The sequence below is a fragment of the Anabas testudineus genome, chromosome 13, assembly GCF_900324465.2.
Source record: "Anabas testudineus chromosome 13, fAnaTes1.2, whole genome shotgun sequence".
In the NCBI taxonomy this organism is placed as follows: domain Eukaryota; kingdom Metazoa; phylum Chordata; class Actinopteri; order Anabantiformes; family Anabantidae; genus Anabas; species Anabas testudineus.
The window spans coordinates 17,870,918-17,937,671 of record NC_046622.1 but is presented as its reverse complement, the minus strand read 5'-3'; the positions used below and the strand labels follow the sequence as shown (position 1 = coordinate 17,937,671).

At 42.3% G+C, this 66,754-nt stretch overlaps 4 protein-coding genes across 6 annotated transcripts; 3 read left to right on the top strand and 1 right to left on the bottom strand.

The window, feature by feature from the left end:
* Positions 1–7,779: 7,779 nt before the first annotated feature.
* slc1a5 (solute carrier family 1 member 5) lies at positions 7,780–15,800 on the top strand. The gene is made up of 8 exons (XM_026371917.1): positions 7,780–8,448; positions 11,592–11,634; positions 11,727–11,789; positions 11,895–12,061; positions 12,172–12,405; positions 12,627–12,821; positions 12,965–13,099; positions 13,204–15,800. The coding sequence occupies exons 1-8, from the start codon at positions 7,928–7,930 to the stop codon at positions 13,442–13,444; spliced, it is 1,599 nt and encodes a 532-aa protein (XP_026227702.1). The 5' UTR covers positions 7,780–7,927; the 3' UTR covers positions 13,445–15,800.
* Positions 15,801–17,806: 2,006 nt separating this feature from the next.
* On the bottom strand, positions 17,807–20,706 carry fkrp (fukutin related protein). Its single transcript, XM_026364149.1, has 2 exons — positions 20,353–20,706; positions 17,807–20,230 (listed from the first exon to the last, which is right to left on the bottom strand). The coding sequence occupies exon 2, from the start codon at positions 20,104–20,106 to the stop codon at positions 18,508–18,510; it is 1,599 nt and encodes a 532-aa protein (XP_026219934.1). The 5' UTR covers positions 20,107–20,230; positions 20,353–20,706; the 3' UTR covers positions 17,807–18,507.
* A 1,083-nt stretch (positions 20,707–21,789) lies between these two features.
* strn4 (striatin, calmodulin binding protein 4) lies at positions 21,790–37,880 on the top strand. 2 transcript variants are annotated; one of them, XM_026372942.1, is made up of 18 exons: positions 21,790–22,283; positions 29,180–29,283; positions 29,448–29,524; positions 29,659–29,737; positions 29,912–30,097; positions 31,326–31,500; positions 31,611–31,767; positions 32,349–32,444; positions 32,856–32,977; positions 33,073–33,248; positions 33,396–33,443; positions 33,531–33,652; positions 33,755–33,922; positions 34,006–34,146; positions 34,242–34,340; positions 34,455–34,541; positions 34,717–34,905; positions 35,241–37,880. In XM_026372942.1, exons 1-17 carry the CDS (start codon positions 21,966–21,968, stop codon positions 34,884–34,886), a joined length of 2,325 nt encoding a protein of 774 aa, XP_026228727.1. In that variant the 5' UTR covers positions 21,790–21,965; the 3' UTR covers positions 34,887–34,905; positions 35,241–37,880. The 2 variants fall into 2 exon arrangements, with proteins under 2 accessions (XP_026228727.1, XP_026228736.1); XM_026372951.1 differs by having other exon boundaries at positions 21,966–22,283; positions 32,859–32,977.
* Positions 37,881–39,180: 1,300 nt separating this feature from the next.
* On the top strand, positions 39,181–64,512 carry prkd2 (protein kinase D2). Of its 2 annotated transcripts, XM_026366123.1 has the most exons (19): positions 39,181–40,231; positions 55,065–55,203; positions 55,468–55,599; positions 55,760–55,959; positions 56,158–56,341; positions 56,451–56,522; positions 57,069–57,086; positions 57,718–57,877; positions 57,973–58,084; positions 58,831–58,908; positions 58,999–59,317; positions 59,504–59,556; positions 59,654–59,726; positions 59,825–59,931; positions 60,840–61,001; positions 61,262–61,360; positions 61,600–61,867; positions 62,034–62,119; positions 62,900–64,512. In XM_026366123.1, the coding sequence occupies exons 1-19, from the start codon at positions 39,905–39,907 to the stop codon at positions 63,122–63,124; spliced, it is 2,814 nt and encodes a 937-aa protein (XP_026221908.1). In that variant the 5' UTR covers positions 39,181–39,904; the 3' UTR covers positions 63,125–64,512. The 2 variants fall into 2 exon arrangements, with proteins under 2 accessions (XP_026221908.1, XP_026221916.1); XM_026366131.1 differs by lacking the exon at positions 57,069–57,086.
* Positions 64,513–66,754: the final 2,242 nt, after the last annotated feature.

Here is a 66,754-nt window from a genome sequence, read left to right as displayed (position 1 = left end):
CTAATTAAAAACCTTTATTTGATTGAAACTATAGTACAGAGACAAAATGTCAAATGTTGAAACTGAAAAATGTGATTACATTTTTGAAAAATATAAATGTTAATTTGGAATTCTGGCACGTGTGAGTTGACTGACTTACTTTTTTCAACTTTTCTTTTAATGTGTTGCTGGTATCAAATTCGAAATAAACATATTATTTAAGAACCATCCTTCTCAGCTCCAGCATTTAATATGTTGTCTTTGTTATATGGTAAATGAAATAAACATTTCCCATTTGTTTTTACGTGCCTGGCTCATTTTCAGTCTTTGCATTTGTCGAGTGCTGGGACAATAATTTTATCAATGCCACATAAAGGACATCAGCCCAGCCAGATCCTTGGGAGAGCGTAAACAAGGTGGTTCACACCTCCAACTTTGTATCTTGTGTAAACCTGCTTATAAATCTGCGTGACCTCTACTACTCAGAGGACCATCTACCGTTATCTTAACAGGACTATGAATATGCACATTACGTGATCACGCTGTCAAACCAGTACAGAGTGCACATGTTACACATAGTGCACATACAACATAAACACATATACCGTTTCATGGACAGCTGCATGTACACACACTCAACGTACGTACGTCCAGAGGCACATCTTATTTTTTTCTTGGTGTGTGATATCTTGATATTTCTTTGCACTGTCTTCATAAGCATAAATCATTTATTAGATATTTTAACACACACATTTATGGGCAAACTGAAGCAGGATCTGAGGGTACTAGATTTCACTGAGTTCTATGAAGACAAAACACTATGCATAACATGCTGGAGCATGTTCACACTGCAAGTAAAGAGAGCAGAAAAATGCAGTTTGCTTGTTTAGCATTTTACTGCTATTTGCACCTCAAACAACGAGTCAACACTGAGGCTGCCATTGCTCACGTTTGTTTACATATGACAAGTACATTTGCACAAAAGGCACAATTCATCGCGACAAATCTCGCTTCAGAACATTCTAGTTAGGACTTTTTACAAACAGATTACAGTATATCCGCTTCAAAAAAAGTGACATAACACACAGAACAATCACGTCTTTCCCTTTTTTTTCATTCTTTGGGCAGAATCCTTGTCAGCACAAAGAAATCCAGTGAATGAGAACAGAGTAGGAGGTAGAAAACGAGAACCAGAGCGAGGGTGGGCTGGTGAAAGGAGGAAAATCTGAGCTCCTCCATGCCATACAGTATCGTGTGACTTCCAAAGCAGGACTGCGGGTAAAGGAGAAGAGGGCGGGGGGGGGGGGTTAGGGTGTGGTGATCTCAGCAAATCAGAGCCCTGGCTCGCTTGGGCTGGTTTGAACTGCTTAGGCCTGAATGTTCCCTGCAGATGTCCTGTGGGAAGATTGTGTTCTCTGTGTTTTGAGTCTACAGGTTGCCTGCCTGTCCTGTAGCTGGCCTCAGCATCTAGCTGCTCTTTGACATTATCGCATCCCCCTCTGGCCAATGGTGAGAGACAATCTGGTGCCTTGGTGTGTGTGTTGCTACCACCAGACTACTACTGCCGGTCCTGCAAATGTGTATATCAGAGCTTCATGTACAAAAGAGAGTCAGACATTTTGAACAAATTATGATCTATGTCATTAAACCTTAAGGGTTAGAAAGGTTCAGGGCTATGACAACACGGGCTTGTAAGACTGGATGACCAGCTCCTCTAAATCAAGCATGCAGATCCTCTGGGTGTGACATGACTAATATTATAAACTGCCCAGACCGGATGTAAGAATGCAGTGAGTGAATTGATTCACTAAAGCCTTGACTGTATCGCTCTTCTTTTCTTTCCTCTCTGTCTGTGTTTCTCTGTTTCAGAAGAATGTTTTCCAGAGCCTTTCTCCCCCTGCGGTCTGGCACAGTACAGATGACAATAGCTGAGCTGGGATCTATGCAGTGTTTGTGTCTATGAGCCTGATATACGTGAGGAATACTAACTTCTCTTACATCTTACTCCTTATATTAGACATTTAACATGACTGTATGTAAGAGACGGCAAGATGTACAAACAAAAAGTCTTGTTATATTTCTGTTTGGCTGTGTACACGTTGTTTCTGTGCAGTAAAGCAGTGAGCCTGCACCGGGGGAAACAAGATACGGCAGATTGCACTCCTCTCTCGGTTATTGATTGACCTCAGCCTAATGCGGCCCATTTATTCAAAAACACACAGTGACACAAACATAGTCACATGCACACTCTAGCACAATGTGGTAATTACACATGTGGATGTAAAAACGTTTGGTATTTTCGATTGTCCTCTTCTGACGGTAGCACGGAGGGAGTGCTGTTGTTCATCTGTGTCCTGAGGCAGTGGCTGGGTGGACTAAGCAGACAGCTGTGACATCCAGGCGCTAACTCGTATTGCTGCTCTCACAGACAGAGAGCATGCACAATATATATATATTATTTATAGGTACAAAAGACTTTTACAGTGCACACAGTCCTTGACCTGAGCCTTTGAGCAAAAACAAGCAGAAAAATTTGCAGCGCAGGGTGCAGGTAAACCCTGCGGGACACAAAAAACAGCCTTCCAACATATGGTGCAGTTTAAACACATTTCTCTTAAAAGGCTCCCTCGCATGCACGTACAAGTGTGTGAATAATTAACTCGGAGTGCAAGTTAGTGTGTGCGCATGATAAAGAATTTGTGTAGGGAGGAAAAAAAACGAGACGCAGCTATATGAAGCTTTGCACATGCCTGGTTCTATAGAGAGTGGACAGAGGCTTTCAGATAGATTTGCAATATTGTTTAACCGTTTTTCGATTTTATTTGCATGAGATCTTTACCTGAGCCTAGGACACTTTGATCAGTAAATTAATCATTGAAGATCCAAGTGCAGCACATTTTTTTGGCTACAGATTACAAATTTAGATATTTGTGCTCTACAAGGTAAGCGGTGAGTGTAAGTGTTCTTTTGCCAGCAGACGTTTGACTTAAGTTCAAGAGTTTGACCAAATGCCTTTATAAAGGTTGTCTGAGGTCCAAAACTTTACGTTTCTCTTAAGCTGGAGGCCGCTAGTTAACAAACTGGTCTTATTTGAACAGGCAGGCAAATAGGTAATGGTTAGGCAAGTAAAAAGCTTCTCCGATGACAGTGTAAACACTGAAACATAGTTCAAATAAGGTACGGGACGTTTTACCTAATTAGTATTCCACATGCATTGTACTTGTTGGTCTATGCAACTGTTCTGTTTCTCACTTACTCTTTGGAAAACTTTCACTGGCTCATGACATATTTGCCAATCTTGCCAGTGAGTTAAGTACAGTTTCAGGGTCAAAGGCACCCAAAGATGGGTGGTAATGATGAAACAGAAGAGCCTGTTGTGGTATCGCAGCCAGGACGTAAAATAGAAGAGGAAGTCTGAATTATATTTTAACCAACGTCGGTGAAAAGAATTAGACAACCTGGCAAAAAGTTAAACAAGGAGCATGACTGAAAAGTAATGACCTTGTTGTTAATTTGTTGTAAGGTTAATAAACTCAATACAATTTTAAGTTAACTCTAATGTTTAAGAGGCTAAAAGGCTTCTTCGTTCAATCTTTAAATGATTCAAAACAATCTACCATAGTGTCAAGACATATGTCCTCCAGTCCACCTGTCAGTCAAACGACTGGATGCTGTTGTTCTAAACGTCACTGGAGGCTGCAGTGAATTGATAAAACGTTGTTTCTTTCATCCATTAAAAGGTGGTCTCTGCAACATTGCCAAGTTCTGGATGCAGGTTGGGGTGACGAGGCCTGAATGCTGTGATGGTGCTCGTAAGCCGTGACATAAGTAGTAAGGGACCACATTAAACATTTACCTGTGGAGTCAGCCATTATTTCTGGACTCCAGCAGACTTTAATGTGAAAAAGGTGAATGAGGTTTTCCCCTGTGATAAGCAGATCTCATAAGCTGTGTGTAACAGTTCATGCAGGTGTAACTTCAACCTGGCATTCGGACACCCATCGAAAGACATGTTCAGCACCTATGTTCAATTTACCCGAAGCTGAAGGACTCACACGTGATAAAATGCAGAGAATTGGGCTTGTACCTGTTACACAGATGAAGAAGATATACGTTTTATGATCTTTTTCTTTCACACTTACATTTGACGAAATACAGAATCAGGTCTGGACTTACTATTAGTGAACACTCTACCAGTATGTTTAGTGTGTTTGCACAGAATCAGAGAAGAGGACATATATCTAACTTTAGTAGACATATGTTTTTACATTGTTGGATGGGCATCTGAGGCTTTTCTCAGGTTCCTGCTATGGACAACACAAGAACGATAATGTATTATCAGTGCTTTTTATTCTGAAGAGGCATTAATTCAAAGATATGAGAGTAAACTACACCTTTCCTGTCCGGGCCAGAATTTATCCTTGTCCTTAGGACAAAATGAGTAACGTGAAATATTGAGTTGTGCCAAATATTAAATGGAGTACTGTGAAATACTATATGTGTATATGGTTGTGTTAACAACAAATAGTGGCAACACATATAGACATGGTCTATGAATTACCAACACAGTTAGTCTTTCTAGCAGCTTTTTGCTAGAGGTTGGTTATGTTTTGCTTAAGCACTACCTTGCTCAGTGAAGTGTACCCTATAGTAGTTTAGTTAGGAATACTGTGGGGTAAGAAGCATACAAAAGTGAAAAGGAAGAGGACATTTAATCATTTCCATTCAGACTAGAAGTTCAGCCATATTTGATTTTGTAATCAAAGGCAATCCGAAACAGACACAGGAGGGTGGATGTAGGCGGGGAATGTGAATCTGATTACACACTGTAAATGCGTAAATAATTTTGAGAGGCCCCTCCTAGTCACACAAGGCTCTAGGAGATCAGACAGGGTTTAGGGGCCTCCTCGTCACTGCAGAGTTACAGGGATAACAGTGGGGATGGATCTACAAGCTTCGGGAAATACAACAAAATAAAAAATTACAAACGTGGACGATTTACTTGCATTCATTGTACTTTTGAAGTAAAATATATAAATGGGTTGATAGATACCAGTAAAACAAGCCTACAGTCGTGCTCGAGTTGTTGCTGCTGTGACTTAACATAACGTGTGATGATGTTCAGCAGGAATAATGTTCACAATGATAGATATCTTAGTTCAGATGTAATAAAATAGCCTGTTAGGTTATTATATGCACCAAGGATCGCTCTGCATGAAGAGAAAGTAACTTTTGCAGGTGTTCAGTTGTAAACTAAACTGTTATAACATATTAATCGTATTATATCAAACTGTGCTGTGTGCTGGTTGGAAAGTGCTGAGTCATCCTGCTTGGACTGTGTTGAATGTGTTGAAATATTTAATTATGGAATTTGCCTCCAGGAATCTCAGCAACAACAGATAAGGATAGCTTCACAGTCTCCCTTTCCTCGTTTCCTTTGTTCCTTTTACATAAACAGTTATGCTTTCTTATCATGACTCAGCGCTTTTTTTTCCACCCTGCAGTTTTTGGTCTCTCTAATTTTTAGCTCCTGCTGAATTCAAACTGAATTTAGCCACGCAGTTAAAAAAAAAAACAGCTCACAGTCAGTGAAAGGATGTTTGTGCTGGCATTAAGTTTCCTTTCCGTTTCCAGCTTCATAATTTCTTTATTGTCCGTCTCCCTGTTTCTCATCTGTTCTCACGACACCTGAGACAGACGGTTTTTTTCTTTTCTGCTGTGTGTGTGTGTCCCACTTTCAGGTACACCTAATGAACTCGACTTAACCTGTTTCGACTTGTGATGAAACCTCACAAATGAAAACATCTCACTGCAGTTAAGAAACATGCACCATCGCTTTTGGGAGTCTTTAATAAGAGGAAGGAACTGTGGCAAGTGGGACATCTCCAGAGTTAACCTTGAATACCTGAAGCAGCGGCGATGTACAAGTAGAGAGTATTTGAACCAGGAATCAATGTTGTTACTATAGCCCTGTGTGCTCATGGCCACAGCATGCCCCACGCTGTCACTATCATTGATTGAAGACTCTGCTCTTTATTGTTTTGTTTTGCTTTGAAGCGATCTGCATTTAGAAGAGCAGTCAAATTCTCATATGTTAATATGAGACAGTAAAAACTCACCTTCTGCACGCTGTGCTTTTTCTTTTTCGTTTTTAGATGGGGCCTACTCTAGAAAAAAACTACTCTCGACTTTCACGTTCCTGTGGCATCAGCTATTGAACTGGTGCTTTCTCACTGAGTAACGCACTGTTTCACAGAATCACAGCGATTCCCCCGACCACTCACACGGTCAGAGGGAACAAAGAACCAGCCTGAGATAACAAACGCAGCACAGAGGGGACAGCTCCCTACCAGCCCGGGTCCCGGTCCTGTGGGCATTCATTGGTGTTAAAGGTGCGTTTCCCACAAACTTCTACCAGTGGGATCCCTGTTTGAAAAAGGGCTTGGATTATTGTTTGAGTGTAAGCTAACCCCAGGCTGTGGCAGATCCCTACACCCAAATTTGAAGGTATCAGACTGTAGGCCTCAGTAACACAGATAATGGGAGCCGGTCTCTTGTTCCAGTTTGACTTGCGTCTTGCCAAAAACTGGAGAGAGGTAGCCAGGAAGTCAACATTTCTGGAACACTGGGAATCTCTGTTCGACTGTGTCCATCTCAAACTTCACTTCACTCGTCACAGTCGTTCTTCACATTTACCAAGAATGTGGCGAAATCAGCCAAGTAGAGTCCTCTCTGTAATGATTGAGAAACAGTGCTTTTTAAATGATGGCACAGAAGCTGTGCTCCTCTATTATATATATATATATATATATATATATATATATATATATATATATATATATATATATATATATATATATATATATATATATATATACACATATATATATATTGTTTTCATTCTCACAAGCCAGATGTTGCTCCACTTGCTTTACCCTTTGATGTTAAAACTATAACAATAATGATATTCTTTGTTGAAGTGGTACTTGAGAGGAGGGCACATAAACACAGAGGAGGGAGGTCACATCAAAGTCCAGTGGCAGTCTCCACAGCTGTACAGGCTGTTTCTGCTCCTCAGCTGATGCAACCCAGTGTAGATGCCACTATATTAAAGAGGGAGTAGTCTGGTAAAGGATTAGTGTTGGCAAATATTTCAGTAGGGTTGCATTATTATGTATACGTCATACAAAATTAGCTGCATAAAGCACAAATTGAACTGAGAATTATGGAAACTTGAAACTGAATTTCCCATTTCTAAACTTTTGCTTTTTACAGTTAAACTGCTCATGCTCAAAAGTAGGATATGTCTAATTTCACACAATGGAACCTGAAGCTAAATATCCTGCTTGTTGTGTGCACTCATGTACAGGGGACATGTGGATCCATGTATATGTACCCTGTACATTTTATCTATATCATCTATCTACCTCTTCATTTATAAATAAAAATTCTTAAATCTCCAGACCAAATAATTCAACAACCAAAAACCACAGTGTTTGACCCAGAACATCTGCTAATCCAGATGTTCAGCTCAAGCTTTGGGACATGACAATCAGCTGAAGAGACGGATGAGACAGGAGCAGAACCCATGGATCTAAATGATAAAGTGCAGCCAAGAAATATTCGACTTTCTCATCAGGTTCCAAGGCAATTACCTTTTACACCAACACACAATATTTATTTAAAAGCTCGTAGCGGATGCGATGAGTTCACATGAACATGCATTTCCCATTTAAACACGCCCTCAGCCGTGCGTCACGGCGGGTGGGGGTTGACTGTCCCCGGACACATAAGTAGCATACGAGCAGCAGCGGCGCGTATTAGCTGGAGTTAAGCCGGTAGTGCGTGCTAGTAACACTGAAAGGTGCTTCCGTCATAGTAACACTAGTTTTTGAGGAAAGGGTTTGTTCTCTCGCGGTAAGTCAAAGGAGAAGCTTTAAGGCGCGTAATGGCTGAAAAGATAGACATGGATCAGGAGAAGGCATCCAACGGCGAGGCGCTCGCCAACGGGCTGACGAGCCCCAGGAAGAGTCCGGAGCCGCTGCTGGAGCGGGTGAAGAGGATAGTGAGGGCCAACCTGCTGGTGATTCTCACCGTGGCCGGGGTCATCATCGGCGTGTTTATCGGACTCGGCGTGCGCAACGTGGCGCTGACCAGGACCCAGATCATTTACATCGGCTTCCCCGGCGAGCTGCTCATCCGGCTGCTGAAGATGATCATCATCCCCCTGGTGGTGTGCAGTCTGGTGTCCGGGGCGGCCAGCATCGACCCTAAAGCCCTGGGCAAACTTGGCGGCTGGGCCATGCTCTTCTTCCTGGTCACCACCTTGATCGCCTCGTCCATCGGGGTCGTGATGGCTTTCATCATATCGCCCGGGTCGGTGGAGATCGAAACGAGCGCGCAAAACGTGGGTAACGATAATGTGCCTGCGTCGAAAGAAGTGATCGACTCCTTTTTAGATTTGATCAGGTGAGTTCATGGAGCTCTAGCTCACCTGCCGAGCGCGCGCACACACACACACACACACACACACACACACACACACTTCAGCACACACGCTCGTATGTTCACTTAACCCCTGAGTGCCAAGAAACAGGTTTTCAGTGTGTTTGTTAGTCTGGGAACAGAAAGGCGCACAAACAATGAGCTGGTATCTGTGTGAACACGTGTGTGTGTGTGTGTGTGTGTGTGTGTGTGTGTGTGTGTGTAATGACTAGAAGCAGTTGCATCAGCTGAGCCGCGTCCTCACGTCGGGCTCTTCTCACGATCACCAAACGTGCCGGTAGAGTTTCATCATCTTTAGCCATAACACGTGTATGTATGTGGGGTGGTGGTGGGGGGGGTAACTCTTCCTGTTGCTGGGACAGCCCCCATCTCGTAGAAAAAATAAAACCCGGCACAGTCGACGCCTCTTCTAATTTTACCCAGAGATCGCGCTTTATTTCCGTTTCCAGTTAGACTCAGTACAATGCGCCTTTTTTTTAAAAATAAAAAACAACGTGTCACACTCATGTGGCGTTCATGAGACGCGCCAGGCTCATCCACAGAGGAATAAAGTGAAGTGTAAAAAAAAATCTGCTGACGCACCATCAGTCATTGTAGGAAATCCATTCTGTGTTTGTTTATGATTGGTGCACAGATGTGTTTCCTACTGACAGCGCTTTAAGACTTTGTCCTGAGGCCACAGACCAGCACCGGTTTGACCTTAAAGTTGCCATCATGTTTCACATTAAGTGTCTCCGGCGTTATTGCACAATTATGCCTGGTTAGTTAGAAAATCCTCTGGAGCATGAAGTGCTGATTTCCATGAATTGTAACAGTCATGTCTCTCTGTCCTCCCTCATCTGGCAGTCCTGAGTTGCCAGATGAGAGGCATACAAGGAACAGGGCAAAACTTATCCATTCACAGACCAACATTGTTTTGTTTTGTTTTTTTTAAATCAGAGACTCTTACATAACCATATCTACAAGTTGCAAAACAATGGTCTGCTTTACAAAGCTCCGGAGCATTGAGTCTGACTCTGGCTCATATTTAATGCCTGTGATGGGGGAAAAATAAAAAGGGACCTCACAGCAGAGCCTTGTCCGATTGACTCTAGAATCAGTCCAACAGTCCAGCTCATTGTCAAATGATGGCCCTGAATGCAGCATCTCGTTTCTGTTGTCCAGATGTATCTAGCTTGCTGCTGTCCTGTGCAGGACACTACCAGCGCAGACACACACACACACACACACACTTTTGACACAATATCCTAATAGAACAGCCGGCAAAACACGAGCCTCTCATCAGAGCGAGCCCTCTCAGTTTGTGTCCTGGTTAGTTTCGACAACAAACCCAGTAGGTGGGGGGAGGGGGGGGGATGCTCATCAAAGCGTAAAATGGCCTGGTCATTGTTCAGAAACACATGATCTCTTTATTGCCTATTTGTCATTGTCCTAACACACACACACACACACACACACACTTAGAGAAAATGCCCCTTATCAGCCTAAGAACACATATGAAGCTGTGTGTTTATCTGCAGCCACTCCTGCACATCCTTGTTGACATTTCTTATCTCCTGCCTTTTGTTTTGTTTTCCCACTTCAAACCCTTCATGTCTGTGGATTTATTGACCACGTACAGTGTTTCTAAGTTTTTCCCAGCACTTGTGGCACTGGACAGCACATTACGATGTATTTTGTAGTTTTAATCGACTTTATTTTTAAAGTAGATTAAAAGCACCTTGTTTTTATTGTCAAGGTCTTTATATTTACTAGTATACGAGCGAACATTGGCATTTTCCTTTTACTTGACCTAGATTGTCGACTTCTCATATCGTTTCATTTTAAATCGTTGTTTGTTTTGCTGCCAACGTTTTCTTTATCTGCCCTATCAAGCTTGTAGAACCACTGTTGTGTAGGAAAACTAATTTCCTCTTCTACATAGACTTGAAAGAGGTGCTCCCTGATGTCGCATTGGGGAGGCGTAACAAGACGCAGGACAGACGTCACAGTGTTTAGGAACAATCAGCTGCCCGTCATATAAGTTACACACCTACCTGAGAGCGTGCGACAGTACTCTACCGTGTGTGGCCCTATTCAAAGCAATCTTTTCATTTTCTTCGCTTGTGCTGTCAAGTATGTACTATACACAACCAGGAAGCATGTGTTCGTGTCAGAGGGTTTTCCAGTCCGTACAGCGCATGTCACTATCTACTAGTCTCTTTTTAATTGGGTCACAGACTAACTATTCTTGTGAAACCTGAAACAGACAGAAGCGAAACATATAGCACAACGTGTAGCCACAAACAAACAAAAAAAAAACAAGGAAGTGCCACCTGCCCATCTATAAACTGTGGAATACATGGTACAAGGCGGGTTTGCTCTGTCAAACAAAATACAGTTCAGAACATGACACAGTTTGGAGGCTTGTGTCATGTCAAATAATAGCAACCAGTTCCCAGTCTTGCAGTTTGGCCAGAACGACTCTGCTTCTGTTTTTAAATCATTAGGCCTGATGAATCTGGACCCCAGAACTAAACTGAACTGACTGAATAAGCAAAAACCTGCATAGTGTGAATTTATTTTAATATGCAAATAAATATTTCAATCGCTGACTTGATAACCCAGCAGGCTTTCTGTCTTTCTTTCTGTCTTTCTGTCTTTCTTTCTTTCTTTCTTTCTTTCTTTCGGCGGTAGCTGAGCCATAATTAAGTCAGCGATCTGGTGGTTGCATGCTGCACGGTCACACTGTCACATGATGTTTAATCCTGATGCACCAGAGCTCCAATGAATGGCTGCAAAGAGCTTGTGAAGTTAATGCCTTATTATTCTAAATCCACTGCAGGAATAAGAGAATGAGGGCCACATGCGTTTCATGAGTTTTATACAGCACTTGTTCATAGAGAATGACTCATAAATGAGGGCATAGTGTAAGGAAAGGGGATTAATAGTGAAATTCTCTCAGCTATGTCAACATGATTAAAAACCTTGTGATTCCGTCTCAACTGTCACTGACGTCCAGAGGTCATAGAGATCTGGAAAATAAATACCTGAAATAAAAGGAACCGACTCCATCTTATCTACAAACACTGATCACGGTATGTTTTTTTTTTTTTTCCTCTCCACAGAAACATCTTTCCCTCCAACCTGGTGTCTGCTGCCTTTCGATCAGTGAGTGTTTGACCTTGATTCTGTATCGTTTGAAATTGTATTCATGTAATGGATGCTTGTACTAAGCTAGTGAACCGTTCTTTCCCAAACAGTATGCAACCAGTTACAAGATGATCAACGGCACCGACGGAAACCTGAACTTCACAGCGGAGAAGGTGAGCACAGTGGACGGCCTAGTCATCCATGTAAAACACAAATACACCAAGTTGATTTGCGTGTCCCGTTTGGATTCTTAATATGCACCCCCTGTGCGTCTCCAGGTACCTATCGGAAAAGACCAGGACGGCATGAATATTCTAGGTCTGGTAGTGTTTGCCATTGTGTTTGGCGTGGCTTTGAGGAAGCTGGGGGAGGAGGGAGAGATCCTCATCAAGTTCTTCAACTCCTTCAACGAGGCCACCATGGTTCTGGTCTCCTGGATCATGTGGTAAGTGAAATTAGCATGTTTCTGTTTCTACGTCTGATCGTTTTTGTGTTGTATTCTAAACCCCCGATCTGCACTGTGCTGTCTTTCCTCCCCTCCCTGTCTCTTTTTAGGTATGCTCCAATTGGTATCATGTTCCTTGTTGCTGGCAAGATCGTAGAGATGGATGATGTTGCCAAACTGTTTGCCAGCTTGGGCAAATACATCGCTTGCTGTATCATTGGACATGCGATCCATGGCCTTCTTGTGCTTCCTGCTATCTACTTTATCATCACAAGGAAGAACCCATACACCTTCCTCTGGGGGATATTCACAGCTCTGGCAACAGCCTTTGGGACCAGCTCCAGGTAATAAACTCACTGCTCCCTGCTTCTGACTGTGTGTCTCTCTCTCTCTCTCTCTCTCTCTCTCTCTCTCTCTCTCTCACTAGCACTTATTTACTTTCTCTGGCTGTTAAATATTAAATACTGAGCTTCTCTTGTTTGACACACACACACACTCTCCTCCACAAATGCACATATTCACATACCTTTCGCCGTCAAACACTCAAACATTTCCTGTTCCGTAGCTCTGCCACCCTGCCCCTGATGATGAAGTGTGTGGAGGAAAATAACGGCGTGTCCAAGCACATCAGCCGTTTTATCCTGCCCATCGGGGCGACGGTCAACATGGACGGAGCAGCTCTCTTCCAGTGTGTGGCTGCCGTTTTCATCGCTCAGCTGAACGCAGTTTCCCTTAACTTCGTCCAAGTCATTACCATCCTGTAAGTCCTCAGTTCGACAGCGAGAATAAAATAACGTCTGCTTATCAGGTCGCTCATCAGGATATTGAATTTAAACTGAGTTGGTATATTTTCTAATGTTAATTCTATGTCTAACTGTGTCACCTTCCCTCATAATGTGTTAGTGTGACGGCTACAGCCTCCAGTGTTGGAGCAGCAGGTATACCTGCTGGTGGTGTTCTCACCCTAGCTATCATCCTGGAAGCAGTAGGACTGCCGACCACAGACATCTCTCTCATCTTGGCCGTTGACTGGCTTGTGTAAGTACACAACCGCTGCATTTCATGTACTGTAGGCCACAGTTTCTGTTCACACGTGGCGACTGAATTGTTGTTAAAATCATTCTCCGTGCATCCTTCTCCAGCGATCGTACCTGCACGATACTGAATGTGGAGGGCGACGCTTTCGGAGCCGGGCTCTTGCAGTACTTCGTAGACCGCACATCCAAAAAAGAGGAAGGAGCAGAGCTGAGCGAGGTCAGGCTGGAGGGCGACTCGCCAGCCGCTGTGCCCGAGCACTCGCCGCTCCTTGAGAAGCGAGGCGGGAGGGACGGTGCGGGAGGCGCCAAGACGGAGCCGTCAGGTGAAAAAGAGACCATCATGTAATCCAGCTGACATCATCTAGAGCCCCCTTACTTATTTAACACTCCAGCAAGATGACAACTAGGATTCGAACTCTGAAGGGAGAAGTGCAAGGAGAGAGGATGGACATGTGCACAGCAATGCAAAGAAAGTGTCTCTGTCCTCCACACTTTTCTGTGGGAAATCTAAAAAGTCATTGGGGAAATTCAGTCTCCATCTTATGCAGTTTCCTCTTTCTTTTTTTGTTTTTGAAGTTTTCTTTTGTTTTAGGGACAGTATTCTACATTAGTCTGGCTGCTGTCTTATCTCAAGGCTGATGTTGCACAATCAGTCCTCGTCAAAAGTCAAAAGTTTATTACGTGACCAATATTTATGCCCACTGAAATGGAAGCTGCTGCAGAGATCCTGCTGCAAGATGCAGTCGATAAATCCAATCTGGGAAATACTAAGAAATGTTCCTTTCAGTTAGAATGGAAAAATGGAAGTTATATGGATGCGTTTACCTGTTGGTCTGCTGGTGCCATTTCCATGTCCTACTTATATTATTATATATACTCATGTGTCGCAGAACCAGCAGAGTAAACCATGACGATGTCCAACTTTAAAACGCTGAGGAGGACCAGATGGGTTTCATTAATCCCGTACCTTTTTTCTTTTCCTTTTGTCTTCAACTCAGATTTTGATCGGAAAAAAACCCATAAGATGACATTATACTTTTTAATTATATGTTTTGAATATGAACAGTTTGTGTACTTTAATATACGTGATTGTGGCCAATTTCATGTAACAATGTGTTTTAAGTGTATGTCTTTTTACGACTTGTCATATTAAGCATATGGAACAGTAGTTGAACTATATACCATATACCTTACATGAAATTGGTTGTGATACTATTTTTTGTGCTTGAAGGCTTTTAGAGTCGCTATATTCTATTTGTGGTAATTCCACGCCAGTGGCTCCGTTTAGTTTGGAAACTCCGGAGCATAACTATACTCCAAAGAGCATTAGATGAAATCATCACCTCAATGTCCCAAAGCTGAATGACCTCCGAGCATTTCTGCCTTTTTCTGAAGAACAGTTAGTGCTGTGGCAGGAGACACAACCTCAGGTTCACCTTTTGCTTGAAGACTGTCCTCCAAGCGCTCCTTAACACTCTTGAGACCAAAAAAATCATGCTGACTCAGCAAGCAGGAAGGAGACGTGAAACTCCATATGACACTGAATGACATTGCCAGGGACATATGCTTCTTTTTTATTATCAAAGCCCACATATTAATAATGTGGTTTCTCTACGTAGGTCCCAGCATTTTAAGGCACAGGTGGGTTTAAAAGCACAGTGTGGGACAAGGTATATCTGTTTGTCATGGAAAAGCAGCGGTCAGTTGTTGAGGCCTGAACACCTAAAGCACTTCAGTGACAGGGTAATTGTGTCTGAGATTAAACCTATTTAAGTTTTGGCTCTAGTGGCCATAAAGATGAAGTACTGATAATGTGGGTCTCCTTTAGACCTCCTTGTAAGTTTGGTAATTATTTGTTACAATTTATATTTATTTCTCTAATCAAAATCCATAAAGAAAGAAAGTTTTACCTGAGATTTTGACATTTGAGTCTATTTTTGCTAGTTTCTATTTGTAATAACTGCTTGATTGTAGTTTTTAAAGCTTTTATTACTATTTTCAACTTGTGGCTACTAGTCTAGACTAGCGTGAGCACAGTGCTTCCATCTGCACAGTTCTCTTTTGCATTGTGGGAGTTTGAATTTAGTAAATGAACTACAGTAAGACTTGACAATCTGGTGTGGCAGTGATGTGATGAGCTGTTTTGGTTGTACCATTGAGTGATCAGTCAGTAATGTTGCACTATACTTAACTCTTCCATCCATATCAACTTTGACTGTCTAGAACTCTACCCAATGACGGGGGCAAATGCTATCAAAGGTATACACAAAATCTGTTTCTGGTATGTCTCTAATCTATATCAGCATTTTTTCATTATTATGTTTTTACTAGTTTAGCTGTATTTCATTGATGGTCACCTATGGAATCGTTGCAGCTCTGAGGTCTTGCTTTTAAAGTGTCGAGAGAAGAAACCATTGCCTCAGACAACTACCATGCTTCTGTTTTTACCTTTTTACGCTTTGTGGTTCAAGGATGTAAAGGTGTCATCATTCCTTCACAAGGTCTTTCACCATATGGACGCCTCTCTGGTTTGATTGTAGTGTTGTTTGTGTGTGTGACTGTGTGTCAGTGAGTGTACACGTGTATGTGCATACTAGTTGGAATGATTTTATTATTGTGGGGCTATGTTTCATTATTATTCCAGGTTACAGTCTGAATTTACTGTGGGTAGGCTTCAAACAATAAAGGCCTTTTTTTTATTACTTCTCTGTGCTTTTTTTTTTAAATTTTTTTTTTTTTTTAAATTCCCGTGTTAAAGCCGTAATGACTGTCAAACACTACACTCAACAATTTAGAAAAACATGTGGCTGTATCATATTGCATACTTTCAGATGCCACACTATAGTTGTATGGAAGAGGGGAGACGTATTTGAAATCCAGATATGCTTCAATGTTTCTGCATCCAAAAATAACCTCTCAGTGGTACGGCTGCTCATCTAATTACCGCATATGAGCAATGCTGTCCATTTTAACATAGGACTGTAAACACCTTAAGGAATGCAATATTGGCAGCAGTAACAGGTCACAGGTTGCTATTGTTGAATACAAATTCTTCTCTGCGTAAGTAAAATTCAGCAAACCAACTGCACAACTGCAAAGTGTCATTATCATAGCAGGGTCAGCTGAGACACACAGGACGCATAAAAACTACATGTTTATGTAGTCACACATAAATTTATTTCAATCAAGTGGACTACACTCAGCTTTTTTTTCTTGAGTTTCTCTGGGTCGCCATCAAGATGAACCCAGCACCCCGTAAACACGAAAGTGAGGCCAGAACAGGTGTTGTGCCAAAAAGTGACTGTCTGCCAGAAACTGATTACCGTGCGTGGGAACGCGCACAGCCTCTTAAAGACGTATCTCCTGATCTATCGGAGACTACAGCTGCTTATTTGGGTATCAAACCGCCATAAAGTGCACAAACTGTACACTAAATATATCCTGGTAACAGCGATGGCATGTCTTTATAAAAATTTGAAGGTTTGAGGGAATTTGAACCAAATAATGGTAACAACAGTCAGAGGAACCCGCAGTCATGTAAAATGCTTTAAATCAGTCCTCTGTTGTAACTGTGATGTATTTAAACCTGTATGTCATGAATCCAGGACCCGTGCTGTTTAACGACAACACATTATTGTATCTTCATGTTTGTAAAGGTTCCCTACGTCTAAATGTGTTTTAAATGCCTTAAATTGTGCTAGGGTCTGCTTGAAACTACTCTACTGATGTGGACTACATATAAAACAAGAAAATCTCATGAGTCAGTGACTTTTCCTGCTCTGTGCTCTGCAGGATAAACCACTCAGTCCATTTAACCCCTTTCCATACCTCTCTAAGACCAAAAAGTGATTAAAGCCAATATCTTTTTACTAAAAGGTCTTTTTTGTCTCAGTTTAATTCTATTTCAGTCTTTTATTTTAAGAATTATTAAACATCTGATCCATTTTACACTTTCTATACCTCTCTATGACCAGTTAAACTGGTAAAATGCTCTTTTCACATTGAGAAAAATTAACTCCCCATATTTGGCTGCACTGTTGGGCTTGATATGTACATATGTATATACTGTATGTGGCTGCAACGCTACTGATCATTTGCACAGTAAGGAAAGGCAATTTCCCCAAAATGTTCATGCAGTAATAAATAATTGCAGAGTACTAATACTACTAAAAAACACACTAGATCATCTTATTACTACGGGGATAAAGACATAGGTCTTTGTTTTAATTTATTGTTAATCAGTCGCAGTGCAGTCCAATAAGCTTAATATATTTTACTTGTTTTAATGCAGTAAATACGGGCCTCAAATACTAGGAACACAAGATTCCTTATCACGGCCCTGATCATCAGTCCAGTAATGCTACCTTATTGTATCTATATCCACACTGCTGGGCTCTCAACACTCTCAACACACTCAACACTACAGTCACATATAATTACGTATGCAGCGCCTCCTAGTGTTCAAGAAGAATTGCAACAGCTATTGTACATTTTCTGTCTCCAAAGAGGAACTGGCAACAGAAAACACAGTAATAAACTAAGGGCATGAAACATTTTAAAATTGATTTTCGCCGCACGTGAAATACAGTGACACCTTGATACACAAATAACAACACTACTGGAATGATGTGCTGCCCTCAGGAGCTGTTGTGTTGTTTTAGGTGTGAAGCCTTTTTAAAAATGTTTTCTATGAAATAATCTAGTGAACTGAAATTTCTTTTCATTTAATGAGCACTCAGTAGTAACACACCACTGAGCAAACGGTTAATACACGTTTACACATTCAGTCGTTTTGATTTTCAGTGAAGATTAAAGACTCTTAATGAGGAACAACAGTGTTTCTCCTAGCCACATAGTTATTGCGTACCGAGTGGTATGAATTTACATAACATTCATCCATAAAATGTGCAAAACTGAAAACTTAAGTAATCAATGCAAAACAATTCGACATAGATACAATATGTACAAAAACCTACTAACAGTACTCTGGTATTTCATACAATACATTAGACCTTAAAACTCTTTAAAAAAAAAAAAAAAACATCTATCTAAAACTGTAGCTTTTAACATGAAACCAACATCAATATCATAAAAACAATTATCTTTACAGCAGTCACACAAACAAATTCAGTTTGCTATATGGTAAAACCAGTCTATGTTTAAGTTAAGCCTGACTTTACATCCAAATACTCATTATTGGAAGAAAGTAAAGTTGACTGGGCTTGTGATTATACTGCTAACTGCTGGTATACTGTATTTAAAGTAACAGCGATTTCCGCCATTTTGGCACCATATTAGTTTCCAGGCATTATCTCTTAAGCTGTTTTTCATGCAGGGTCAAAATTTTCTATGTTGGTATGCAAACAAATACAGTATGACATAAACTGGCTTCTGAGTCTCCATTAACTCTTACAATTTGCTTCTGTCGAGCCTCTTTTTTGCAGGGTTGGGGTACTGGGGGTTCTCAATCACCCCCTCTCCAAACTTGAGCTCCAGGAAGGCTCTGTGGTTGTTGGGGCCGTAGGCAGTGACGCCAGCAAACGACATGGGCACCAGTGGCTGAAGGAAGTGTTCTGGGAACTCCACATCTTGTTTGTGCTCCGTCCAGGTGTCTTTGGTCATGACGCCGTTACGTGGATAGAACGGCCACAGGTCAACGTGCAGGTGGTTTGCTTCGCTGTACTGAACTCTGTAGAAGTCTCCTTCCACTGCACGCTCCCATACGTAGCCATTAGCATCCACAAGAGAGCCTGAGTCCAGGTTCTTCAACTGATCACAGTTGGGTACATCTTCCAAGTAGATACCCAGGTCCACATCGTAGTCCCACGGGATGATGTCTTGATGTCGAACGGCGCCCAGCAGACTCCCTCCCTCTAGCCAGTAGCGCACACCTGAACTTTCCAGGATATTGATAACATACTTGGTGGTTTCCCTGAGTGCTCGCAGACAGCAGGGAGGTGTCCATCGATCCAGATAAAGGTAATCTGGAGTGTCATCTTGCACAGTTCCAAAGCAGCGGGGTGTCTCTTTACTGCAGCCGTTCCACTGTTCCTTTCCATCTGGCAACAGGACCCGCTTAAGACCAAAGCTCTTCATGAGCCTTCCAGTGGCCTCCTTCACTCGAGTGTCGGCCTTCCACTGGTTGTGAGCAGAACTGAAGAGGGGACGATGGTTTGCAGAAAAACAGGGGCTCTCCAGCAGCTTGACCTTCCAGCCTCTCAAGGCTGTCTGGACAAAGAGGGAGGAGAAGAGGGGCCGCCCCAAAGGGACTGAAAGATTAAAAAGATCCTCAGTATGAATGAGGACAACTGCATCTCCTTGTAAAGCTGTACACACACTCCCACTGCTCCCAGATGCAGCTGGTGAATATGTGGCTGTCCACTCTCTGAGGTTCACCCGCAGGTGAAGGCACTGTACAGCAGATCGAGCGAGCACCGGTGCAGCGACCAGCCTCACGGGCCCCCCACCCTCACCTTCCAACTCCCTAATCAGCCTCTCGATTGCCCGAGGTTGTTCCAACTCCACCCCATCGGGTACCAGTAGCACAAACTCTGTCTGCACATGGAACTCGGGCCTGTGAGCTTGTGGGGGCTGGTCTGGGCTGGGGGAGAGCACTAGAAGCCGAGCCCCCTCTGGAAGCGCCAGGGGAGGGTACGGAGAAGTGTCAGCCACAGCCAAGAAAGGAAGCTCAGGTCTCTGGTGGAGGAAGGAACTAGCCACATCCCCAACATAATTCTCAAAGTTTTCGAACTCCCGAAGGAGAACAGTCACACGCGGGCCACGACTGTGTCCCTCTGCTCCAACCATTCCAGGATCACCTCCAGCTCCTACAAGTGCTCCAAGACCTCCCTCGAAACCAGAGGCTGGTGGCGCAGCCCTTCTCGTGCCCCTGCCGACTTCCTTCCTCTTCTCCATCATTTGCTGCTGGGCCCGAGACACATAGTAGAGAATCAGGAGATTGATGATGATAGCGCCAGTTAACAGGCCCTGGCAGAAACTGATACGCATGGCAACTAATGTTTACTTTCCAGTTTCTATCAGGAGAAGAAATTAGGTTTTAATGAAGAAATCCAGCGGTGAGTCCTAGGGTACCCATTAAAGTAACAGTTGGGGAATGAGTGTAGAGGACAGCCTGTAAAAGACAGAAACAAACAACATAGTGATTGTGCTTTCCTTTCAAAAAAAGCTACCTTAAATGCAAAACTAGGAAAGCCATATGTCTGTGAAAGGTTTATAGTATTAATGGCAGCTCACCTTAGTTTGTCTGCATCCATTTTATTCCTTATAAAAGCATCCCAGGACATCATGCATGTGCCGTGTCTCCAGGCTTTAGCTACGTTAAGCTCATTAACCTTGTTGCACTACATTTGGTTTTGATGGTGGTCCATCTCAGCCAGCTCTTGGAGCAGGGGAGCAAAGCTGGCTTAATCGGTAGCTGCAAACACAGGGATTAATCTTCATTGTTAGCTAATGGTTGTTGCTGAAATTGAGTCCCCATTTTGTTTTTGCAACTCAGAGCAATCAAATCCCATCAGAATATGTAATTAATGTGTAGTTTAACGCAAATTTAACAATGAAATCCAACCACACGCATTGCTGTACTGCCTGCTGTCTATTACCAGCAGAAACAACACGAGCACTTCCGGTTCATACCCTCCACAATAAAAGGTCGATTTTTCTCTTTTTCTCTCTCTCTTTTTTATCTAACAAAAATTTGATTTCAGACAAAATTCATCCATTGCACAATAAAAACATTATTTATGGACTAAAATTCATCCCCACACTGCCATTTGGAATGGCTCAGCCACACACAGTACAGAATAGTGCAGCCTAGACTATAGTTTTTTGTTGTTTTGTTGTTTTTTTTTATTTAGTGCACTGTGTTTTTTTTTTATTTATTTATTCTTCTATTTCAACTAGGTAACTAGTGCATTATAATGCTCTTTTAGAATTGCTCTGTTTGCCTTGTATTGTATTTGCTTCCATGTTGTATATCTCAAATTGAATGTCTACATAAAAAGTTTGTAATTACACGCGCTTGTGTGTGTTTGCATGTTTTCTGGAAAAACTTTATTTTAGATTTTGCACATAGTGGTATGCATAATGATGGTGAAAATACAGATATTAGGTGGTGCGTGGCACCAGAGATGCGAATGGCTGGTTATTTCTTATTACAATAAAGTTCCTTTCCCCATTTTGGTACACTACTTGTGTGAAGTGCTAACTGAAAGTTGTTTTTGCTCACAAAAATATAGAAATATAAATACCTATGTTGTGGAAATTCAAACCGGAAAAACGTTGTGGAACTAGTTTCTTCCTTTACTCACCTCGTAGAGCCCGGCTCATAAAATGGCAGGAAATGCACTCCCCTTGCGACATGTTCATTTTGTACGGCGGCTGACACGGCTCTTTATTTGTCACCCTCACTGGGCTTTTCCAACAGCAAACACAAGGAGCAGGAAACGGATCAGACAAATACAAAATAAAGGTGTCAGACAAAATGTTGACGATTTCTTTTGGCGTATTTATTTACTAGACATATTTTGAGGTTATTTTAGCAAACGTTTGCAAGTAAAATCTTCAGTTAGATGTGTCTTATATGTAATAGGTAATTAAACAGCACACGATTATCTAAATGTGTGGCTTAGCTGTGTTTATGTTGAAGGGTTTGAAGCCGGAAGTGTAGTATTTTACCAACTGAATAGTAATTTTGCTCTGTGCGTGTGAGAAAAGGAAGAAAGGAGGGTATCTTATGGTGAAGTGCTGCTGGGTCGGAAGAAGGGTACGGGCTACTTTTGTATTATTATTGTTTGTGCTCTCGGCCCGTTTCCACCATTCTTATCCTGGCGAAAGGTTGAACGGTTAAAATGGAGGCGGACAGATCCGGTGGAGGACCAAACCCGAACTCCGGAGGCGGCAGCGGAGCGGGGCGCAACCCAAACGGGCCCAAAGCAGCACCGGGACAGGCGACATCAGCTGCAGCGACCGGGGCGATGGCAGCGGCAGCGGCGGCGGCGACAGCAGCAGCAGCAGCAGCAGCCATGCCGGGATCGTCGCAGCCTCGGGAGCCGCAGGACGGGGACTCGGGTATGACGCTTCCTGGGATCCTGCACTTCATCCAGTTCGAGTGGGGACGTTTCCAGGCCGAGAAATACCGCTGGGAGGCAGAGAGAGACGAACTCAGGGTAAATCTGTTTATCATCTAGCCTCCGTCTGCAGCGTTAACGCCACTAAAAGGCCAGTACGGACATAGCAGGAGCTCTTTTAGTGCTGCTTTGTGACAGCACACATGCCCTACAGCCACCCAGTCAGTTTCAGCATGACAAAATGCTAACGAGCTAACTACACTCCTCTTGCCGTGGTAGATGTGTTATTACTGGACAGTAAATGAAAATGTAGGACGTCTCAAACCTCCAGCTGCTGACCATCAACAGGCCAACAGCCACAAGTAGGATTAAACAGAAATTAAAAAGTATTTTTTAGTAGCTTTTGCCTGCAAATGGCCATACAAACTGTTCAGAATGATGTTTACCATGAGATTGGATACTAGAGGAGTATTTCAGTCTCCAAAAGCTAGTTATACAGTAAATAAAAGAGATAGGTACACTGAGTTTAGGTGTGGCTACCTTGGCGCATCTCCTTGATATTAATGCAGGTAAACATCAAACATATACCTGGACTCCATTCTGCATTTTTTTGCTATTTATAAAAGAAGCTGTTTGTAAGCAGACAACAGCTGGATGTTCATCCCAGACATGGACAAATCAAGTGATCCATGGCTGTTGTGATGTGGTTAAAGTGTGATGGCAGTGTCACACAGCAGCGAGGTCCCTTAGAAATCGCTGCATTTGAGCATATCTAAATGAGCAGCAATTGTGCAGACCTGATTGTCTTTAAATTAAGAAAACACCACAGTAAAATCAGGAATAGCACGATGGTAAGTGAGAGGGAGTGATCAGGGTGACCTTAGGACATGGAGTAGGCTCATTTTTCTCAACATGCACATCAGACAGCTTGTAGTGTCTACGCTAAATCTCAGCAGATACTGTTCTGTAGTAGAGTTCGCATCTGGCATGGAAAGGAAATCAACATTTTAAATTGAGCCCTGTCAAACGGATGAGTCAGAGGTGTGGTTTCTGAACATGGCTGATATACAAGTATGTGTTTAGTCTCAATCATTCATACTTTTTTGACTCTGATTATAGTCAGTGAATTATCATCATATCTTGAACTGATCTACCAAGTATCACTGTAGTAAATCCTGATTAAATATGAAAAAGGGCAATGCAGGATGAACTGCCACAAAAACATACAGCAAACACACGTGTTGTCTGACTTAATGTTGTTTCCCTGAAGGTCGTCAATTTGTCAATTTTGTCAATCTGTGAAATGACTAGAAAAATCAGTGTATTTGTGTGAGTCAATTCCATATAGATGCCCTTGGGCAAGGTGTGAGTCCCCTGATGGCCCCAGTGATTTAGAGGGCAACAGCAGCAGACAGAGGTTGTACTGTGAAACTCTCCTACATGCATGTTTGTAACTATGTGAGCAGAGCATTGCTGGGCAAAATTCAGCTTACTCATCAAATTGTGTCAGGATTCAGAAAGGTTAGGAAAACATACACACACATAAAGACGTTTTGCTCTGCAGTTGGAATGAAGAACAGTTCGCCTTTTCATTCCTGAACCCATAGTCGGTCTTTCTCCTGTAACCACAGTTTGCTTGTAATTAGGATAGAACTATCTCCTGGAGGTCATGAGCTTTACAAAACCACAGATAGGAAAAAAAAAACATGTCTGTCCCTCTCTTTTATCACTTTGCCCCTGAGTGTAACTTACGTATTTATAAATAGGAACATGATAAAATATGGATGAACAATAACAAACCGGCTGTGCTCGCTGCTTTTAGAGGCATGTGTGGTTAAACAAGGGAATGTAAGGCAGAAACAGGCCACCGCCGCGTCCAACGTGCTATTAGTGATTGTTATGGAACTTTGTTTGAATGTATGTATTTTCTGCACACGGTGTGGTTTCATGGGTACAATTAGCACCATGTCCTGTGCTGAGAGAAAGAGAGGACCACTGCAGTGCCAGACTGGAAAATTGACCTATCTTACATTTTGACACCCACAGGCCACAGGCCTCTGGCTTTTGTTGCCCACATGCTCACAGGGCTCTTAACATGCCAGCTAGGATGCCCTCTCACCATGTGCTAGATAGTTAGCAGCATACTGTACATGTGTCCATAAGTCTACTCACATACCACCTACACATGACATTTTGTGCTTTTAGGGAATTCATAGGAACAGTAAAGAAGCTGAAAATCTTTGCACCACCAGTATTTGACTGGGATTAACACTATCATGTTGTGAGTCTCTTTGTGTGACAGTGTGAATGTCTGTGTCTGTGGAATAGCGCACGCCTGTGAGACTGCAGCACATGTGCTGTCTCTGGAGTGTGTTTTCGGTGTGAATGGCCACCTGTGGTTCTGCATCTCCAGTGACAGGCTGGGAATGAAGGCCCGCCACTTCCCGCTCTGGGCCAGGTGGGTCCCAGCACGACCGTGGGACAGGTGGCAGTGGTCTTCAGACACACAAGAAGCTTCTTCCAATGTTTTATGTATCAAATGATACTACTACTGCACTGCGCCTGAACAAGCCTGTAGTAATTTGCTTGTTTTTGGCAGATCCTCATTATAATTTAATGGCCAAACAGACTGTGTAGCAGACAGCAGACAGCGAACAGAGTGACTACATTTATTCTACAGGTAGAAGAACAGACTTTTACCTGTGCCTGTTGCAATATTGTCCTTTTCAGATATTTAATTTTACTCAGAGTGTCAGTAGTTGTGAAGAATAGATGCAGAGGACATAACTTCCAGTTGAGTGTGGCCAAAGAGGCCCCTGGGTGCATATCTCTAATTAATAGCTCTGAGCTCTCAGCCATGACACACACATGACATCCATATGTAGTGCACTTTTACAGTCATGCCTCCTGCCCATGCAGACTTGTAGTGATAATTTTATGTACTAGTGTATTTTTATTTTTTATTTTGTCTTTTATCTTTACCTATCGTTCTATATGTAATTCACCTTAGTTTTTTCTCTGTGTATTTCACAGCCCTTTTCCTGGAATATATTCCATTTTTATTCAAACATTCATGACATGCATGACCTTCTTCTTTTTATTTTGCTTTCCAATGACTCTTAAGTATCTCCTAATCAAACTTGGGCAGCAAGCCCAACTATTTTGGATATCATTCCCCAGCTAAGTACCACACACACACACACATACACACACAGACTCACACAGCCACACAGCAAACTCAAATACACGCTATGAAAACACACTGTCCCAGAAAAGTTGCTCTACTTGTTGGCTCATGGGGATGAAGGGATGAGAAGATGGAGGGTGGCCAGTTGAAGGAAGAAATCTGCCCTTGACCCTGTTCTGCAGCTAGAAGAGAGGGACTGATAGAATAGGCTAAATGTGTCAGCCCTCCATGCTACAACAAACCGTGGAAAGGTCAGCGCAGTGGGCCATATGGAAGGAAAACCAACCCACAGGAAAAAGAGCTCAGATGGCACGGCAGGTCTGCCTGCAACAATATCCCTTTGTACTTCAGGCTTTGATAATTTGTTAGCTTAATACAGAGGAGACAACCACATTGTCAACATTTGCAGGATTAAATTCAGTTACACCCAAAAGACTAACTGACTTTGTTACTGCTTTAAATCCATTTTGCTTTCTTTAGAAATATTGTGTTGTCTTTCAACCTGCTGCCTGACAACTGTGGTGACTGTCTCATCTACTTCGGCTCTTATTTTAAGGGTCTGTCTCTTGATGAGAACACCTTTGGTGGCTAGTGAATGGACTGCCTTGTCTCATGTCTTTGGCCCGTGTCCCACAAGCGAGTGAAAACAAGCATGTCCCTGTCTGAACCAGGCAAAGGGCAGATTAACAAAGACTAGTATAAGCTGGAAACGGTACGAATGTAATCATCTTACTCTGATGAAACAATCTTATTAAAAATGGTAGATGCTGCTTAGTTTGGAAACTTAATTGTATCCATTGGTCTTCCACTGTCAAAGGGAAATGCTGTAGAAAAGTAATGCAAATAATCAATTCAGACAGTGGTTAGATTTTGTGAACCCTTTGCAATGACCCGGTTTTCTGCATTAATAGCTAATGAAATGTGATCTGACCTTCAACCTTCAAACCTAAATGAGAAACAGTGAAAGTTACCTACATGTTTAGAATCATTTTACTGTTGTATCACCAGAAATTGTTCTGATCTGTGGCTAGCACACGGCCACTCTGACATTACCTTGCAAGAAAACTTAATAAACAACCCTCTTTCCTCTCGATGATGAAGCTGTCCAGGCCCAGACGCAGCAAAGCCCCAAATCATGATGCTCCTGCCACTGTATTTCACTGCTGGGATGATGTTTTTATGTTGGTATGTGCTGCCTGTGTTATGCCATACATGGTGCTGTGTGTGTGTTCCAAAACAATTTTACCTTCGTTTCACCATTGCTCATAAAGTTTTAGTGTTGCGGAGTGTCAACTCACTCCTTGGCAAACCTTAAGCACAAAGTGATGTGTCTTCATTAGAAAGCAGAATATTGCTCTGTGGTGTCCTTGGCAGGACACTGTGCTCCATGAACCCATGCACCCTGATTTGCACACAGCAGAATCATGAACGATATTTTTCACTGGTCTTCTTAGCTTCTTAAATGAATTAAAAGTCTTTAGTATTATTGATATATACATTTCATTAGTTATTTTACTTACTTTAAAGACCTACAATTTTTTTGGAGTTAGGTGTTAAGCAAGTACGTAAGGTTTTAGGGTTGACAAGCAAACTTTAGTTATCTCCAGTTATTCCTTTAAGACTTTAGCTGTTACCATTCATTAATATTTTTCTGTGGATGATGATAGACGTCTACAATCTCTGAGATTTATTTGTAATGGGGAATCAGTCATTCTTGATTGAAAAACTTGTGCTTCACATACTTTGTCCAACCTACATTGTGAATGTTTAATGCATCAGGAAAGGCCATTCCTACAGTGTGTTATGTGTACACATGCAGCCCTGTGAATTGGCCAACAAAGCACCGTCAGGGATTTTTGGGTACCAGTGAAAACTTGTTCCTCTAGGAACATGGCACGGTGTTGGTGCACAGAGGTGCGATAGTTATCTGCCTGTGAGCAGGTTGTAGCTCGTCCTTGTGTGAGTAGGAGTAGAAATGCATTCCCTCCCTGTAAAGGATGAATCAGACACGTTTAAGTGACAAGTGATAACTTCACCTTTCAGTAGAAATCGGTGAAGAGCTCACCATCTGTGTATCTGCAGCCAGTTGTGACGCCGTCAGCTCGGCTTTTGGCCTGTGCCTGAAAATTACGCTTTCACTAATAAAACACTGATTAGTTAGTACACAGAGGATTCTGTGTTAACATTTGAGTACAGGGCGCCTCATATTGCATGTGAATTGGGCTGGTTTGGATTTCTGGTTGACTCACATCAGGCCCCATTTTTAGAACAGTTGAATCTTTCAGCCATTTACAGCATAGGAGGAACGATTCTTTCTCCTTGTGTGCAATGAAGAAATACGCAATGACTTCTTTGTGCAGCTGGAAATGCTCGGCTAACTAGCTGCCATTGCAGCTAACCCTGCTTTCATCAACCACATAACCACAGCAAATGATATATTATTATACAGCTGTTTATACAAAGGCTTATTTATATAGCTTCAGCTTGTGAAATAAATGAATAATGAATAAAAAGTGCTCTGTGCACATAAATATATTAATTTCATTAGTTAATTTAAGGATCCCACTGATTCTCTGAGGTGAGGTGTTAAGGAGCTGCGTAAAGGTTTTTGCCAGCCTGGTAGGTTATACCTGTAGTGTTGACACATAAGCTTTGACAGTTATCTCCACAATTCTCCAGTAAGCATGTAAAATCACATTGCAGTAATCAGGATTACTCAGCAGCAGTGGCAGCAGTAGTAGCAAGGTTTGCTTGGCAGATTATCCTGTGTTCCACTGGCCCTGCTAGCTGGTTACATGACTGTGTGCTTTCCTGGGTGATTGACTACCCTCTCAAGTAGACCGAGTGCCTGCCCCATGAGATAGTGTTTTTAGGCTGTTCTACTTTTGCAGAGCTGCGTAAGCGTGTGGGAGCAGACTCGTGGACACAGACAGGGGCGTGCAGAGGAGAAATGGACTGTAAAACAAGCGGTATTAACGCTTCAGCACTACTTGGCACAGGGAGAGGGAGGACAGAGAGAGAGTGAAACTGTTATATACACAATCACCTGCATGCAATTCCTGAGAGCAAAAACAGGGCTAGACCTTTCTTTAGCGTCCCCTGTGTCTGGAGTCACTTGTTCTTTTTCTTGATCAATTTTCTCCTCCAACCAATAGAGGAAGAAAAGTTTGCTGCCTGGTTTAAGCTAGACTAACTCTTTCTCACGAACTCCAGCAGCCCTTTCACTGTTTTGTCTTGCCATATGATGTATTTGCCGAGGGAAGACCTTGCCTCCTGTTAGTCCTCATAAAAACCTGAGTCGTCACTCCCTCATTATCACATTTTATCTCCTGACAAATTCCTTAAATTTTTTGACAAATGACAAGAATGAGCAGTGAGCATCTCTTTCCTCAAGGCAAGAATTTTATCAGCTTGGTGAGGAAGGAAACGAGAGAAGGAGCACACAAAGGAAGGATGTGTCTTATATTGGTATATGAATTAGGCCGGTCTGCCGTTTTCCCTGTCTTTAGTTGGACAGTGAGGCCTTAGTTGTGATGAAGTGAAAAATAAGAGCCCTGTTCCACAACCCTCTGCTTACTCCTCTGGGTTCCTTGAAGTCATGTTTGCTATGCATGTCACGTAAAACTTTTTTCCTCCACCGTCTCACGGACTCTGATATCAAGTGCTCTGCTCTCTAATCTTAATTGAATTAATTTCAGACAGCAGAGGCAGGATGTCACATCGGACTTGATTTTTCCTTTTATGTATTTTCATGTGTGTGTGTGGCCTTTGTGCGCTCCTTAACTTCGTGTGTGTGTGTGTGATTCAGGCTCAGGTGGCGTTCCTACAGGGCGAAAGGAAAGGGCAGGAGAATATGAAACAGGACCTGGTGAGGCGGATCAAAATGCTGGAGTATGCTCTAAAACAGGAGAGGTAAGACAAATGCCAGGAAACTCCTTCCTACTGTCCTTGTCTCCTTGTGTCCGTCATCCGTTCGTTCGGCCTTCCTAATGGCTCTCATGCTTTGGGCATAGTAATTTGACGGCAAAACATTTTCTCACATGCCGCCCTCATGTGGCTTTTTTGTGTTGTTGCAGGGCTAAGCACCAGAAACTGAAGACAGGAAATGAGCAGAGTCCTGGAGACAAGAAACCAGAGACTGAGGCAGACCTTCGTACGTGTACTCAGTTTGAAAATATACTGTTATCCACTGCTGTTGCTGCTGCTGCTCAACTCAGAGTTTCTTTCCTCTTTTTCCTTCTCATGCCTTGCTATTGCATCACTATTGACACATCTATTTTTTTGTAGTTCCCAATGGGCCAGCTGAGTCAGACTCTGAGCCAGCCAATCAGATGTCCTGGAAGGAGGGACGTCAGCTACTACGCAAGTAAGGCCCCTCCATCATCTCTTTTTTTTTTCTTTTCAAATCTCATTACCATACTCGTGGTCTATCTGTACGTTATCTGTGGTTTTGAACTTGTGATCTACACCAGAAGGATTAAATGTTTATGAGTGTAGTTGTATATTACCATGGTCTTTTTTTTTTTTTTTTAATATCTAGATATCTAGAGGAAGTGGGCTACTCAGACACCATCCTAGATATGCGGTCTAAGCGTGTACGTTCCCTGCTGGGACGAAGCAGCCCCGAGTCTAATGGACCCCCACCCAGTGAAACCTGTCTAGAGCCTGAGCCACAGGCAGGCGGAGAGTCCATGTTGGTCAGACAGATTGAGGAACAGATCAAAAGGTGAGACTGAGGAAGTAGAGGCTCTCTCTCCTTTTGCTGTTCCTCCACAGACACAGTGGTGAACATACCGCAGCCAACACCCACAGTTTGCAACATAAGGCATAAGTGTTGTGAAGCTAAAGATTCACTCTTTCCTTTTGTTCTTGAGTAAATTACTTTAACATTTAACACATTGAACTTTTCATACCTAGCTAGTGACTGTGGTGGTAAAAGTACACATGCACAATAATCAGCATACACTCACTGGCCACTTTATTTGTTACACTTGCACAGCAAGCAGCTCTGCCATGAATTCTCTAAGTCCTAAGTATTTGCTCTAAAAGTGAAGTATGAAAGGACCACTAAGAAATCACTGTATTTTAAACGGTGTGGAATTTGATGTTGTTACATGAATTAATCTGGTCTAGATTTGTTCGACAAGCCTTCAAAGGCAAAAGTACTGGCAAAGAATATTCATAGTAATCAATAAAGTTCAAAGATCTGTTACTATAGAGACTTGATGTGGAACAAAAAGAGCAGCTGGTAAAGATAGATCGGATTTAAATGTAATAGGAACTGAAGCTGTCAAATAAATGTAGTGGGGAAAAAGTAAAAGTCTAAAATTGAAGGTAAAATTGAAATAAAAGTTCATAGTGCAAAGTTGTACTTATGTACAGTACATGAGTAAATGTACTTGTTACTTACCAACTCTGGTACATAACTGCATGATTTTTTTCCACCAAATAAAATAATAAAAATCATTCATTGCTGTTGAATATTAATTACTGTTCACTTTGGCCTCACATTGAAATGTTATGCTTCATTAATCTAGGTCGATTGAGTTCAAAAAGTAGTTCATGTACAACTCTGCGGTACAGAGTGGGCTTTCCATAAATACACCTTCTGACATGTATCTCTTCTACAACACTGGTTAGGGAATTTTAATGAGCAATATACTGCTATGAATGGTGGTGTGTTAGAAATGACATGGGGATTTATTTGTCCAGCATGATCTCCTTAAGATAAAGTCGAGAGGAAATGTATAAATCAAGGAAAGTTTTATTACAGTAGCTTGCTCTTGGTTAGAAAAGAAAAAGATAATGCTCCATAAAACTCACAGTTGATAGCCTCATAATGTGGTGTTATACAGTGGAATTGAGGTCGTCCTGCCTCCTACTGTAATGGATTGTCCTAAATAATTCAGTTTAGCATGCGGTGGAAAGATTGTAACGTATACATCTGTTTGCAGGAACGCCAGCAAGGAAAGCACTAAGGAGCGACTGGGGGGCTCGGTGCTGGACAAGATCCCCTTTCTGCATGGCTGTGAGGATGATGAAGATGACAGCGATGAGGAAGATGACTTCCAAGGCATGGCCACTGACTGCATCGATGGCCCGCGCAAGAACAAAAAGTCACGTGCAAAGGTGGGATCGAAGATGAGAATGACTACAGTAATGACAAATATCAATCTACAAACTCAGTTCTTGACTTCCCAGATGTTTAACTGTGCTCTCTGCTCTGTTCTTGCGTCCAGATGGGTTCAGAGCCCATGACCACAGACCTAGACCCCGAGGATGAGGAAGACGAAGATGACTCGGAAGACGCCCTCAGTGAATTTGACTTCCTGGGATCAGGGGAGGATGGGGAGGGGGCGGGAGAGGCTCGGATCTCGGGGGACGGACGGGAGTTAGGTATGCTGTTGCCATAGCAACATCATCAGCACCAGCACTGCCAGAATCACTGCCACCAGTGTATCTGTCTCTTTTTCCCACCACTTCCTCTTCTTGTTCACCTTTTTTTAATCTTTTACTTCTCATTGTGTCTAGAATCTCTGCTTGTCAATAAAACCAAACCTCTTTTCCCAACCACCCGTCTCTCTGTCCTGTTTCACAAGCTGTCTGTGACTCTTTATGGCTGTGTAGCTGTCATCTTTGTCTCTAGATGTGTTTTCTGTGGTCCGGGGTCATCTCAAAGTTTATCACGCATGCTGCCTTCTTTTTTTTTTTTTTTTTTTTTTTTAAAGTAGGCCCACATTTCATTCTTGCAGCCACATTTCCACTGTAGCCCTATGCTTTTATTGCTTCGTCCACTCACAAACAGAGTTTTAAAAAGTATATTGGTCTGCATTATGTAATTTAAATATGAAGTCTACATTTTTTCCTCTGTCAACATTCACCTGTCTCTCATCTGTCCGTGTGTTGGCCCCATCTTTCGTCCTCTACCTCTCTGCATGACTGGATGTTACGCATCTTTCTCCTGTTGCTTGGTTCAGAGAACCGCAGGAACAAGTTACAAGGCATGATGTCGGACTTCCCCCCTAAACCTAGCACATCCCCCACTGTATCGGGACAGGCTCGCTCAGGTGAAGGTAAGGCTCCCTCTCCACATATACCCTACAGAAAACGACATCTCCCAAATACTATAACTCATCCTCTCCTGTATCTGATCTGCATCTAAACTACAATCCTATGTGATCCTATAGTTTAGACGCTGAAAGAGACGTGGAAATCTTAAATTTAAATGTTGCCTTGTCGCAGTTTCGTCTAATTTTGAAACTTGCGTAGGGGTAAAGTTACTTGTTCATCTATATATCTATTTATCTATATATAATATGTCCTCTGGTACACAGTGTGGGAGTAAGGAAACCGGATAAATGGATTTTTGCCATGGATATGTAGGACTTAAAGCTATATTGTAGTTATGTCAACCTGTATTTAAAGTGCCGCAATGTTTTGTCAGAGTGCAGTAGTAACTCTTGTGTTATTCCACCTCCACCCAGCAGGTGGCGCCCTTGGTTTCTCCTCTGATGTTTTTATAATGGATGCTGTTGGAGGAGGAGATATGAACCTCGGGGAACTGGCTGATCTCACTGTTGCCAACGACAATGATCTCTCCATGGATGTAATTACACATTTGTTTTCGTTATTGCTTCTCATATAATACAAACCTACAAAAAACCCACTCAAAACCTGTGTTTGAAACCTGTGTCCTGTCAGATGCAGGATAACAGAGAAGAGTTTAAGAAGACATGGAACCCTCGCTTCACACTACGCAGCCACTTTGATGCCATCCGCGCTTTGACCTTTCACCCCAGCCAAGCGGTGTTGCTCACAGCCTCTGAGGATGGAACACTAAAACTGTGGAACCTCAACAAGGCCATGCACTCTAAAAAGTAAGAGCCAGACAGGACCAGGCATTTATTTATAGCACACTTACTATATGTACAAAGGCTTTCTGTGGAAGCAGCAGTAGAACGCGTAACATGCAAATGTAAAATCGACCAAAACAACTTTAAAAAAAATTAGTATTCCCTCCACAGGAATGCAGCTTTGGATGTCGAGCCCATCTACACATTTAGAGCGCACAGGTGAGTCCAAATACAAATTCACAGCATGTGTACAAACCTGTCATTGACAGACACAGGTCATCGATGCCTCTCTTTTCGTTTGTCCAGCGGCGCTGTTCTGTCATTGACCATGGGCGAGGATGGAGAGTCCTGCTACAGTGGAGGTCTGGATGGAACCATCAGGTGTTGGAAAATGCCAGACCTCAATGTGGATCCTTATGATAACTATGGTCAGTTATTCTCAACTGAAGATGTAGCTATCACCAATAGTGATAACATACTACTCCAGTTCAGAGGTGAATTAGCGGCTTCTAACGTTTTTATCCATGCAGATCCCGGCATCGAAAGCAGTGTACTAGCAGGCCACGAGGACAGCGTTTGGGGTCTGACCTACTCTGCAGCTCACCACCGTCTTGCCTCATGCTCAGCCGATGGCACCATTCGTATCTGGGACCCTCAGAACTCAGCTCCCTGTATGTCTGTCTTCAATAAGGAGAGAGGTAGGCATCCGTGCTGAATGTGCAGATTTGCTTTTGCATTATGTCCATATCCTCAAACATCATCGTGTCCCGTCTTCCCCCAGAGCACGGAACACCCACCTCTGTGGCCTTCGTGGCCACTGACCCCAGCCAGGTGGTGGTGTCGTTTGACGGTGGTGAGACGCTGTTCTATGACCTCAACACAGAGCAGAGCGTCACCGCCCTAGAGACACAGACTAAGGATGGTATGTCCTGGACTTGATGAGAAATATCTCATATTGACAAAACGTTAAAATAAATAAGATAAATTAAAATCCAATGTTGTGGTTTGTCTTTGCAGGCAGCGAGCTGATCAACCGCGTGGTCAGTCACCCATCTGAGCCCGTCTCCATCACTGCACACGAGAACCGCACCATCCGCTTTCTAGACAACAAGACAGGTATCTGCAGGAGCTGTTTTATTTGTACTGGTCACTTGTTCATTTTCTTTGTGGACTTAACCTGGAACGTGAATTGTTCAAAACAAACTTGCCTGTTGTTGTTTGTTTGTACAGGTAAAGTTGTCCACTCGATGGTGGCTCACCTGGATGCAGTCACCTGTCTTACTACAGACCCTAAAGGCACTTACCTCATCTCTGGCAGTGAGTATCACATAGTTTTACTGTGTCCCTGTTTAACTGGACATATTATTGGACTTCTTATTCTACTTATTCCAGTAGTGTAATGCACTGCAGAAGGAGCTCTACAAGGAAGTGCACCTTCTTTAGCAGTTTAAAAAGATTCAATAGTGTTCTTCTCTGTCTCTGCCCCACACAGGCCACGACTGCTCGGTGCGCCTGTGGATGCTGGACAACAGGACGTGCGTGCAGGAGATCACAGCCCACAGGAAGAAGCACGACGAGGCCATTCATGACGTCGCCTTCCACTCCTCCCAGCCCTTTATCGCTAGCGCTGGCGCAGATGCACTTGCCAAGATCTTTGTCTGACGTCACTGTTGTCATTCTGGTGAGATGGGTGGGGTTTGTGTGTGCGTGTGTTCACCATTTATTACTCACACAGTGGGGACCAAAATTTGTTTGCACATTCACTTTCTGTGGATATTGCCTTCCTTGAGAGGACCAGACGGATGTATATATATGTATATATGTATATATATGTGTATATATACATATATATACATATATATGTGTGTGTGTGTGTGTGTGTATATATATATATATGTGTATATATGTATATATATGCTGTTATATATTTGTAACAGCAGCATATAAAAAGAATAATATGACAAAGGCAATGATGTGATGGTCTAACTTTGTTAACTTCCGTTTTTTTGTCCTTAGAGTCCTTCAACTACAACTGGGCCAAAAGAGACTGAAGACTAAAGCAGACAAAACTCACCGTCTCTGTCTGTCACACACCCACACACACATAGAACCACAGAAACACTTGTCCTGCACCCCACTGGCTGGGTCATCGCCACAGGACGTCACCTCTCCTCAGTTCCTCACTGTTTTCTGATGCCTCAGTGACTTCTTGTAATACTAATCACACTGCTTTTTTATAACTTTAAAATACTGGCTGTCTGTTTGGATTAACACTTTTATACACTACAATTCTCTGTTGTGCTTCTTTTTTTTTTTTTTTCCAGTCTGCCTACGGTTATTACAAAGCACTGTGTGTGTGCGTATTTGTGCGCTTGAACTGCTGACACACTACCCACATTTCATGGAGATCCACCAAGGAAGCACTCACACAGCAACAGTACATATGACTCACAAATGCTTTTTATTTTTTTTATTTTTGTTTTACTTTTATTTATAGTTGGCAAAATGCTTGTGGCTAACATACATATGTAGGCATGAATTTAAACAGTATCTGTTCCCATTGTTGGCAGAAAACATCTGACCAACCTCTGCATCGGGAATCAATGTATTACATTCCAAAGACTCCAGGGGTAGAAATTGTGTGCATGTGTGTGTGTGTGGTGTCATATTAGGGGCTGAAGAATGTTCGTTTTACTTAGTTGTGTATGTGAGATGTGAGAAACCAGTGTTTGACAAATAGCTTTAATTTCAACTTTATCGCCAAGACACCAACTGAATATAAACATCATGAGAGCACCATTCAAGTCTGGAGACTACAGGGGTGTGAGGCCAGTCAGCAAGTGACACACATTGTGTCATTTGGTGCTTTATACTGTACAGCAGAGAGAGTGCGAGCGTGTGCTCGTATATGCACTAGTTAAGTCACGGTGCTATGAAAGACCTTGTCAGTCTCGAGTCAGAATCAGGGACCTGTTCTTGTGTGTTTGTGTGTGTCTGTGTGTACATATGAGACAGAGAGACTGTGTTCCTCACTCATCGGGCTTCAGATGTGCATTAAGTGAATCAAATTTTTTTAATGACATTTGTTAACCGTGGTCACATTTCAGAACGCTCACTGTTCATGTTTCTCAATAGAGGGATCTGATTAGCTTCGGCTCAGGCCTGAGGAGTGTGCAGAACTCATGATAAATATATTACTGTGAGGACTACCTGGACTGAAACAGTGTCCTGAGATGAGACTTCAACTTGTCTGTGTTTATTTTAGGTCCAAACTGCTTGACAAGTGAGGTCCCCTCTTGTTGCGCATCGGTTGCACAGTAGCACATTACAAAAAGAGCTAATGATGTAAAGCTGACCCTCTCTTTCTGAGGAGCCATGCTGGGAGAACTAGCTCCAGGGGGAAAAATACAATAAGGTCCATTTTAAATTCAGCTACGTTGGTCATGTCGGAGAGGAAAATGAGTGGAACCGTTGTTCCTTTGATACACCTCACGTCTATCTTCATTTGTGTTCTTCATTTACTGGACTTCGACATTACTGCAGGACACTTGTTTTTGTTGTTTGCTATGGTAAAAGTTGCCCTTTAACAGCTGATCTGACTTCAAATTACTTGACTGGTGGTTTGATGTTATTTCCTCAATAAAATCAGTTAGTTAAGGGGCACTGTACAGCTATTCAAGACGACAGGGTCACACTAGAGGCCAACGGCCCCTCCTAACGGTTCCACTGGGAACACTAGCATTCATAGTTTTCTAAAACAGGGTGGTGGACTATTGTCTGACAATAGATTAGAAGATATTTCGCTGTACAGCTTTTCAACCAGGTGCAACTACGTTACTGTACTGCTGCTGGGCACAGCGTCATGTGATCACATTAATTCACTGTTTGGCTCCACCTTGCACTACATCTAATAGTGGATGCTTATGTCTAGGAGTGGTCATGAACAGACAGGGTGCTGAGATAACATTTGCAGGTATTTTCTATACAATCTGGAGTAAATATGAAGTTCTTTTCACTCTGTCCCATCTCTGAGAATGATGACAAATCAGTATGACACATCGAAAAAGAAAAGGAAACTGAAAAGACAGAGGTTGTAAATGATGACTAGAGATGCCATAGTGTGCTGTAAATGTCCATCATTTGCTTGTTTTTTTTTTTTTCTTACATTTCTTTTCTTTGATTATGAATATGATTATAATTAAGATGTAAAAATACTGTAGTATCATAAGTGAATCATTCTTCCTTGCTAGGCATAGAACTTGCTTGTGATTGATAATGGAAATGTATAACTATAAAAAAAAAAAAAAAAAAAAAAAGCAAAAAACAAAATGATTAAAAACATGAAAAATGAAAATATGTACAAAAAAAAAAAATCTGTTATCAGTCAGAGGCCAAGGTAAAGGACTCTCATTTCTTTGTGTTTTTATTTTTTTATTAGCAATTTATCACTGTGTGATATTTTGTACATCATATTAAGCTGTATTCAAACTATTTCCTCTAACTACAAGGGATAAGAGACCTGCTTTTTATTAATTTTGTTTTATTATATATTTTTGAACTGCTTTCTAGCTTGTATCAAATGACTTTCTCTTTTTGTTTACGGGTCCCCTGTTGTATGTCATTAAGGAAGAAAAAATGAAGATTTTGTACAGTGAATTTGTTGTTGTCATTCTTGCCTCCTAGTGATAATGGGCTTTCTTAAAACAACTGCAGCAGTGGAATACTTCAGATTCAGTATATTCAGCCAACCAAAATGAATCCCTTCTGGCCACTCAAGCTATGACCTTTTCAGTAACTCCATTAATATATTTGGTGTTTTCAGAGCATGTATCGTACTAGTATATAGTCTTGTTCCCTAAATGGGATTTGTAATAATTTAGTATCTTGCTAGAAACTGATGATATGCTGACTTAGTTCAAAAATGCTGGATCCTACACTTCCCATAATGCAACTAAGTAGTAACAGTAAGTCCTCAGAAATGATTAATAAACTAATATTGAGGTCTAAAACTGATTTTTAAACTTGTTTGATGCAAATGTTGGAATTTAGTTTCCTTCTTAGGCTTAATACCCTTGTGTTTGTTATAGCTGCTGTTTTTTGTCCAACGTTAATATGAGATTAAATCTCATAAAAAACGATGTCAACAAAGCAGAACTCATTGAGAGTTCATTGTTCCCTGTCAAACTGCTGTAGACCACAGGAAACCTTGCCCTCTCGTGGTGGAAAGTAGAATCCTTGAGAACATACCATGCAGCTGCTGAGTTAATCATGTTTCTTATCACTATTTCAGCAGAGCCTTAATTTCTTTTAAGGCATTGCAAAGTGCTTCATAGAGGGAAGCACGACGTAATGGCCCCAGGAAGAAGGTAAGCTGAAGCTGATCAACTTGTATGTGGTTAGTGAGTTTCAGCATCACCATCTAGGGAGTTTTTCATGACCAAATGTGGAACATCACAATTTTCATTTGCATTGTTAGTGGTGCAGAGTCACTGCCATCATGATTAGAGTGGTAACTAAGCGTGCACTATTTCACTATTTCCTTGTGTGCAAAGGAAAAAGTAGGCAGGAAGTACATTTTCACAGAGGAACAGAACAAGGCGATTGGTGTGAGCTGGAAGATGAGGAAGAGATGGGAGGGTTAATCAGCATGGAGCTGCCCCTCAGGCAAATGTAAGGGGATCTTTACTGGCCCCGACTCAGGGACTGAGCAAACAAGATGAACAACAAGGAAGGGAGTGAGAAGGAGGAAAGGGAGGAGGGAGGAACCTGGGAGTAAGGAGGCAGAGGGCGGGACTTTCTGCCACTCTATTGGCTTCAGGCTGTGTCAGTCATTTCACTTCCTCCTCGCCTGTGGCAAGCTCACAGACGAGAGGGCAGGAGGGAGGGGGAGAGGGAGGGAGGGGGAGAGGGAGGTCCCCTCAGACAGCTCTGTCTCTGTGCCTTCTCACAAAAAAAAAAAACACACTCAACTGGGGCTGAAACTGAAACAGGGCAAGACTCGCAGAAGGAGTGCAGCCTCTAGCTCTCCCTCATTCTCACAGTTTCCTGTTTAAGGAGGCCATTTTGTAACTTAGGCAGAGGAAGAGCACATCCAAGTTAGGCATTGTTTTTGTTTGTCTCTCCACCCGGCTGAGGAGGTTTCTCAATCAACTTTGGACTTTCTCCCCCTGCAGAGCCACTTCTTCGAGGCGAGGGAGGTGGAGGAGGGAAGAGGGTGGAGGAGGGAAAAGCAGCACGAGGGTGCTTGTCTCCCCTCTCTCTCTCTCTGTTTTGTGAGCCTCTCACACAAACATTGCTCGTGCTCGTCATGCCCGGGCGATGAACGGAGTGTGACGACGAGAGAGAGAGAGAGAGAGAGAGAGGGCAACAAAAGTGGCAGAAAGGAAGAAAAGCAGCCGCTTCCTGGATAAGGATTCCTTCCTTGATCCACTGGGAGGGGGTGGACACAGGACACAGAGGAAACCAAGGACTCTCTCTACAGAGTGTGTGAGTGTGTGTGTGTGCACACACACACACACACACACACACACGCGCGTGGTCTCAGTGTGTGTACCTCTCTCTTCACCACTGAGACAGTTTGAATGAGTGTGGGTTTTTCTGAGAACTCTAGGCTGCACCTGGGCGTGTGTTTGTGTGCGTGTATGTTGAGAGCTTCAGGCAACCAGCAGACCGGACTCTGAATGGCTAATGCTAGTCCGTGTATGCCCTCAGGGGCCATGGCCCAGGTCTTCTTTCCTCCTGTGGGCTCCTCGCCTCCGGGCTCAGCTGTAATGCAGCAGGGGGGCCACATATCTGTGCCTTCGATGTCTGCTCATGGGGGTTTTGCTGTGATGGACTTCACACCGGGGCAGGGTCCTGGTGGGGCTGTGATGCCCTCGGTGCCTCCAACTCCAGCGGGGGTGTCCTTCATCATCCAGATTGGTCTGACCAGAGAATCCGTCCTGATGCCCCAAAGTGCAGACCTGGCCTATGTGAAACAAATTGCCTGCTCCATTGTTGACACCAAGGTACGTAGTGTGCGTGCGTGTGTGTGTGTGTGTGTGTGTGTGTGCGTGTGCGTGTGTGTAGATGGGGATTAAGGAAGGTGGCATGTCAGGTAAAACTGGGCGTGTGCGCTCGCCTGGTGGAAAGTCGTTTCTAAACTGTTTGTCAGATGACTGCTTTGACTTTCTTCTTTTGTTTCCCCTCCCTCACTCTCCGTTTTCGTCTCCCAGTCCCCCCGCAAAAACCATTGTTTACACTCCACTGTTCTCTCTGGTAAATCGAAGGGTTTAAACATGCAAGCAGACACAGTGACACAGAACAGAGAGCTGTGACAGACTCTGAGGAAATGGACAAAATGTCACAGCTTTGCTCCACTCTAATTACGGCAATTAGCATTTTTCCCTCACACAGCTGGAACAACATAGTGTGTTCAGTCGGGCTTTGTTATGCCACATCAGGCACAGCAGAATAGCAGAGGGATGTTTGATGGGCTTAGCGTTGGACACGGGAACAAAGTCAGATTCATTAGGCTGTTCGCCCATGGGGCTACACGTGTGCTGTACACGAACCATTAGTTTAAACACAGGAAATAGGCATCAGTAGTTTCAGCCTTTACATGATTTTAAACCTTCGTTTGACGTTATTAGTGCGAGAAACAAGGTTCATGTTTGTGCAGGGCCTTCATGTTAATCACTCATCAACTAAACTAGGTCACAAGGAAGCCTCGTATTACAGTTCAGGTGGGATCAGCATTTAATATATGGTGTATAAACTCAGCGCTTCTATCTGTTAAAAGCACAGGTCCTCCATGCCTGTGACTTTTCTCACTGTGTGTTTAGTCCCTTTCACTTCTCCTCAATGCAACATCAGGTTTTGCATTTCACACCAAAGGAACAGCTCGGGCCAATTTTAGTTTCTTCGCTGAGTACTTCAATGATTTTCTTTTCTGGTAAGCTTCACTGATCATTGTGTGCAACTGATCAAGTTGCCCACAAGCCCCAGGACCATTTTCATCTTGCTGACGGACATAAAATGCCAGAAATAAACCTACAGCTGGTTTTATTTGTTGATTTAGCCGCCCCGAACAATTTAAATAACACTGCCACACTACGCATTTAGATTTCTAACTGAATTGAAAATGATCCCGATCGATTTGGAAACATTTGTAGCCTCTTGAGACTTTCTCAAAAGGTAGTATGTGGACAAATTAACTTCAACAGATCTATCTTCTTCATTAAACTGAAAGAGAAAACTTCAAAACACACGTGCAGGGTTGGGTAGGGAGGAGAAGTAGAGACATCCTCTTTGCAACAGGAAGCAATGAGTGTGATGGGAAATATGGTCTTTATTTGTGAACTGCCACCACTATTTTATTCACCTATACAGGGCCGGCAAAGTTTCACCATGACAATTTTAGACCTGAGTCACTGCTAAAAGACCGAAATATAGGCAAACAACTCCAAACTATCATTAATGCTTAAATACACCTCTGTGTTCAAGGCTGTACCCGATCTCGGTTTAGTTTGGGAGTCTTATTTTGGATTTTCTTTAGGATTTCATGTAGAGTGAATGTGGATAAATTAAACAAACTGACTGACGCAGTTGACTGCGCTGTTGTAAGGACCATGAGGCTGAATATGTCAAAAACAAAAAAGAGAGCTAATTCCTTTTCTCTCGCTGACGAGCTTTTCTAAAGCAGGCGCGGTGGAGCAGGAACCACAAACTGGTACCAAATGTATATTTACAAATCTGCAGTCGAATCAACATTCCTTTCTCCGGCTAAAAATACAGAAAATGTCAAATCTACATGGGTGTTGCCATGTCACGAGCTCTGTGGCTGTGTGACACTCAGTTGTAATACAGCCTGGGTTCTTTATTAGAAAGGCTGTGTTTTTGGTCAAGTTGTGTCATCATTTCAAAGTGAGAGATGGCGTTTGGTTACGCCAACAAGTGTCAGTCTTCACTCTGTTCGACTTACAGTAGTTCCACACCATCACAGGTAAAAGTCGACTAATGTCACATCAACTTCCCACATCCTGCCTTCTAATAACACTCATCATAACAGCTGATGTTCTTATTAGTCATGAGTAAGTGTTTAATTCCATTGTTTGAGATTGCTTTTCAGAGGTGTAATAACTTTCTTTCTGTGCAAAAGGCTTAGGCCAACGTTAGATTAACTAATGAATTGGCAATGCTTTGATGGGTGCATGTCTCAAAACATCCACATATTCCTCTACAGAGGTCACATTTAATGTGTATCACTTTAGCCTGTACTAATATTTTTGTGTCTTTCTAATACTCTGTAAGTATTTCCTATATCATCCAGCTGTAAACCAATAGAGACTAATAAACTACGAAATATATATGTGTATATATATATATATATATATATATATATATATATATATATATATATATATATATATATATATATATAGACCTGTATTTTTCAATACAAACAAACAAAGAAACAGTCTCTGTAGGAAGGGATAGATTTGTTTAAAGCTTCGATTAAAAGAAGTAAACATACCAAATGAAGGTAGAAACAGACTTTTTTCTTGCATTACATAATTAGGGAGTTAGTTTTGGTTTGCAAGAGAAAACAGAAAAAAGAAGAAGATGAAGGTTAAACAGAGGCAGGCAGAGACATGTAGTTGCTGTTTAGATTTTAATAATGGTTAGCAACACCGCTTACTTGAACTATAACTGTTTCAGTGATATGGAAAGTCAGCTGGTAGCGTACCGCAGCGCAGCTACTGATCCCAGCCTGAGTCAAATGTGCTCTGCAGATCTAGCATCTGATCTAGTCCTGCTGCATTATCTCATCAAATTAAAGTACTTGATAGGAAAACACTCACATGAAGTGGGAGAACAAAGACTGCTGTGCACAAAAACAGATTAGTGGAGTGGGCGGCCTGGCTATAGGCAGCTACCAGTATTTCCTGAAAGATTTGTGATTGTGGAGAGTTTTAAAAAACTGCTCTATGGAAATGTGAAAGTCTAACCTGCCAGAGAATGGCACATAAAAACACACGGCGTGCTCAAACTAGCGTACTATAATGTAGTTTCTCTTGCGTGTGTAGATGAGAGGTATTTTTGTTGAGTGGCGTCCACAAGCATCTTTTATTCCGACTCCATCCTTGACGTTTACTGTTTAAAAATCTGAACATCAAGCACGAAAAAAGTACCTTCATTCCCACAAAAAAAAAAAGAAAGACCCTGGGAGTCTGACAAAAACACATGCACGCATGCACGCACACGCTCGGCAATCCCCAAAATCCCCTAAGCACAAAACTGCTGCACTGCTAGGAGCTACAGCTTTAGGTGGGAGATTTGGACAATAGACAGCTTGTCCTGGTTAGACTGTTTGTGTATGCATGAATGCCTGCACTGGTGTATTTAGAGGGGTAGTGAAGGCAGTTTGGTACCCCACACCCCCACCCACGGTCATCTCTCCCATCCCAGAAAGGGTGAGTCACCGGCTCTGTTTATTCACAGGCTCCCTCCTTGTGTTCCATTGACATGTTTTTCCATCCACTTCTCTGTGGAGGAGCACACTCCCCCTCTGGCTTCAACTTCCAACACCAACCTCGTATTAATGGCCATCCGACAGCCCTTGTTTGGAGTCTCCTGATCTCAACATTAACAACAGCCTCTCAGGCCAGAAATCCAAATCAACTTTCAGGACAGCATCTGGTCTCTACACCTTTCTAAAGCCAGTTTGGCTCTGTACCTGGCAGCAGTGCTCATTAAAATCCCATTTATCGCACCTAGCTGCCTGACCTCCTCTTCCTGATGGCACAAGAACTAATAATGTGGCCTGGAAACCATGGGACTGTCTCCATTCACCCATGATGTATTCGCTCTTTAAGCAGGCCTGACTGAGTCCCTTCTTTTACCCTCTTTCCCCATTTTAACCTTCTTGTTCACCGTATTCTACCTTCTTAATTAATTAACCCTTCTTCTCTTACTCCTCACATCCTTATCTCTTTTCATTTACTCTCCTATCACTGCACCCCCCTGCTGTCCCTGCCTTTCTTCTTGGTGTCACCTCTTCTTTGCACTGTCAGACCTTGTTAAACACTCACACAAGAGCAGAAACATGAGGAATACACACTTTTACGTGGTTGTATGAGGTCATACTGCATATTAGAGTAGTGGCAGGTTAAGTCAGGATTTCCTACTTCACAGAAGGGCACCTTTGACAACCCTGCCCCCCTCCTCCAACCTATTCTCCAAAAGGTGTGTCAGCCTAATTTGTCGTATTTTGTCATGAGATGTGCAGTGACTTGTGTTGACGTCAGCGGGTGTGTTACAATATGTGTGTGTGAGTATGTCACCGTTTGATCACAAGTGAGAACCTGTTGACTGGTCACATTACTGGATTGCTGAACATATCTGCAGACTAATCTGTTGTGAGTTACAATACATTTAACAACCACGGAGCTTTATGGAATCTGTGCAATAGAAGCTCAGTGAAGTGCTCAATGATTTAGCATGAATCTGATTTAGCTGGTTACTAATGGAAAATAAACAGAATTTCATGTGTATTTAATAAGTGAGCAGAGGTTTTGCTTGGTTATATAGTTTAAGATCCAGATTTTTCAGCAGTTACGCACACACACACATACACACACACACAGCTGTGACTGAGAGCCCCTGCCCTGGCCATTGTTTCCATCTCCGTTTTGGAAGGAGCTGTTTCTTTATCTCTGTCCCTGGAGAAGCAGTTTGGCCCTGGGAATGGGATAATACACACCAACACACCACCTCCTGTTTACCTCACTCCCTTGCACATGTCGTCTGCACACACACACACACACACACACACACACACACACACACACACACACACACTGGGAGTAACGTAACGTAACAGTTGGACCTGATTCTCCAGATAACGGCACAGTACGACAGACAGGGTCGTGCTGTTTGTATGAAAACAGCCTAATTAATCAGTGTTCCACACAGATGTAGGTGAAAACGCCGACTGTGGCCTTCAACCTACAGCCATCCAATATTGAGGCATTTTGACTTGTTGCTTGGATTATTTCTAAAAAAATATCACCTGTGTCAGACCTACTGGGAAAATATGTTCTGCTTAACGGCCCAAACCATTGTTGGTCAATGAATAAATGCCAGTCAGTCAGCAAGACACTGGCAGGTGCACATGCAAGTGAAAAGAACACACCACGCCTTAGTGGCTGAATGAAAATAATACAAGCGCTGACCTACACGCAGCAGCTTTAGCCGAACGCTGCAAACTTCACAGCGGCTATAATTACTTTGTCTCATAGAATCTTAGGGCTGCAAATAAAACATTATTTTCAAAGAGGTGCAGCATATATCGCTTCTGCTTACTGCACTCTCTCTCTCTCTCTCTGTCTGTCTTCATTTGCATGGTAGTGGAACAGCTTTGCATCACTGACCGTGCCCGGTGTCCCCTGGCATGTGGTGGTGTGCAAGCTTCGTCTCAGCAAGGGCATTTGATTATTCAAAGCATACACTGCTGCCCGGCGCCCAGTGCCAAGGATGTTTAGCACAGAGAGGGGAAAGAGAGGTGGGATGATAGATGGAGATGTGGAAGTGTTTGCATCTTGAGCAGCAGCTGAGATTGTGATTCAGAAACAACATTTATGAGACATAATACAAAAAAAAAGGAAATTGTGTAGCAGTGCGTTGTGTATTAGTTCAAGCCCGACTGTGGATCCTTGTTGCATGTCGTACACCTTCTCTCCTAACCTCATGTTACTTGTCTGCACCTCCACTATCTAATCTGGAAAATGAAGGAGAAAGAAAGAAGAGCTCTAAATGTTACCTGAAACAACAACAAACTTCTTTTTTTGACCCATCAAACTTGCCGTAGATATGATGACACACACATGACACACCCACCGTGTTCCTGTGCAATGTGGGATGACTGTGGATGTTTTTGGTCCACTGCTAACAACAATTTAGACAATATGTCTGATTGCCTGAAAGCTTATATTTCTTCCCCCATCTGATTTCACAAACAGGTAGAAATGAGACTAAAGTTCTAAAAAATGTATATTTTCCCTATAAGTCCTGTCTTGGATCACGTGTTTCCCATTCAGCCCATTCACAATCTAAGACCCCTGCATTCCTTCGCTTGTTCTGAGCAAAGGAAACCTTATGATACTAATCCAGCGATTAACATGGGTAATAACGATTTTGTGCTGTAATCCAATTGAAAGCCACAGGGCTCAGTGGCATTTGTTAACATGTAACCATGTAGAGAGTTTGTACCCACATGTTGGAGAACATTTTCTTCTCGTCTCACTGAGGCAGCTCAACACGGGGTTCTTTGGGACAAGGGAGGTTCCGATAGTTAAACACACACATACACACACGCTGCTGGTTCTTGTTTACTGAAGCTAAATGGATCCTAATTTAGAAAGAGCTGTGTCACTACAGGGCATGAATCTGGTTGCTATTCTAATATCAAGTGTGTGAAAATGTGTATGTGTGTGAGAGAGAGTGCTGTTGGGAAGACTGCAGACAATGGGGTCAGTGTGAGGGTGCAGTGTGTGTTGGTGTGGCCCAGACACGTGCACGCACATACTGGCACGCTCAGTTATGAGGGGAAATAGGCAAAATCACAGTCTTACCTCAGTAGACAAACACATGACATCTGTACTAAAGACCGGTCAGTGGTAGAACCACCTGGAAAATCCTCTGTTAGGCCTTACGTTCTCAACATGGGGTCTGAGGAATCTCTACGTTATCTGCAAAAATATGTTACTGAATTATCACAACTCCATGATTACAGTATGAGAGTAATTACATATTCATTAAAGTAGAAGTACTTGAAACCAGCATTTGGAGAGGAGAGGGAACAGACATGAAGGAAGAGGGGATGACTCACGGTCCAGTAATGGGCCTATTGTGGTTCTCAGCATGCAGCTTTATGCGCTTGTGTGTCCATGGCACATAAAGAATGTGCAAACACTCACAGCTTAGCGTGTGTGAGGGGTCATTCTGAAGATCATTTTTTAAAAGTGTGTTTCTACCAAAGAAACAGTAGATGATTTGTATCTTTGTTAGTTAAAAAAGTAAGAATAGAGCCTCTGAGCAAAAACAACCTCACACGTCTCCAAAACACCTGGGTTCGCATAATTTATCATCTGTCATTATTACTTGATTATTGCTTTACACATTCCTTTAGATCTGGGGTTTCTTCTTGGCAGCTGCGTTTGTCAAGCTTGGTCATGACAGTGTTACTCATGAGCAGTCATGCAAGAGGTTAGAACGTCCTGTTTCCCTTACATGTCAGCATGAATGTCGCTAATGAATAGTTAGTGACTTTACTATAGACAATATATTAATGATGCTACATGTAACAAGTCAAGTGGGTCCGTGTTATTGGACTTAACCAGTTTATGGTCTTGCCACCTTCTAAATTATGTCCTCTTAATAGAGGACATCTGATGGAGAGGGAATGGAAACTATTTTTTGAATAATTATGACAATGAGGGCTCTGCTTTTGCTACTTCTTCTTCTTCTTTTGTATCCTCTATTGTAGGTGCACAATATGCTGCAAAATTACACACTACGGGCCGTCCATATAAGACTAATCATGTAACCAACATACAGTTTATGCCAGTACACTGAAGGTAGTGAAAGAAGGTAGAGAATTTACTGAGTCAACACGCGTGTTAGTCACTGTTTGATTTTGATTATATCTTGTTGTGTCTATGTTGCACTCTTGTGAAACACTGCTTATGGAAACACACAGATTTTCACTTACTTTTCACATTATTATGGACCAAATACCGGAAAGAGTGTCAAAGCGCATTTGTAAAAGGGTCATTTATGAAAGCAAAGTACTAAAATGTATATAATAGATTGTTTTGGAACAATGCTATATAGACAACTGTGTAGCTGAAATACAATAAAGTTAGTAAGAAGTTCTTTAGTTTCCATCCCTCTTCATTTCCTCTTTACTCGTCACTCAGACATGACTTTTTTTTGCATACTGGATAAAGGCCTGTTTTCAGACTCTCCCTCCTGCCGTGAACCGTTGCGTTCATTGCACACAGAGTGGATTGATTCCAAGGTTCATATCGGTTTACCTGCCCAGAACCGAGCCAAGGAAGGACAGAGAGGAGGAGGAGGATGGCGGGCGTTAATGGAGACAGGAGCTGCTACCAACAAAGGCCGGTTCAGAACAGCAGTGCGTGTCTCCTTTATCCCCAGATCCTGCTTTCATGCCTGGTCACGGCTATCATGTTACCTCCCCATCCTTCTCGATGCTTGGAGCAGAATGGGAGGCTTTGTCCCTGCGCTCCTGCATGACGCTAAGCTTCGTTCATTTACTGAACACACACACACACACACACACACACGCATGCACACACACAAACCACTGGACTTGGGCTCTTTGCATCTGTCTGTTTTCTTAACATCTTTTCATGCTCTTTGAACTTTGATGTGTTCGTGTTTACATTTGTCTTCTTTTTGACCTCCACGCTCTCTTTGACCTCTCCATTTTATGAAGGCTGCTCACAAAGGTTCTTTGCTGTATACAGGAAGCATGTCAGATATACTATGTGGTTGTTTTAATATTAGATGTGTATTGAACCCGGACTATTTGTATTTCTTCTGGTCATGTGTTCATCTGGTCATTATTTTTTCCATTGTGTAATTATTCAGTGTGCATACTTGTTTGTGTTATGTGAGTACATTTGTCTGTGAATATCTATATTGTTTGCATTGCATTTTGTATGTGGGTGTGTGTGTGTGTGTTTGAGAGAGAGAGAGAGAGAGAGAGAGAGAGAGAGAGAGAGCAAAATTTACACTCCCCCCTCCAGTCTCTCAGGTTTACACAGTTATCTCTGGTATGTAGAAACTAGCAGGTCAGGAATGTGCACCTGATTTTGCCTGACACACACACACACACACACACACACACACACACACACACATTGACAACTGAATTATTTTTGTGCAACATTGTCATTTTGCTTATTCATTAAATATATAATTAATCCTGCAAATTAGCATATTACCAATTAGTACATTAAAGCATTATAAAGGGACATTTGTAACATCTGACCTTTTATCCTAACAACAAAGTCGACCTGAAGAATTCAGGCAGAAAGAAAGTTTTGCATTTGACCTTTAATGCCTCTTTAAAAAGATCACCATCATACTATTCTAATCTCTTTCATTGATAAACTACGTCCCACTCCCCCGGCTCTCATCTCACTTTGAACCTCTTACCACACGTGCACAGTGTGTAGTCACACGCAGGTTCTTTCTCACCTACGTGGTTATTTAGGTGTCTGACTGTTTTTCAGCGATGATCAGACATATCCTCCTCTCACCAACATCCCCCATTCATCAAAAGTGTGTTTGTGCTGCAGCATGAAGTTGCTGCGTCTGGAAAGGCTCACTCCCAAAGTATGAGAATCAAAACAATCAGGTGACTGAACGAGTTATGGTGTGTGACATCATTAGGGGATGGTAGACTGCTTTACGTCATGTTGCTTTTAAGCCGTGCTTCTTTGTGTACACACTTTCTTTGTTGATTTATCTCTATTTTGTTTTGCTTTTTTGTGTCTGCCCAGCCCAGCAGCTAGCTGACGTCATGGATATCATCATGTCCCTAAGGCACAGAGCTGTCACTGACTCTTAAGAATTAATGTGCGATGTGAACTCTCAACCACAACAGGTTGTTTCTACTTTATGTTTTCTTAAAGTCAGCATGCGCTGCAGTATAGACTTTACAGATGACTGAGGACTGAGGGCCTTTTTTGCTGCCTTGCTCAGAATGAAACCCCACGGGGGTAAAAAATAGAACACCGGGGCCGTCACATGTTATTTCATTTCTAACACTGTCAGCACAAAAGGAAAAATTCCTCAATTGTGCCAAGTTCTTGTCAGGAGCTAACAAGGGCAGATCATTGACGTCTTTACATGCCCGTTGCTACAGCAACCCCTCATTAAACACCTCATCATTTACAGAAAGGTGGGGTGGGTCCTTCTGAGTCCCGTGCCTGACATGTTAACGAGGATAGAAAGAGTTACGGTCCAACAATTAGGGGGTTGCGTCTTAAAGAGGAATATGGTTATAAAAGCAGTGACCCAGTAAAGTGGATGAGCAACTCAGCCCATCTTCATGATCCTCAAGAATGCGTGCACATGAGGGGCGGCATTGGGATCAGCGAAGTGGGGGTAACAGCTGGCCCCAGTTGGTCTGTATGTATGCATAGGTAAAATAGAAGCAGTGTAAAAGCGCCATATAAGTACAGACCATGTACCACTTCCATGAAACTGTGAGCGTGTACACGCACACATGCGGGAGGGTGTATGATTTGTTACACAGTAAGACGTGGATGTTTAAACAATGTCTGTTGTTTGAAGGGATGCAGCGTGTTTCCTCTTGACTATAAAATGGCTGCATCAGGTTCCTGTTGTGATAACCAGCTTCTGTTGCAGAAGCACATCAATGTGGAGGACCATGTAAGGCTAAAAAAGGTCACACTAAAGAGCTCGGCGTGCAGTGTCATACACAACACGTCTTGTGCTTTATCCACTGGAGTTCTTGGTTGTTGATCTCTTGGTGTCATCGCTGGAGTTTCTGCTTGTGCAGAACTGCAGCGCGCCTGTAATGTACGTGTAAACACAAATCCAGCTCCTGTTTATCTATAATGTCTCAGTTCTCCTGTATTTCTTCACTGCACTATATAAAAACAAACAGGATTGAACAGTTCAGAAGAGTTTGAGTATCATTTTAAAAAGAAAGAGCCAGCAAGCGACATCCAAAGTTCTGCTTTTGTGCGAAGTATTCAAGTATGTTAAAGTGGCTTGCGTTACATGTTTGCATCGTTAGACTGAGGTAAAAGCAGACACTCACTGAAGCTAATTACCTCAGTGAGGCTGCTCATGCTGCTTAACATACAGGCCTGATCTTGTCTGCTTCTCGTTGATGAGTTGCGACCTAAATTTACTCCATGTCAGTAAATTGCAAAGATGGGTTTATATGGCAGTGAAGCTGTGGCAGTAGTATGATTATGAGTGAGACCATGTGCCCAAGTCTGTGTGCGCTTGTGTGTTCGTGCGGCTTGGTAGTCGAAGGTGGCTCATGCTGAGCTGCTGCAGGGGAAGTGATGGGGAGGATGAAAAAAACAGAAGCAAGCGGCTTTCTCTGCAGGACATGAAAGAGTTGGTGTTCTTCACACATGCAGCGCCTTTATATAAAGGAGATCTATATTTAGAATCACTGCTGTACAGCCATTTGACAAGAGTTTAAATGACATCAACTGGACATCAGCACTTTGATGGTGAAGTGAAACCTACCTCCTGCCTAAATGTTACAGTTAAATATCTCACATTTTGTCTTTATACAGGGAGCCATCGATAATCCATTGTTCTCTCACAACATTACAAGCTACATGTTGTGAAGTGTCTATAAGCTGCATGAAGAAGCACAAACATAAAGGTGGAAGAGGAAGGAGGAATTAGGGCATTGTTTCATTTTCTGCTGGTTCCAGTTTGTCTGCACTTGATGCACTTCTCACAGATCTCAATCACCGCGTCATATGACCAGCGGCAGAGGTGGTCGGCAAGGAAATCACCAAACCAACAGAATAGAATTACAGAGGGGAGGAAATGGCAGCCAACACTTTGGCGTGTGTGTGTGTGTGTGTGTGTGTGTGTGTGTGTGTGTGTGTTTCAATACAGTGTTTTTGAGCTCAAATTTCACTCGTGTTCCATGACATCACGCGGGCACAATGAGAAGTTGTTGTTCTGTGTGTGTGATGTGTACATGCGGAATAATATCACTTGCTTTGTTTGCTTTCAAGTGTTTGGATCGTTGTGTCGCTGTGTGTGTTTTTAATAGGGACTGATCGATTAAATCTGGATGAAGCTGTTGGCCCACACTGACACTATTGACAGTAGCAACAGCACACGCAGCCCCACAGCAGCATGAAGCGACAGTTTGGTCGTTGTTTGGGGTGACGATGATGAGGGCTGTGGTAAATTTAGATTTAGTTCCTGACTTTTTCGCTTCAGTTTGGACAACTTCTACTTCAATCGGCCCAACATGTGTGCAACAATATTAGGTTATTGTTATATGTTATTTATTGTTGTATGATGCTGTTATAAAAGCTGAGTGCACATGAATGGCCACACCTTCACAGCCCCATTAGCACGCATTTTGCAGCATTATTATTGATTAATGCTCAAATGAGTCTTAAAATGTGAAATATGTCTGAAATGATTAATGGAAAATATCAGTTTTGTTCCAGTAAACTTGTGGTTGCAGCTCTAAATGTATTAGTACTTAACATACAGTATGTTGGAGTGAAATATTAATGCAGTTGCCAGTTAACCTCTATGGAAAATCATGCCCTAATGTTCAGAACAATACAAAGTGAAACATTTGTATAAAGTAGGCTAGTCAAGACATTATTGAAGACAGGCACTGCCTGGAAACTTTAACATTACATCAGCTTGCAGGAGAGGGAGTGACAGAGCACTTTTCTTTATTTTCTGTTTGCTGATAGCTGATAAACAGCACTGAAGGGGAAAATAAGAGTTATGCTAAACAAAGGGAGGGGTCGGGGTAAAGAGAGCCTGGAAGAAAGACAAGTCCATAATTCATTGCACTCTTAAAGGCTTTACTGGCCCGAAGAGCTGCAGGAATAGCGCGGATAACACAGGGGCAACCTGATCCCTGGAAACCCAAAGAAAGCAGTTACAGACACAACCCTGTCTCTAGGCAAGCTACAGTACATGGTAATGCAGCCACCGCTTTGTCTGCACACTGAGTGTAAACACGCACGATCTCTACGACTCCGAACACTCTCAACCCAAGTGTATACACAAACATATAGAAATGATTACGCAATCACAAGACCAGAAAAATGTCATTTTTCACAGTGTTGACATATACAGACACTTGTGGCTTGTGTGCTCTTTGTGTCCTGTACTTTCACTGAAAACTGGAACAGTGGGAGAAAAAAAAGATGAAAATGGTAATTTTCTCTGAGGGACCTGCGGTTTCGGGGAGTTGGGATATTGTGCTTTTCAGTAGAGCTGTAAAGACTTGTGGTCTGCACAGACGTGGCAACTGCAGTTGTGGTCAGCGCATTGTGTATGTTTTGGATACTGGGCGCAGGATAGTATGACTCGTCCTGTTTCTGGAGTTGCATGGGAGAGAAGTGAACACGAACAGAAACATTGTAGGGTTAATAGCAGAGATGCTGTCATCAAACAGCACCACAGAGCTTACAGACGGCTCGGGCTGAGGCTGTGGATTTGGGCAGAGCTGAGCGTCTCCTGTGATCTGGGATCTGTGGGTGTTTGTAATTACAGCGGTTAAGTCCCAGGTACTGATGCATGCAGTTTTTACATGATCCACGCCTGTCAGAGAAATCATGGGTTTTAAGTCTGGAATTTTTGGGGCTTCTTCTTTTTTAGTCTCCGTGTCTTGTAAATGACCCAAAGCCAGAAACGTTTATGCACATGCATTTCGACTCTGAACAGTACCTTCACCAAATTTTACATTCACATTCATATTCTCATCTATTACATGACAACAGACTAGGGCAGGTTCAGATGTCCTCAGGTGCTCACAAATCTCCAAAACTGAAATGGTTGCTCTACATCGATTCATTCATACATCTTTCACACCTCTTCACTGTGGCCAGAGTTTGTATTTCTTTATAATATGTGGATGTCATGGCTGTCAAATAAGTGAAGAATCTTGTTCAGAGTTTTAAAAAAAGGGCCCTTTTGTGACTTCTTGTTGACTGTGTGGTCACGAACAGTAGCCCACTGCTGGGGCGTGGTGGACTAACTGTGTAGCTTGGCAGCAGTGCAAGCCAGGCCTGGATGTGGTGAGCCTGATGGGGAAAAAGCAAGGGAGACTGTGTGTATGTGTGTTGAGGACCCAAGATAAAACGGGGGGGGGGGGGGGGGGGGTGGGGGGGGGGGGTTGCTGCTTGTGACGAGGTAATGTCTGCTGGTAAGTGAAGAGGAGGAGTATGTTGTGTGTTGTGTGGAAGGTGGAGACCAGGGCTCCCCTTCCTGTAAATTGTTAGTGCGTCTCCAGATGGTGGATATCAACTGTACTGACTCAAACAACAGTAAGAGAGACAAGAAAGACTTTGTGTGTATCCAACTTAAACTTAATCTTAATCAGTGAATGTCTCCCTCCCTCCTCTTATGTACCCGTGGTATCCTTTGTGCTGTGGCCACTGAAACAAACCAGACAGTATTAATTATTCAGGGGATCAGGGTTTCCCTATGACAGCCTCCTGCTTGCTTCGCTGACTTCTGACTGACACTCTCATCTCTCATATCTCTGGAAGAGCTTTGTGGAAACACCTGTGTGTGTGTGTGTGTGTGTGTGTGTGTGTGTGTGTGTGTGTGTACTTGTGTATGACTGAAAGGAAGAAAGGGTAAAGTTTCTCCTTTGTCTTGCTTTCCACATTGAGCTGCCTGATTTGTGGAACTCAGCCAGGTTTTTTGTATGTTAGTCGATACACTTTGTGTGTTTGTACACCGGCTGCTACATCGGCTGCACATATTCAAATCAGTTAATATATATATATATATATATATATATATATATATATATTGACAGCCTTAAACGCCATGTGTGCGTTCTGTATTTGGTTTGTTTTCTAACATTAGAGCTGGTGTGTTCAATTTTGGTTTGACTTAAACACCTGACAGTCAACACACATGCACTCGTCTTTCACCATTTAAGCTCTTCTTGTTGATAGCTTCCTTTAATAATTTCAATGAAATCCAGCTACCGACCTTTTGTAAAGTTGATCCTCCTAACGTGCCTGTCTGTTATGGTTTCTCTGTTTGCTGTAGTTCCCAGAGTGTGGCTTCTACGGGATTTATGACAAGATTTTGCTGTTCAAACATGACACATGCACCAACAACATCCTGCAACTGGTTAAATCTGCCTGTGACATTCAGGAAGGAGACCTGGTGGAAGTGGTGCTCTCTGGTAATAACCATCTCTCTGTGTCCTATTTTCATCTGTAATGTCAAAATGGCATCTTGTTTTTTTCCAGTTTTTTATAGCCATTATTACATCACTATTATTAAAATTAGTTTTTATCTGCTTATTTTACAATCTTCCATTGGCTTAATCTGATCTATCATTTATTTTTCCATCCTGGTTCCATTGTATCTACTTTGCAGGTAAGTACAGTGTGACTGTGTCATGAAATAACTTGTGACAAGACTCTATTGCTGTTCTGTTTTTTAGCGGCAGCTACATCTGAAGATTTCCAGATTCGACCCCACGCGCTCAATGTGCATTCATACCGGGCTCCAGCCTTCTGTGATCACTGTGGGGAGATGTTGTTTGGACTGGTCAGACAAGGGCTCAAGTGTGACGGTGAGAAGAAAAGTTGATGAGATGATGTGTGAATAAGAGGAGACACTTTGATGTCATCCTCAAATGTCTCTGAGAAATGAATTAATAATGCTAACCAAGTATGCTCCATCTCATCCAATTCCATGCACCCTGGTTCTCTGATCCATGCTGCCCCCTACAGGATGTGGACTAAACTACCACAAACGCTGTGCGTTCAGCATCCCAAACAACTGCAGTGGAGCTCGGAAACGGCGTCTGTCCACCACCTCTCTGAGCAGCAGCCAGTCCCTGCGCTTGTCCACCACTGAGTCGGTGTACAGTGTGGGCACAGCCTCCACCTGTGCAGAAGATGTTGCCCTCATCCGCTCACACACACAAATGGTAGTGGTAGATTCATGCACACCATATGGTTCAGTTTTAGCCTCTGTAAATAAAACCAGCATTACCTCAAGACGGCATTAGAAGTCGTACTGTACTTGCAATGAAATGGACAAAAAATCTGATCAGTCATTGCAGTGTTCTAATATTTGTGTTTGTATTTGTGTCATTAATATCTTTATTTCCTCTGTACTCTGCTAGCCACGCACCCCTAGTGACGCCAAGCCCTTCTACACAGGCCGACCAGTTCATCTGGACAAGATACTGATGAGCAAGGTGAAGGTACCCCACACGTTTGCCGTCCACTCGTACACACGACCGACAGTGTGCCAGTATTGCAAAAGGCTTCTACGAGGGCTGTTCAGGCAGGGCCTACAGTGCAAAGGTGAATACTGACAAAGACTCATTTTTCATGTCTATTGTACGGCAGAATTGACAGTTTGATCAATCAAATGCAAACACGATCAGAATATATTGTGTTTTATTCCTCTCAGACTGCAAGTTTAACTGCCATAAACGCTGTTTGTACAAGGTTCCTAACGACTGCCTTGGGGAGACCATTGGAGGTAAGGGAAAATATAACCTTATTCTTTCTCAGCTGCATGTTTTTGTTTTCATATTCTTGTTTTATTTTTTATAATCAAAGACACAGTTGGGTGACAAATTAACAGAAAAGCTGAATACATTTGTGGAGAGGATACAAAGCGCCCCTAAAAAGTTGTATTGATTTATTTTATTTTTAAAGAAGAAAATGAGCAAGTTTGGCCAACCAGTCTGCACACTATCATCAACAATATCCAAGGGAAACAAAAAGGTTTAATTGGGAAATTAATTAAAAATGAAAAACTGAAACCTCTTACTGCAGCTCTCATCATTTGTGGATGTCGCTCTTGTCTGATTACTCATTTTGGCCAGACGGGCAATTGTGTGCACAATACTAGTTAGAAATATTTTTCCACTTGAGTGTGAATTAATTAAGTTGTTTTGAATTGTATTGAAGTTGTCGTAGTGGCACCTTACTCCGACACTTTCTTTAAATTTGTCACCTGTCTATATATCGCATTAGCTAACAAGACAGACACTAACTGCCACTAATGTTTTTATCTTCTCAGACAACAGAAGTAACTCTGGTAAGTGTTGTCAGTGTTCGGCACCGATGCATGTCAAGCTGTATTGAGTATAGTTCAGATCTCTCTCGTCAACTTTAAAATAATTCTGCTTGCCCATAATTCAATAAATGATCTGGTCCTAGATATATAGCAGGTCTCCTGACCTGGCAGGACCCCTTCAGATCTCAGGTCGTCGGGTCCTGGATCACTTTTCGTTCCGAGAGTTAAAACTAAACATGGTGAAGCTGCCCTTTGCTTCTCTGCTGCCTGAACATGGAATAAATTGACTTGAGACAGTGTTGACTACTTTCACGTCTAAGCTAGAGACATTTTTAGAGTGGCATTTTTATTACAGTCCCTTGTTTCTGCAAGATGTTTTTTTTTTTTAACCATTTCTATGCCTTGTACTTGCGTATGCTTGTTGTTAATGTTTCTTTTATTCAGCGTTGGTATTGCGCTTATGCATGTGTACTCTGTGAAATACTTTGGGTTGCCTATTGCCATGAAATGTGCTGTATAAATGTGCTTTTCCTTGCCTATAACTTCTTGATACTGCCATGGTAATGATGGCGTAACTGTGACACAGCATTTTAAGCAGTAACTTTAAATTGAGTTGTGTTTAACCCCTTCTCTCTTTCTCTTTTTGCCTCAGACATGTTGAGTCCAAGCACAGACCCTGAAGTACCCATGGACTATAGCTCTGAGTACGACAACTCAGACAAGTCTTCAATAGATGACTCAGACGAGGCCTGCAGCATTCCTGGATCCTTCTCTCCTGACAATAACCAGGATGGAACCAGCGGAGACCAGAGGTATGAGGAAAATACACATGTAGACAAAAAAAAAGAAACAAATAGACTATAGAGTTATTGGAAAACCAGAAACTCAAACTCAAACTTTTTTCTAGTGTTTACATACCATTAATGAGGGTAGTACAGTCAGTGAGGCAGACCACCCGTCGATCCAGTACCGCTATTAAAGAAGGATGGATGGTTCACTACAGCAATAAGGACACACTGGTAAAACCATTTATTCCCAATATTATTCCTATTCTGCTGTCTCTCAGGTCATCTAACCCTGTAAGGAGTTTTTATGTCACTTTTGTGGGAGCTGAACTTACAGATTTAAGTCGGTTTTCTCTTGAAGCATAAAGCCACTTTCCTTTCCATGATTTAATACAGAAAGTTTGATTTGTTTGCTTTCCACTCACTCAGAGACATCTGTTTTGTCTGTCCTCCGGCTCATCTCACAACAGTTTTGACCTTGATCAATTGGTCTTTCCCTTCATGCACTCTATTGCTTCCTTTCTCTTTTCTATTTGCACGTGTGTGTATGTAGAAGAAAGGGTAGCTGAAGATTGATCGTGAGGCTGAGTCTCATAAAGCACAAAACAAAAGCACTCAGCAGATGTGTGGTGAAATCAGGCTAAAAGGCCATTTTCTGCCTTCTCTTACTCTCGTCTCTATATTTAACCTTGACTAAACTTTTCTGCCCCTTTAGTCTTTTGCATGCTGTCCTCTGTGGTTGCACTAACACTCTCCTTCTCTTCCTTTCACTGTTGTCTCTTTTTCTCGTCACTTTTTGATCTTGCAGTTTATCCTCCTGCTCGACCTTCTTCTCACCTGGCTTCTCTTCTTCTTCGGCGTCACCCCTGAACTTAAAATGCATCCGCGTTGACCCTTCCCCAACCCTCACCCTCTGTTCTCTCTCTTCAATGTCCGACCTTACCTTTGTTGCTCCACCCCACTCAACCTAACCCCAACAGAGAAAGAGGCACTACTGGCGTCTGGACTGTAAGTGCATCATCCTTTTCCAGAACAACACCTCCAACAAATACTACAAGGTAAATCCAGCTTACTCCACAACAGGCAAAAATTTCAAGTCATATATTTCAATTGTTCAACTGCTACATCAGTGGTCTATCTACTTGCAGGAGATCCCTTTGTCTGAGATTCTGGAGGTGCGTCCTGCTGGGAACTTTACCCTTGTCCCACCAGGCACAAATCCCCACTGCTTCGAGCTCATAACAGCGAATATGTGCTACTTTGTGGGGGAGGACCCCAACACCATCCCTTCTCTGCCCTCCAGTAATACACAGACTCAACCACAAACCCCTCCATCACCCAGTCAAGTGGCACCCAATAGTGGCATTGGGCGTGAGGTGGCCAAGGCGTGGGAGAGTGCCATTCGCCAGGCCCTTATGCCAGTCATCTTTCAGGATGCACCACCAGCTCAGGGAAACACAACTCACAGTAAGTTGAGAGCGGCCAAATACAGGCGGTCCATTTTTTGATTAATATATTCAACAACTGGCACAATCCAGCCTGAGTTTTATGGTTGGAGATGTCAGTTTCATATATGTATCTAGTATGGAGTAAACATGAGATACGAGTTGTTGGTAAATATTGTATAACCTATATGTTTGTTTTGTGTTTCAGGACAAGCCTCTATCAGCATATCAGTGTCTAACAGTCAAATCCAAGAGAACGTGGTATGTCTGTGTTTTTTATGTATATGTTTTTGTTGCAATCTTAGAATTGTATACATTGAGGTTGATGATGATTGGATGACATATTGATTTCCTACAGGATATTGGTACAGTGTACCAGATATTTGCTGATGAAGTCCTGGGATCTGGTCAATTTGGAGTCGTGTATGGAGGTATGTGGAGCTCTAGTGATGCTCAGTAATGCAATAGTGCAATAGCCCATGCAGGGGGGTGCAGTTCAGGTCACAGGCGCTCTCCATTTCTTTACCAGGAAAGCACAGGAAGACTGGAAGGGATGTAGCTGTCAAAGTCATTGACAAGCTTCGGTTCCCCACCAAGCAGGAGAGTCAGCTGAGGAATGAGGTTGCCATACTGCAGGTAAGCATACTGTCTTTCACTGCCGCTGTAAATGCATGTCATTTGTACATATATGTACATATATACCAACGCTGATCCAGTAACAAGTCCTTCACTCCCATAATCTAGGTTATGGTGCTTACAATATATATTACACTAAAGGGACACTGATAAGGTTTGTGTTGAGTCGACTGTCACTGTGAGCCTCAGTCTCCAAATATCCCAACATCCCGTTAATCAAGATAAAGGTGCAGTGCAAATTCAGGAGGAACTCAAATTTGTGGCAAACTTTAATACTTTAATTGAATTACTTCAATTAAAGGAAAGCATGTTTAAACTATACTAGCTGTAGCTTTATTCTACATCCGTTCAGTCCTTTGAAAACCAAGTGATATACAGTTCACCACCAGATGGAGACAGAGGCACAGACTTTTTTGCTGTCTGAACTTGTTTGCAACTCTGCCTCTAAAAGACTTCACTTCCCCTGTAGCTTTACCGTTACTTACTAGACAGGCTAAAAAGGTGATGCCACAATCACCAAGTCACCCATAAAACAAGTTAAATACAATTTAAAAGATGATACCCATCTGATTATATCAATGCAACCAATAAAAAATGCCTTCTGGGATTAAGGTGTGTCATTTTCTTTTTTATACCTACATAATAATAACCCTTCTGTTTCCCCTGCTGTGCTTCACATTTATTTCCTGTGGTTTGCTGACACTTTTGGACCCTTTCACCTAAAACTCTGTCACACTGTAATCTGCTCTTTCAATTCACACTCTCTGTCAATACTTCACTTCCACTAGTTTCTCTTTACTTATTGCTTGCTATGTCATGCTATGTCTCGCCCCCATCGTTTTCCAACACACGTCCTTACCATCAACCATTCCTCTTACCCTACTCCTCCTCTCTAATCCCTCTCTTAGAGTTTACGTCACCTAGGCATCGTGAACCTGGAGTGTATGTTTGAGACCCCAGAGAAGGTGTTTGTGGTGATGGAGAAACTACATGGTGACATGCTGGAGATGATCCTCTCCAGTGAGAAAGGCAGATTGCCTGAGAGGCTCACCAAGTTCCTCATCACGCAGGTGTGTATGTGCCCCAGCAAACAGGGGATTTCCTGTTTTGCACAAATTGGCAGTATGCAAGAAAATGACAAAACGAATGCAAAGCTGTTGGTGTTGCTGTTTTTATGTCTATGTGTATTAAAAATACTACCAAAGACGTCATCATGCCATAGTGTTTTCGTGCATGCTGTTTGTGGTCTGCCTATTTGTACGAGCGTCTGGCTTTGACTTATTCATATCCTGTTTGTGTGGTTGGGGCGTGTGTTCATGTGTGAATACAGATACTTGCAGCTCTGAGACACCTGCACTTTAAAAACATCGTTCACTGTGATTTGAAACCGGAAAATGTGCTGCTTGCCTCTGCTGATCCCTTCCCTCAGGTAAACACACGCATGCACACACGTACAAATACACATATAGACGCACTCGAACTCATTCTCAAAAGCGACAAGTTCTGATATTCCGACTCTTGAATGAGCATGTCAAAGCACTTGAAATCCCATTGCTCAGACCTGTTTTCCTCACAGTCATTTACGATTCTCAATTGCCACACTCTCACTTCACTACGTCTCCTTTTTTGTACTTGTATGCCCACATGTTACCTGTTTACTTCTCTCAGGTAAAGTTGTGTGACTTTGGCTTCGCCCGTATCATCGGTGAGAAATCTTTCCGCCGCTCTGTGGTGGGCACCCCTGCTTATCTGGCCCCTGAAGTTCTTCTCAACCAGGGCTATAACCGCTCACTGGACATGTGGTCGGTTGGTGTCATTATGTATGTCAGCCTGAGCGGGACATTTCCATTTAATGAAGATGAAGATATCAACGACCAAATCCACAACGCAGCCTTCATGTATCCTCCCAACCCCTGGAAACAGATCTCCAGTGATGGTAAACACAGAAAGGGAGGGATGAGGGAGGAGTTTGATTGTTAGACAGTTCAGTAACTAGTCTACTGTACGTCATAATGAGCCAGTCAAATTTCTACCGCAACTGTACAGCTGTCATATTAAGAATGCATTCATGCTCTTGGTTTGTTGTACTTTTGTGTTTGCAGCGATCGACTTGATCAACAACCTGCTGCAAGTTAAGATGAGGAAACGCTACAGCGTGGACAAGAGTCTAAGCCACTCATACTTACAGGTACCATAAACTAGAAGCAACAAACTGAAAGCAAACACACACACACACACACACTATTTCATTCTTATTTGTGATGAAAAGGTGAAATGTCAACTTTAATCCACGTTGAAAAGTGCCAGGAAGTGGAACTTTTCCCAGATGTGGTGACTAATCAATAAGAGTGGTACCTACCTCACCTCTGCAAGCCGCTCAATAAATTCTACTGTAAGTCTGCTAAAGGAAATGGCAAATATAAACAGAAGGAGTGTGCACTCATGACCAATCAGTGAGACAGCTCAAGGCTGATATTTTGGAACTTTACTGAGTACACAAGAAGACAGATTAGCTGTAGAAATTATGTTTTCATTGAGTGACTTCTTAAATAGCCTCTTCAAAACAAAATGTTCAGCAGTGGAGAAACAGAACTGCTGTCTTTTAAGGTTTAAACTGTTCCACTGTTATTGTTTCTGCTGCAAGAACGTATGTGGATTAATTAACCTCCAGTGTCACAGCCGCCTTCACTTGGATGAAAGTGTCATTTATAATTTCCTCAGAAACAACTCAGACAAGCTGGGGGTCATTCGAGTTACTTACTTACTTGCAGTACTTTCACACACACACACACACACACACACACACACACACACACACACACACACACACACAAACACACACAAACCTAAAGTGAGTGCTGAATGATGCACTATAAAGACATTAAGGCCCTTTTAACTTAGATCTAATTTCAAGGCTTCTGAAACTGAAATTTCATCCCTGTGTTTATTCCCGTTTCTCATTTCTCAGGACTATCAGGCGTGGCTGGATCTGCGGGAGCTGGAGACTAAACTCGGGGAACGTTACATCACCCACGAGAGCGATGACAGCCGCTGGCAAATGTTTGCCCGTGAACACACTCTGCCTTACCCTGCTCACCTGGTGCCTCCTCCTCCTGCGCCGGGTTCTGACGATGAGGATGGTGGGGAGGATGCGGACGTGCAAGGTCTCACTGAGAGGGTCAGCATCCTCTGACCTGAGAGAGATGGAGGACTCAAGCTTATTTAGGGAGGCAGAAAGAGGGAGGATGGGATGGTCAACCTAACGTAAAGACCGACAACAGACGTGTTAATCTGATGAGTATAGTGTCCAACTGTTTAGACCCTCACACGACAACATCTGCTGTGTGCCAGCCCTCGGTTTCACAGCAACAAATCCAATTTCTCTCCTCCAGCTCGAAGCCATTGAAACTCCCTTCTAATAATTTACCTCTGCTGTGATTGGTGCTCTTTTATCTTTTGAATGGCTAAACTCTTCCACGATGAAGACTTGCTTGACTCTATTTCACATCCTCTGTGCTTTCGACATGGGGTGTCTTTACAGGCAAAATTGGAGTCAAGCTTGAAATGCTCTTATAAGCACAGGATGCTTCAAAATGGAGCAGGAAATACTATTTCAACCACAAGAGATCAAGATACCACTTGGGCGAGGATCTGTTTTGTCAAGGCATTTTTCTTAGCAAAGAGTTTATTTTTAAAGTAAAACTGCATCCCAGCAAAAGAGAGTTAATGTCGCTTTTGTGTCGTTTAAATGGACTGACTGGAATCACGGTAAATCCCTTAGATCTCCAGAGTGACAAAGGACTTCCTCTGTGCTGGTAATTACTAATGTGCGGGCACGACCTCAAACCGATCTGTATTTAAACGCGTTCTAATACATATTTTCTGTGGTGAAAACTGAAAGTATTGATGTGACAGAAAAATCTTCCAGTCAGTCCCACTAGTTCTGAGCCACAATAGACTGTTAATATAATAGAAATATATCAGAAATGTACAATAACTATGTCATGTGACAAGTTTAAATTAAGTCTAGCATCAGTGGTGTTGATACCTGCTATGATCAGTCCCTTTTTAAACAGCATGTGAAGCATTTTAACCTACAGCTCACAGAATATACAATATGTGTTAGTGGCTGGTGGCTGAATGGGGAAAATCGCTCCTGTTGCATTGCGTTGCCCACTGTTACCCAGCAGTTGTGCATTCAGATGCTGAATAGTCTGTCCTCACAGTTGTTCTAAACATAAAATCCATATACTGTCAGTGAAAAGTAGTAAATGGACACATTTTAGGAAGATCAGACCTCTCCCTAAGATGTAAGTGCATAGGTGGACAGCTTTGTTTACTAAACCAGGTTTTAAAGAGTGTGTGTAGTTGAATTATTGAGCTAGTCATGTCAATATGTTGCATGTCTCTGAGAAGTAGAAGTATTTAGATATGATATAAACTATATTGTACTTATGATGGTTTATTATACACTTGTGTAACCTGAAGTTTATGTAGTTGTCAAATATGTGAAGACTGTGTATAACATATTTGAAGAATGATCCTAGCCTTTGTAACAGATAAAACAAGCCTTGAACAATATTCTGATTGTCTTGGATTTTCTATTTATTGTATAACTGATCTGTGCATACACTTACTGTCATCGAGACATGATAAGACACAAAACCCAGCAGAAATTAAAATGCGGTTATGATTCAATACCAAATACTCGCCAGTCATACACAGACAAATTGCTTTTTCAAACCGAGTTGCAGTCACCATTACTGTCACTCAGGTTTTCTACAGCGGAAGATACGAGGCGGAGAAATACAAAAATCAAAGAAAGAGCCACTCGGTGCTGCTATAATAAATTACTTTACAAGAGAAAATTATTCCATTCATGCAAAATGTAATGTTTGCTTATTTAAGCTTCCACTGGGGTCTATACAAATACACACAATACTTGAGCATATATCCAACCTCAATATCTTAACTGAGAATACACAGATTAATACTATCTATTAAAATACTATTTCAATAATGTCCTCGTGGATTATCTTTACTGGTGGGTAAAAGTATTTTCCACACAGTCTCTTCTCATACAAGTTAGTGACTTACTAAAACTACTCTACCATTATGTTGACCACCTAAGTGAGTTGCTTTTTCGCTTGCAAAACTTCATCAAGATAATGCCGCACGCATGAACATAATTTGAACTCTACTAAACTTGAAACCAGTGTTTAGTTTAGCCCCTGAGAACTTTTTCTTCCTCTCTGTTTTAGTCATATCACCCAGACGCAGTTTAGATTACTGATCAGATAAAGAACAGAGAAACATAAGTTTCTTCAGCAAAGTATAATGAATAGATGGCAGCTGAGAGGGGCACCTCGAAGCCTTTAAAAGGACAATGCATATAATGCATCAAATTGTAGTCATTTGTTTGGACCACTTTCTGAAGCTACAGTATATGTGACTTTTTTTAAAAACATATTGATTCTAAACAGAATTATGCTCCAAAACGTTGCTGTTGACAACAACAAATTCATTTAAGTGGCAGCAGTGTAGAAATAACTAACAGTTGAGTATTTCAAAGTGGTGAAGATGTCCATGTGTGAGCTAGTACAACGCCACGGAAAGATGCTGTTTAATGATGCACAGGCACCCCCACTTACAAATACACACTTGTAACTGAAAAACATGTCAAATAAAGCATTGACACAAACATTATTACAGCAGGGTACCACACGTATATTGCACATCAGACTGAGTGGCACTTAAGAAGACCTTGTGGCGATGGAGGCGAAGAGTACATCGCTTTCCATTCGGTGATGAACGCACTTCAGCCTGCTACTCTGGTGAAAGCGCACTCTTGTTCCCTGTACACTGCATCGTCAAATGATACACTTATTTCTTTTAAGTGTGGCCAGGTTTGTCAATATCATGTCAGGTAGACGTCTCTAGGCTTAATGTCTTTGCACTGGTGACAGCGGAGACCTTTCATTTAGTAAGTAAAAAAACAATATTCACCTAATTCACCACGAACGGAGAATAACTCAAGCTGCCATATGTAAAGTCCTTCAGCTTCTGTAGCAACTGGTTTTGTGGATGATTTTATAAACAATAATATACAAGGCAAAGAGGTGAGAAAGAGTCCTCCCTCTAAACAAGAACAACTACAGTCACAACAACATTAGAACTAAAAATAAAAGAAAACTAAAAGTCCGAGATTAAATAATAAACACACGTCTGTCATGAATGTGTTTAAATACAAAGGAAGTAGGAACCAAACCCAGGCATTTGCCATTTCTTTCTTTTTACTTGAATCATTTTATTCTCCATGAATTGTTGAAGCAGTACGCCATGTGGGTGGTGATTCAAAGGTCTGAAGCCAGTCTCACTAAAACATGCTGCTTACACTTGATTCTGTTTCTGTTTTTCTTCTATTGCTTCCTTTACTGAAAATATAAAACTTAACAAACTATGCAGTGTCTCATCACATTGTTAGTTTGGTTGACAGTAAGAACAATAAAGAATATCACCAAAATGAACCTTTAAGACAGAAAAAAAGGCCCTTCAAAGTGTTAACTTAATATGTTGTATTGAATTATCAGGGCTCTCAAGACAGAAAATCCTACCAAAGATACTAATCATGTTTTTCCATGGCCCGGGTTTTGTTATCTAAACCTTCAAGACACCCCGGTGCTCATTTCGTACTTGGGATGAGAAATCAAACACATGCACACTGCCCCAATTGATTTTTGCCAGCAAATTCAATTTAGTCTTGGGTTTGTTGAGAAGTTATGTGTATTAATAAAGTCTGTGTTGCATCAAAATTCAATTGCCT

What these genes read in the sequence shown, in the direction of transcription:
- strn4 (XM_026372942.1), top strand. Translation starts at nt 21,966, where the DNA reads ATGGAGGCGGACAGATCCGGTGGAGGACCAAACCCGAACTCCGGAGGC. An exon ending in ATTGAGGAACAGATCAAAAG is followed by an intron (nt 30,098 to 31,325) that starts GTGAGACTGAGG and finishes ATCTGTTTGCAG; the next exon opens with GAACGCCAGCAAGGAAAGCA. An exon ending in ACAAAAAGTCACGTGCAAAG is followed by an intron (nt 31,501 to 31,610) that starts GTGGGATCGAAG and finishes TCTTGCGTCCAG; the next exon opens with ATGGGTTCAGAGCCCATGAC.
- fkrp (XM_026364149.1), bottom strand. Translation starts at nt 20,106, where the DNA reads ATGCGTATCAGTTTCTGCCAGGGCCTGTTAACTGGCGCTATCATCATC.
- slc1a5 (XM_026371917.1), top strand. Translation starts at nt 7,928, where the DNA reads ATGGCTGAAAAGATAGACATGGATCAGGAGAAGGCATCCAACGGCGAG. An exon ending in TGAACTTCACAGCGGAGAAG is followed by an intron (nt 11,790 to 11,894) that starts GTGAGCACAGTG and finishes GTGCGTCTCCAG; the next exon opens with GTACCTATCGGAAAAGACCA. An exon ending in CTGGTCTCCTGGATCATGTG is followed by an intron (nt 12,062 to 12,171) that starts GTAAGTGAAATT and finishes GTCTCTTTTTAG; the next exon opens with GTATGCTCCAATTGGTATCA.
- prkd2 (XM_026366123.1), top strand. Translation starts at nt 39,905, where the DNA reads ATGGCTAATGCTAGTCCGTGTATGCCCTCAGGGGCCATGGCCCAGGTC. An exon ending in GTCAAATCCAAGAGAACGTG is followed by an intron (nt 59,557 to 59,653) that starts GTATGTCTGTGT and finishes GATTTCCTACAG; the next exon opens with GATATTGGTACAGTGTACCA. An exon ending in CCAAGTTCCTCATCACGCAG is followed by an intron (nt 61,002 to 61,261) that starts GTGTGTATGTGC and finishes GTGTGAATACAG; the next exon opens with ATACTTGCAGCTCTGAGACA.